The 72089-nt window shown below is 28.8% G+C and overlaps 5 protein-coding genes across 8 annotated transcripts; 1 reads left to right on the plus strand and 4 right to left on the minus strand.

Annotated features, from left to right (window-relative positions):
- Nucleotides 1–1248: 1248 nt before the first annotated feature.
- LOC113856737 (non-specific phospholipase C2) lies at nt 1249–6617 on the plus strand. The gene is made up of 4 exons (XM_027488649.1): nt 1249–1821; nt 2963–3570; nt 5334–5510; nt 6209–6617. Exons 1-4 carry the CDS (start codon nt 1322–1324, stop codon nt 6517–6519), a joined length of 1596 nt encoding a protein of 531 aa, XP_027344450.1. The 5' UTR covers nt 1249–1321; the 3' UTR covers nt 6520–6617.
- Nucleotides 6618–7648: 1031 nt separating this feature from the next.
- LOC113857175 (hydroxyproline O-arabinosyltransferase 3-like) lies at nt 7649–24537 on the minus strand. Of its 4 annotated transcripts, XM_027488968.1 has the most exons (9): nt 24475–24537; nt 23331–23521; nt 22011–22078; nt 21725–21926; nt 21513–21610; nt 21066–21135; nt 20914–20985; nt 20645–20758; nt 7649–7768 (listed from the first exon to the last, which is right to left on the minus strand). In XM_027488968.1, coding segments are annotated over exons 1-9 (888 nt in total). In that variant the 5' UTR covers nt 24476–24537; the 3' UTR covers nt 7649–7696. The 4 variants fall into 4 exon arrangements, with proteins under 4 accessions (XP_027344769.1, XP_027344760.1, XP_027344777.1 ...); XM_027488959.1 differs by lacking the exon at nt 24475–24537 and having other exon boundaries at nt 23331–23740; XM_027488976.1 differs by lacking the exons at nt 23331–23521; nt 24475–24537 and adding an exon at nt 22895–22971.
- A 2021-nt stretch (nt 24538–26558) lies between these two features.
- On the minus strand, nt 26559–28541 carry LOC113858081 (ABC transporter G family member 23). The gene has a single exon (XM_027490537.1). It carries the CDS (start codon nt 28518–28520, stop codon nt 26559–26561), a length of 1962 nt encoding a protein of 653 aa, XP_027346338.1. The 5' UTR covers nt 28521–28541.
- Nucleotides 28542–30663: 2122 nt separating this feature from the next.
- On the minus strand, nt 30664–33106 carry LOC113858088. The gene is made up of 7 exons (XM_027490546.1): nt 32999–33106; nt 32460–32530; nt 32025–32144; nt 31836–31914; nt 31461–31547; nt 31185–31247; nt 30664–30917 (listed from the first exon to the last, which is right to left on the minus strand). Exons 2-7 carry the CDS (start codon nt 32513–32515, stop codon nt 30840–30842), a joined length of 483 nt encoding a protein of 160 aa, XP_027346347.1. The 5' UTR covers nt 32516–32530; nt 32999–33106; the 3' UTR covers nt 30664–30839.
- Nucleotides 33107–65584: 32478 nt separating this feature from the next.
- LOC113857467 (AT-hook motif nuclear-localized protein 28-like) lies at nt 65585–66346 on the minus strand. Its single transcript, XM_027489402.1, has one exon. It carries the CDS (start codon nt 66344–66346, stop codon nt 65585–65587), a length of 762 nt encoding a protein of 253 aa, XP_027345203.1.
- Nucleotides 66347–72089: the final 5743 nt, after the last annotated feature.

The raw sequence follows: 72089 nt of genomic DNA on the forward strand, positions 1-72089 counted from the left end.
TAATGATTCGTTTATTATAGTTATATTTTAACATTCTATAACAAGTTATATTTGATTCATCTTGATCGTTTATGATATAAGTTATACATCTAATGGTAATTTATTTTTTTAAGTCCATTTTAGACTAATTTTAAAGTAATTCACGTTAAAAAAAACAGTTTTTTATTTAACTAAAACTAATAAATATTTGGGCCAATGTAAAAAAGAAATTCTTTTACATTTTATTGCTCGTAATATGTTTAATAAATTTTGGATGGATAACTAAGCACATATTTATTTCCTTCTATTTTTAAATGTTTATTAGTAAAACAAAGTAGACAAATTTGTAAAGATTTTGTTAACTAATATTTTAAAAAATTCATCAAAAATGAAAATTTTCTAAATTATGGCAAAAATATATTATATATATAATAAATTTTATAATTCCAAAACAACTCTTTCCTTTCATACTGATAATATTTACCTTTTTTTGAGCAATAGGCTATAAACAGTTTTCAATGATAATTCTTTTTAGGAAAAATATCCTGTATACAAATCTTTCTATGTCCAAATAGAAATTAGTTTTAAACTCTTTACTATTAATCTATTATAAATATTTTTTAAATTCTGACTTAAAAGAAAATCTCTAACACTGAGTTTAAGCATTAAAAAGTGGTGTTGACAATTGCTTTTAATTATTACACTTTTTTTAAGATAATAAATAAATTTTTGTGAAAGATTTATTGCCTTTATATATTAAACTCAATTATAACATACCAAAGTTAACACAAACTATAAAAAAGAGTACAGTAACAAGTAAAAATTAAATAATAAAAGCTTTGGTAAAAAATATTACTACAAAATGTGAAGAAAAAACAGAAAAATCCAAAAAAAAATGGTAAAATAAGAACGAGGAAGAAAAATCTGAACGGCACGGTGCCTTCACTCAATGAACAAACAGCGTTGCAGACAAAATATCCAAACCATCTCATTTATTGCTAACGCAATGACAGACATAGTTTATATATATTAAGATTAATTTTTATTTATAATTCGTAATTAATTTTTATCCTTTTTTTAATTATTTTTCTATTTTTTTTCTTCAACTCATCTAACACTCGTGAAATATAAAAGTTCTTTTCTTAATCATCACAAAACGCAACCCAAGTACTCTTCTTTCTCTTCCTCTCTCTATCTTTCTATCTCTATCTATATATAACTCTCTTCACCAAACAAAATCAAACCCCAAAACCAAAACCAAAACCAAAACCTCTCAACCCATCGTTCTCACTGTCTCTTTTTCTCTCTAGTCTCCACATTGTAAAAGAACTAAAAGACAATCATGGGTACCCGAACCCGTACCCGAAAAGGTTGCTCCACCCTTTTATTTTCTTCAATTCTATTAACCCTTTGTCTCTTGAACATTCCCAATGGACATGCCATTTCCAACCCCATCAAAACCGTCGTCGTTTTGGTGATGGAGAATCGATCCTTCGACCACATGCTGGGTTGGATGAAGAAGCTCAACCCGGCCATCAACGGCGTAACCGGGTCGGAGTACAATTTGTTATCCGCATCCGACCCGAATTCAAAACGGTTCTTTTTTAAGAACCAGGCTCATGACGTGGACCCGGATCCGGGTCACTCGTTCCAAGCCATTAGAGAACAAATATTCGGGTCAAATGAAACTTCGGCTGACCCGGCTCCGATGAACGGGTTCGCACAACAAGCTTATGCAATGGACAACACTTCACATATGTCTGAGAATGTTATGAACGGATTCGAACCTGACATGGTCGCTGTTTATAAGACACTCGTTTCTGAATTTGCTGTTTTCGACAGGTGAGAATGAGATTCCCCTGCAAACTTATCACTTTTTTTTTTCTCTTCTAAATTTTAATTCTATTTTTTTATATTAATGATTTTAAGATATATTAATTTGAGTCTAGCTCCACATGATGGCAATGTGTCTCTTCAATGCTTTAGATTAGATGGGACCATATGAAAGGGTCTAAAAAGAAGAGAAATCATCGCACACAATTCTCTACCAACTGTTTCTTACTTCAATCATCAAACAGTGCAATGTTCTTTATAAATATCTTCGCAGCTACTTTGGGTATCATATTCGCACACACATATCATCATCATACATTTATATATCTTCAGCATATAGTTTTGGTGTTTTTTAAACCATTGGACACTTATGCTTCGGTTTCAAATGTTCAATTTAAAACGAAAACAAGTCTTGGGCGTGTTATGGTTAAATATAACTATGTTGTGAAGTTATATCAGTCTATTATTGCATATGAAAATGATACCCTTTTTCCCTGCGGAAATTTTGGATTCTGTTTCGTTTAGTAGAAGAAACTTTGTGTAAAAGCTTCTACGCATTTAGCTTTATTGTTTACAAATAATTCCATATAAGAAGAAATGGAGAAAAACGAGTAAATCTCTGTTTCCTTTAATTGCATTGTTTTAATGGTTCTTTTCCTTATTCCTACCCATGCACGTAATATTAAAGATTTTGTTAAAATTATATTTATTATATTAAAATTATAAAAAGTAATCAAAACTTTAGTTTTTAATAGAAACTTATTAATATTTCTTGTTTAAACTCAATTTTGAAGACTGTAATTAATAATTTTTTAATTATTCATATAACCTTTCCCCTATGAAATACTAACGAAATCACTCGATCTTGGAATCTAGCTAATTAAATGTATACATAGTAATACTTAATAATTGACAAATTTTTTTTTTATTATTAATCTTGATATTTTTATATTAAGTTGACAAAAACCATTTGAAAGCACTTCAGGATATTGTTACATTAAATATTTTAAAATATTTTTTTAAAATATTATAATATTTAATAAAAATTTATCATATATAAATTATTATTATTTATTATCTATTTTTGGTAAAATTTTAAAAAATGTTATATAAAAACACTATATTATACCATAAAATTTCATGTTCATAGGTGGTTTGCCTCCGTGCCGTCCTCCACTCAGCCCAACCGGCTCTACGTGCACTCGGCGACGTCCGGCGGCGCGACGAGCAACGTGGCGGCGAAACTCGCGGCGGGCTACCCGCAACAAACAATCTTCGACAATCTGTATGACGCCGGAGTCAACTTCGGAATATACTTCCAGAATATTCCGGCGACATTATTCTATAGGAACCTAAGGAAAATAAAGTACGTGCCAAAGTTCCACCCATACGACCTGTCGTTTAAGCGAGATGCAAAAGCAGGCAAGTTACCGGGTTATGTTGTGGTGGAGCAGCGGTACATGGACTCTAAGCTGTTGCCAGCCAATGACGACCACCCTTCGCATGACGTGTACGAGGGACAGATGTTCGTGAAGGAGGTGTACGAGACGCTGAGGGCGAGCCCGCAGTGGAACGAAACCCTGTTTGTGATCACGTACGATGAGCATGGTGGGTTTTTTGATCACGTGCCTACGCCGGTGCGTGGTGTTCCAAGCCCTGATGGGATTGTGGGCCCAGAGCCATTCAATTTCACCTTTAATAGGTTGGGAGTTAGGGTTCCAACTATTGCTATCTCTCCTTGGATTGACAAGGCCACTGGTAAAATCTTTCATTTCAAATGCAATTTTTACTCAATTTTTTTATATTTGTTTATCAACTTATGTTGTTGGGAATTTTTATTTTTAATTAAATTTTAATAAATTTTAACTAATAGATAAGAGTATATTAGATAAAGTATTTTTATCACATCTCTCATTATTATTGTTAATTTAAAAATTCTAACAATAATTCTTAAGATTCATTTTAAATATCTAAAAAATCATTAAGAATTAAGTAAGTGTGTGTTGTTATTTTATTACAAGCACAAAATTGAAGTAGCTAGAATAATTTTATCCAAGGTATAATAATCATTACATTTCACTCTTTCAATATGAAAAATATACGAACTTTTTTAGTTTTGTTATATTTTTTAATAAATATATATCTATTATCTTGAAAATATAAAAAATATTTAACAATTTCTTCAATTAATAAAATTATAAACATAAAATATAGAAAGATTTAAAATTATTTATTTATTTCCTTAAATACGACCTTATCATCTTGGCATTCCCCCCTACCTCACTAAATGTTTACGGTTACACTACCACTATTAATATGATGATTTATGATTGTTCACCCAACTTGTAAGAGAAGGAAACTAAAATATATTCAGATTCTCTTTTTCTCCCTCACCATGCACACCTCATTTGACTTCACATATTATGGATCCATGATCTCAATAAAATAACTTGCTTTATGTTAGGCATCACTCACACCATTCATAGGCTCCCACGTAACAATCTCATTTTCACACTACTTTGGAAAAAGACAATTCAAATAAAGTGGGATGCGGTGTTGAGTGGGACCATAAAGCTTTTTGGGTTTCAATTTTCAGTTGTCAAAGTGCATAATGTGAAACCTCATTACTAAGGATATTTCCAACAATGGCAAATAATCACACCCACAAGAAACTGACCTTTGCTTTTTTTGCCAGTTCATAGTGTGTAAGCAAATTAGTTGCTACATGTCTTAAGCAAAAACCAAGGGGCCAATAATGCTGGGAAATTATGTATTGGTTGACTTATTAGTTAAGGTTGAGAAATGGGTTATCTAAGGTACTTGGCTGGATTAAAATATCACTCTTTAAATGTGTAAATTGATAGCGCACCATGTGCTGTAGATCATGATTGAATAATATATTGAAATATGTTTTGTAGTGTTGAAAAGATGGCAAAAGGGGATAATAAATTGATAACAAAGTACTAAGTTTTGTGAAGGGGAAAACAAAGTTATTTTTTTTCGGTACAAAGGAATGTGCTGAAACTGAAAGCCAAAATGTTATTTTTGGTGCCTTTGAGGAAATAAAATAAATGGTCCTCTAGTTGGTTCTGTCCATGATCCAACTTGATGGGCATGCTGCCAGGGAGGAAACTTCTGGGCTCTAGCATGACTAGAAGACAAGTTGAATAAGCAAATGCCCTTTGCTAGTTAATGATGTGATGTGGTAATTAGTTCAATTTTAGATTCTTTAACTATCTTAAAGTAAATAATTTATTTCTTCAAGTCAAATTGAGTATATAGAATCTATAATTTTATTTTTTTATTTATTCGTGTATAATAGAGGAGACTTAAGAAACTATAATTAAAGAAATAATGAAAATTTGAGTAAGCAACTGAGAAGCATTTTGCTCAAGTTAACATAATGTTATCACAATTTTTGTGTCCACTTGAACGGAACTAATGAATCTCATTTCTGTGCTATAAAAAGATGTAATTATTGAGTACTGTACTAGATTTTCTGATTTGCTATGGTGATGCAGTTGTTCATGGGCCAAATGGGTCACCATCTCCTACATCAGAATATGAACACTCATCCATTCCAGCAACAGTGAAAAAGCTCTTCAATTTGCCTTCATTTCTGACCAAGAGAGATGAATGGGCTGGAACATTTGAGGGGATTGTTCAGACCAGGAAAGAACCCAGGACTGATTGCCCAGGTTAGTAACCTTGATCAACTAATTGGACTATGATCTCAATTATGTATCAATAAGCAACAAAATCCCATTTGATAGATTATTTATTAAACACTACCACATATCGTGCATACATCCATATGCAATCAGAAAGCTTTATACCTTTAACAAGGCCCTCATTAAATTTGTTATTGCTTGAAATAATCTAATGGCTTTGACACGTACCTTTTCTCAACCTCTATAATCTGTGTGTATGTGCACATTGAATAAAATAAAGGTAAAATTTACTTCAAATATTATTTTTATATATAGGAGAAGTATCTTCTTACACTAGTATAAATCTAAAAACTCTTACACTCAATCTGAACTTTTCATTTAACTTGCACCTAATGGTTAGTATAGTAATAAATTATTACCTATTGGATGCAAGTTAAATGAATTAGTTTTTAGATTTAAACTGTTATATATATATATATATATATCCAAACATGCAAATAAAAAAGAGAATACGTGATACCCCCCTCCCCTATTTGAGTAAGGGAAAGAAAACTCCCAAATTTCTAAAGTTACTCTAGAATATTATCAACTAACAAATGTCCATTGAAAAAAAAAATTGTTACATTTTATAACCTTTAAATGCTCACGAATAACAGTAGGTATTCAGCATTTACCAATGCTTATTTTACACTTTGTTGATTCCAGCTGGTGTTATTTTTGTGCAGAGAAACTTCCAACCCCTACAAGGATCAGGAAGGGAGAGCCTAATGAAGATGCAAATCTCAGTGAATTTCAGCAAGAATTGATCCAACTTGCAGCTGTGCTTAAAGGAGACAATATCTTCACTAGTTTCCCAGATACAATAGGGAAGAACATGACTGTTAAGCAAGGGAAAGATTATATGGATGATGCAGTTAAAAGGTTCTTTGAAGCAGGTCGTTATGCTAGGAAAATGGGAGTGAGTGAAGAAACTATAGTTCAGATGAAGCCTTCTTTAACTACAAGATCATCCAAATCTGCAAACACAAAGCCTTAGAAAAATAGAAAAAAGTATGTAGCATGAGAGGGTGTAAGGAATGAACACAATCATTTTAATACAAATACAGATATTAATGTTTATACAAAACTGGAAAAGACACATGTTTTTTCATAGAAATATTGGTAAATTATATGGTATCCTTGGGATTTCATTTATTTATTGGATTCTCTCTCCCTCTCTCTTTCTCTCTCTCTCCTTTGCTGAGGTATGGTAGAGATCTCCATAACCAATATCTAAATCATCTGAATTTGGAATACATTAGTTGGAGAAAGACAATTACTTTAAGAGACCATGCATAATGAATTGGTGAATTGCATTTTTACCAAAATTAAAACATTTAAAGTCTCATAATCATTCAAATTTGACTTTTCCAAATGCCCTCTATTAAGTTTTAATTAACAACTGATTTATTAATTTTTTTCTTTGAACATGCTCAAACAAACCACCCCCACATGGAAATGATATGTTGTTAAGATCCCACATTGGAACAATGAAATTCTAGTGTGGAAGCTGATATTTGTTTCTCCCAAGGTTCTTACTTCTTATCAATTATTATCAGAGCCTTCCAGCATGTTTCTAGCTGCAATTGAGCAACATGAGTGGTGATGCAAGTATTACCTGAAACTAATCAAAGGAGCTAGTGCACTGCCAGCCCACATGGGTGCTAAGGCTGCGAAGCGTGGTGGAAAGTTAGGATCCCGATTGCAAGATATGGACCTTGAGTTCCACACTAGAAGTATGGATTCCAGTGTGGAATTTTTAACGCTTGGACTCTCTAAGACTAGCTATTGTAGTGTGGTTTTCTCAAGGTTCTTATCATATGTATAATACAAATATACTACAACTCAAAACTTAAGGGTTCCTTGCATTTACCCCTCTCTCTTTTGTTTTCCCTTTTCACTGCATAGTCAACAGATTGAACTGTAGATATAGCATTTTGACAAGGAGATTTTTCCATTGATTGCCGCTGACAAAAATCTATTGGAAAACAAGTTGACCAACGAACTAAAAATTCTTTTTATATGTTTCAATACCAATAATTAACTTGCTTTGAAAACAAATATACCACAAAAGCATTCTTATGAAAATTAAGCTATTTTTCACAGGTGATTGTTTCTCATCTAATAGCCACTGGCATGAGGGACCTAATACCTTATGGGTTATTTTATTTTCTTCAGCTTCTATTTAATGAATCCCATTTAGGTATATTAGCAGTAGCCTCATTGACCATCTTTACCAGCTGCACCTGCAAATAATCATCATGCGGCATCTATTAGCTGCCAAAATTAGCAATCACAAAATGACCATTGTACAAATGAAGATTCCGTTAAAACAATTATAATTTTATAGATCAAAGTAAAACTTTACAGTATCAACCCAAAACTACAGCAAACACTTATATACCCTGTCAAACAGTCAATGTCTACTCAATTGCTTTTCCAATGCCTAACCATTGGCACACAAGATTTTCATTCTTGAATAAAAGATTCCAGTTCTTCTTCTCTTTTTCTGTAAATCCTATCACATTTGGATTTGTGTTAGAGAGAGAAAGAACTTTTCTCTTAGAAGCTGAGGCTCTGGTTTGGGTTGCAAAGAGCTTGGGCTCCATTTCTGGTTTATAATAAAAATTACTTATTCCTGAGCGTTTCAGGATTCAGCCTAGCTTTCTGGTCCATCACTCTGTCAAATGACATGTTAAGTATTTATTTTAGATTTGGTTTTCTTCATTTCTATTAGACATTAACTAACCATAAAAGCCACATGATTGTGGTAACAAAGGTTGTACTGTTTTAATAAAGCTTTTTGGCTGTTGTTCAAACATGTTGTCCCCAAACTCATCATAAGAGGATATCAATATAAGCTCAGCTTCTCAGTGGTTGATATGCATGTTGTCAATTTGAAATTGCATGAAATTTTATGCATTTTCTTTTGGTATTTGTGAAATTATTTTTTGCTTCATGGCTAATTTTTATAAGGAAAATGTTAACATCTACCTTTTGGACTGATTTTAGGCATTCACAAGTGATAGGATTTCATTAGAAACAAAAGTATTTATCACATTGAAAACACAAAAATGTAATAAATATTTTTTTCTCAATAAAAAGAAAACTTATTTTTGTATGCTTAAAACTAGTCCTAAGAGTTGATGTTAACAAAATCACTTTTATAAAAGAATAATACCTTTTTTTTTTTCTCTCTAAGCTAATTATTTAATGCCACTGGTATGACATGTACTGCAACATGTAGTGGACCTGAATTTCTAAAACTGCTCCTAACTAATTCCCTTTTGCTATATATAGTGAAGGTGAATAATAGAAAATAAAAGAATAAGGAGTCATAACAGAAAATAATAGAATAAGGAGTCATACTCTACTAACTACTAACTAGACTGCTTCCTTTTACTAAAATAGACTATCCATGGTTTAGCTTTAGCTGCTGGAACATTATTTACAACAATATTAGGATTAGGAGCAGAAGTCACTTGACTGAGTCCTAACAAAATGCATAACTGAATTCCTCTATTCCACCTTCCCTCCGTGTACTATAATCCTATTTCCCCTAACCAACATGCCAACTTGACATTCTCCAAATCCTCAACCTTACATGTTTTCTTTTTCTTATGAACATACACTTTCCAAATCCTTGGCCTTTCAGAATTCTGGCCACATTCTGGATCAGCACTCTATCTTTCAACTAATTCCTTTTTTCCTATCATCTAGCTTTAGGAATTTACTAGTAATGGACTGGGTATTTATTGAAAAAAAAATAAAAATTGAAGACACAACTCCCTTCATTCTTAAATATTTCAAAAGTTCATGACATTTTAACATGTACATTATAAGAGTTAGAAAAAAGCAACAAGTTTAAATCAGAAATTGAAATAAATAGTTTCTAGTACAGATAACTCCAAAATCCCTACTCTCTTTTTATGAGGATTTAGGGAAAAAAAATGACATGAAAGAAGACTTTGGTCGGGGACAAGGAAAACATATTTTAAAAATTACATCAGTTGGAGATCAAATTTAGCTAATAATCTGGTTGATCCATCAATATTCGTGATTATGGTCAAACAATCTATCTTTTGATTTTCTTAATAATTAATAGGTAATAGCTTCTTCACAAAAATGAATATCAAAAAGGTGCAAAACTATTTAAATGGTTTGGGAAATAGCAACTATCTGTTAGACCTCTAACCAGGAAGATGTATGTAAGGAAAAAGAAAGGTGGGCCAGCCCCTGATTAGCAATAGAATGACTGATAACTAACCAATAGTCACAAGTGGAGAATAAATAGGAGAAAGAGAGAGAAGTGAAGGACATCTTGGTTAATCACTTAGATTAGACTAGGAGAGATAGGGACTATGTTGTACAGGATTTGTTGTAAAGCATTCTGCACTTGTATGGGGGTATCAATTTCCCAACAAGGGTCATTTTTCAATAATACATTATTCTTTCCTGGATTTTGTCTCTTTTCTTTTCTGTTCCAATCCCTTTAGTCCAGTACTATCTACTAGTATCAATGTACTCAATTATGTGGTGCATAGATTGCTAATGCCAATGGTACACACAAGAATGGAGGCTCAATTAGAATCTTTGTAGCTTGGTTTTGAGAAAATCCTTCAACGGCTCGAGGATGATAAACAAGAAATGAAGAAATTATTCCAAGAAGCCATTGCAAATGTCACTTGAAATTCTTAGTAAGAAAATTGCAGTGTAGAGGAAGAAAGCTATTGAGGGGAAGATGCAAGAAAAGACCAAGCACCAGATGGGGGTGGGAAAGAAAGATGGAGGAAGTTAAAGATTCTTATATTTTCAGGATAGGATGCATATGGATGGGTGAATCACGTAGAGAGATATTTCAATGTAATTGGTATCTCTGAGGAGGAAAAGTTACAAGTAGCGTTGATAGCCATGGAAAGGAAGGAGTTGACATGGTATCAATGCTGAGAGTACTGCACTCAAAACCCTAATTGGTAGGATTTCTGACCAGCAATAATAAGGAGATTCCAACCCTCAATGTTGCAAAATCTGTATGAGATGTTATTAAGTCTGAAGCAAACAACAACTGGGAAGGAATACTAGAAACAGTTTGAGTTGTATGCCAGTCCCCTCAAAGGGGTGAATTTAGAATACCTTAGAGGAATGTTTTTAAATGGCTGTAGGAGGTGATTCGAGCAAAATTGAGGTTACAACATATATATAATTTGCCAGAACTCATGGATCAGGCTCAAAGGATTGATGAGAAGAATATGCTGATCTCAAAAGGGGCTAGCAGTAATTGCAAGGGGATAGGGTTAAACAATAACTGCCCTTCTTCCAGAACAGTATCTTGGGAGGTGGGAAATAGAAGTTCAAATATCATAGGGGTTGGTGAGACCAATGTTGGGGAAAACTTGCATGCCATTTGAGGAGGAGATTCTAATAGCCTTAAAACTATTGGTGTGTACAAAGGTAGAGGGTTCAGGAAACTATCGAATGCTAAGTGGCATGAGAGATTAAAAAAGGGCCTATGTTTTTTAAGTGTGATGAGAAATATGGGCCTGAGCATTTATGTAAAAACAAGCAATTACAAGTTTTGCTGCTAAATGAAGAAAGTAGTGAAGAGGAAGAAAATGAGCTCCCTAATTGTAAAGAGCTGGAGCACAAATTCCTTCACTGTCAATGTACAACATAATAGGCTTGACCTCTACGAAGTCCACCAAAATGTGGGGAAAAGTGAATGGGAGAAAGGTAGTAGTCTTAGTAGATTGTGGAGCCTCCAACAACTTTATATCTTTAGCTCTGGTGAATGAAGCAAACCTGCCAATAACAAAGACTTCCTCATACAATAAGATCTACTAGCTCATCCTAGATTTTCATTAGTTCATGAGTACTAGTTCACAAAGGGAGATTGGTGATTCTTTCACAATCAATTCATATCCCTAAGTTACTAGAAGAACACCATTCTTCTCGTCAAGGGGGCCATTCAGGATTCTACAGAATATATAGGCGAATTATAGTAAAGTTGTATCGGGTGGGAATAAAGAAAAAAGTTCAGGAATTTGTTCAAACCTATGACATTTGTCAATGGCAAAAATATTCAACTCTTGCTTTGGGAGGATTGTTACAACCTTTGGAAATTCTAGAAACGGTATGGGAGGAATTGTCCATGAATTTTATAACAGGGCTGCCAAGGTCAAGAGGTTATGAGGCTATTTTGCTAGTGGTGAATCGTTTAACAAAATATAACAATTTTAGTCCTATGAAGCACCCCTTCACAGCTCGTATTGCAGCTGAGGTATTTGTCAAGGAAATCATCCGGCTACATGGCTGCCCCAACTCTATTGTGAGTGATCGAGACCCTATGTTTGTGAGCCATTTTTGGCAAGAGTTGTTTAAGTTACAAGGCACCAAGTTGAAAATGAGCATTGCATATCATCCGGAGACTAATGAAAAATAAAAGTGACTTATAGGTGTTTGGAGACATATTTAAGGTGCTTTGCAATGGAACAACCTCAACATTGGGTAGAGCTATGATATAATACAACAAATCATAGTTCTACCAATACGACTCCTTTTGAAGCGATAAATGGTAGAAGGCCTCCCGCTGTGACTCATTTTGTTCCAAGTTAGGTGAAGGTTGAGGCAGTAGCAAGAGAATTAGTTGATCATGATGAGGCTCACAGGCAACTCAAGTTTCATTTACTGAAGACTTAGAACCTAATGCAGAAATATGCTAACAAAAGTAGACGTGATGTGCATTTTGAGGTGGGGGATACGTTGTTTGTAAAGCTGAGACCTCATAGGCAGCGGTGGCCAAACGAATTAATCAAAAGTTGTCACCACATTATTTTGGACCATGTGCAGTAGTAGAAAAGGTGGGGGAAGTGGCTTACAGGTTGCAGCTACCTGGGATCTCACGAATTCATCTGGTTTTGCAGTTGTCACAGTCAAAAAAAGCTGCAACTAATCCCTTAGTGGACACAACATTTCTTACTGGTTTGGAAGTAGAAGTGAATGAGCATTATGCTTCAAAAGCTGTGTTAGCAAGTACAATGTTAACTAAGCAAGGTGAAAGAATTCAACAACTGTTGATTCATTGTAAAGGAAAACCAAGTGAAGAGGCTACGAGGGAAGATGAGTTTCTAACTTGAAGTCAATTCCCAGATTTCAATCTTGAGGACAGGACTGAGTTTGAAGAAGAAGATAGGATTAGGGTGCCTAATATGGGCCCATTAGTGAGTCAAGTAGCAAGGCCAAAATTTGGCATGTGTACACAAGGAAGGGAAATGGGGCACATATGTAAGGAGAGTCTGTTATATAGGAAAGGAAGAGAGAAAAGTTAGTTATGAAAGAAAATAATTAGGGAAGCAATTTGTGCCTAGAGAGGGAGGCTCTTAGTTCTATGTGAACTAAGAGAGAGTGCTACTTTTATACCTTCTTTCGTTTATCATACATTTTATTTACATTTACATTTACATTACTCCATTTCTGATTTCTTCTGTTCTTTACAATTATTTGCTATACTTGTGTTTGGTGATCCTAACAGAGTCCCATTTTATGGTTAAAAAGAAGGATGGAGGGTGCCGATTTTGTATGTATTAGAGAGGCTTAAATAAGATTACCTTTCTTGATATTGATGAATTGTTGGATGAGTTAAGAGGTGCGATGGTTTTTTCAAAACTGGACTTGAAACTAGGGTACCACCATATAAGAATGAGGAGGAGAATATATCTAAAACTGCGTTCCAAACCCATGAGGGACATTATGAATTGTTGTGATGCCCTTTGGTCTCACGAATGCTCCTTCAACTTTTCAATTACTAATGAATGAAGTGCTACTGCCATACTTGAATAAATTTACATTAGTTTTCTTTGATGATTTAGTGGTTTACAGTAAACATGAAGAGGAACACAAAGTGTATTTACAGAAAATTTTGCATTTGTTACAAGAATATAAATTGTTTGCCAACAAAGGAAAGTGTAGCTTTGGCAAAAAGCAAATCGAATATTTGGTTCACATCAGTTTAGAATAGGGGGTTTCTACAAACATTAAAAAATTGGAGATCATATGAGCTTGGCCCACTCCAAAGGATTTGAAGGCGTTGAGAGGATTTCTGGGACTCATGGGCTACTATAGGCGGTTTGTAAAGAATAATGGGATGATTGTCAAACCCTTGACACAACTTCTGCAAAAAGATAAGTTTCAATGGACAAAAAGAGTTTCAAAAACCTTTGATGATTTGAAGATGGCAATGACAAAACTACCAACTCTAATAGCACTAGACTGTACTAAAACATTTATTATTGAAACTAATGCTTCCAGTAAAGGTCTGGGGCCAGTTTTACTTCAGGAAGGAAGACTAGGGGCATTTCTGAGTCAAGCTTTATCAGAGGACACAATTAAAATCAGTTTATGAACAAAACTCATGGCAATCGTAATGATAACCCATAAATAGCAACATTACCTGATGGGCAGACATTTTATTGTACATATAGATCAGAGAAGCCTCAAGTTTCTTAATGATAAAGGCTATGGGGCGAGGAGCAATTTAAGTGGACTTCTAAACTGATCGGCCTAGACTTATCAAGTCCAAACCGGGATCTGACACTGGCGTAGCAGATGCCTTATCTAGGAGGATGTTATACTTAGCTTTATCAGTTGTTCAGTTTTTAGACACAAGAAGGGAGGAGAAAGTACATAATGATGACAAACTCAAGGCCATAATATAGGATTTATTACAGGATCCTAATACACACCCTGGATTTTCTTTTCATAACAGGAAATTACTATATAAGGAAAAACTGGTCTTACCTACAGGGTCCACTAGAATTTTATTATTACTAACTGAGTTTCACAATTCTGCAATAGGGGGACACTCCAGGATTTTTCAGACCATATAAGCGCATTGCTGCTTTGGTATATTGGAAAGGAATGAAGAAGGGTATACACAAGTTTGTGGCAGCTTGTGAAGTTTGTCAAAAGAATAAGATCAAGAGCTTTATCACCAGTTGAACTCTTCTAACCTCTACCAATACCTACACAAGTATGGGTTGATATTTCAATGGATTTTATAGAGGGACTTCCAAGGACACAAGGAAAAGATAGCATCCTAGTAGTAGTTCATCAGCTTACAAAGTATGCTCATTTCCTTCCTTTGATCCATCCTTTCATATCCAGGGATGTTGCTGAAATTTTTCTGAAGGAGGTAGTTCGCCTATATGATTTTTCCACTTATTATTTCTGACAGAGATAAAATATTCCTTAGTAATTTTGGACAGAGTTATTCGGTTAGCTGGTACTAAGCTGAAATTTAGTTCAACTTATCACCTTCAATTGAATGGACAAACAGAGGTTGTTACCCATTGCTTGGAGATATATTTACGATGCTTGATAGGGAAAAACTGAAACAGTGGCCACAATGATTAAGCTAAGCTGAATTCTGCAACAGTGGCCATGGTGGTTAAGCTGGGCTAACTTCTAGTTTAACACCAATTACAACAGTACTCCATTTAACACGCGATCCTCCTCATCTTCTTAAAGGAACTAATGTACTACAATTTGTTGTTGAAGAAGTCAATCAATTGACACTAGAGCGCGATTCCATCCTACTTGACTTGAAAAGAAACCTTCTCAAAGCCCAAGACCAAATGCAAACTTATGCCAATAAACATAGGAGGGAAGTACAGTACACTGTTGGGGACTGGGTGTTATGGTTTTTCAGTTTTCAAGTAGTTAGCAATAACCAATTCTGTTAGGAAGGTTAATTGCTATAAGTAGCTTGGTTGAGAGGAATTCAGCATTCATGAATAATCCTTGTAAAAAGATTCTTGTATCTCACTTCTGTATCAATAATATCAAAACTCTTTCTCTATTTTCAGAGTTCCCTTTCTCATATCTAGTTCTTCGGTTTCTTTGTAATTCCTAGAATTAAAATCCCTAACAAGTGGTATCAGCCTCAACCTTCTAGAGAATCTTCTTCATATGGTTATGGCGGAATCAACTTGTTCTCAAGCTTCCATGAAAGACATGGAGGATCGTCTGGCTGCGCAATTGGAGGGGCGTTTAGCGGAGATCGCAGGGTCACTGCAACGCACGTTGGGAAACTCTTTGCAAACGCAAGTTCAGGATGCAATCAGGAGCAACACGCTGATTAGGTATCGTCCTCCACCTTCATCTTCAACGTACCCGTGTGGAACTCGATTGGCTCACCTCGATTTCCCTCGATTTAATGGTGAAGCCGTGAATCTTTGGATCTACCACTGTGAGAATTACTTCTTGGTGGATGGCACAGCAGACGAACACAAGGCTCGTTTGGCAATCATACATCTTGAAGGAAAGGCTCTTCAATGGCACACTGCCTTTGTTAAGAATTTTGTTGCTTGGCTGAATCTTTCTTGGAATGAATACACTAGGCTTTTGATTGATCGTTTTGGCCCTGTATGTGATGATCCCATGGCGGAACTGATGAGGTTAAGGAAAACTTCTTCTGTTTGTGACTATTATGAGAGGTTTGATGCCGTAGTTAATTGTTTGAATCTTTCTGATGAATACATGTTAAGCTGTTTTCTGGGTGGTTTGAAAAATGATGTTCAGATGCTTGTGAGAATGTTCCAACCTCAATCAGTGACTAGAGCCTTTACACTAGCTAGAATGTATATAAATGCGATTAATTCTTCTGTTAATGCTACTGCAATGTCAAAATCCAACAGGCCTGCAAGTAATTCTAAGCCTATAATTGCTGCAAGACCTTCTACCGCTGTTGCCTTGCCTAATAAGTCATCACAGAAACCGTACAAAAGCCTTACTCCTGCATTCATGAGTGAAAGAAGATCTAAAGGGCTCTGTTATTTCTGTGATCAGCCCTATACTCCTGAGCACAGTTTAACTCACAAGAAGTTACAGGTTCATGTGTTAGAAGTGGATACTGTTAAGGAGGAAAAAGGAGAAGTGGTTCAGGATGAGGCCATCTCTATTGTTAATGGGGGAGAGGAAGATTCTACGGAGTTTCCTCAAATCTCAGTGCATGCTTTGACTGAAGTTGCTAACTTCCAGACTATGAGGGTGACAAGATATTTCAGAAAGAAATCATTACACATACTGATTGATAGTGGTTCAACCCACAATTTTTTGGATGCTGAAGTAACGAAAAGGTTTGGGTGCAGAATTGATCAGTTGGATCCTATAAGTGTGGTGGTAGCTAATGGCACTAGAATTCAGATTACTTCAATTGTAAGAAACTTTTCTTGGACTATTCAACAGTCCACATTCACATCTGATATGATGTTGCTGCCATTGGAGTGTTGTGACTTAGTATTGGGAATAGAATGGTTGATCACCTTAGGGGACATGAACTTCAACAAACTCAGCATGGAGTTTAATGTTGGAGTGAAAAGGCAGGTTTTAAGAGGGGCAACTTCTTCTATTTCAACTGTTAAGAGGAAGCAGATGAGAAAAACTTTTGAGGAAGGGGTTCATTTGTCCATGCTCCAACTATGCGGTATAGATGGTGGGTTGCTACATTCCTTGACAACTCATGCTGATAATGAGAAGTTCCCTATTGAGATTGAATCGCTGTTGGAAAAGTTTGCTGATCTTTTTGAAGAACCTAGTCAATTACCTCCTTTTAGAAAAGGTTTTGACCACAAGATTCCCTTGATGCAAGGAGCTGATCCGGTAAACAAAAATCCTTACAGGTATGCCAAGAATCAGAAGGATGTTATAGATAGCTTAGTGTAGGAGTACTTGAAAACAGGAATCATCCAGAACAGTAATAACCCCTATGCTAGTCCGGTTGTGCTGGTTGGAAAGAAAGATGGTTCATGGAGGCTATGTGTAGATTACAGGGAACTAAATAAAAAGACTGTAAAGGACAAGTTCCCCATTCCCTTAGTAGAAGACCTACTGGATGAACAACCTTCCAAGGTCTTATGAATTCTGTATTTCAGGAATTCTTAAGGAAATTCTTATTAGTATTCTTTGATGACATATTGGTGTATAGTAGCAGTTTGAAGGAGCATGTTCAGCATCTTCAGCAGGTGTTGCTCACAATGAGGAAACATTCTCTTTTTGCTAGAAGAAGTTTCTTTGCTGTGGAGAAGGTAGAATATCTTGGACATTTCATTTCCAAATAGGGAGTATCCATTGATCCTGGTAAGGTGGCAGCTGTGAGGAATTGGCCTCTTCCTCAAAATATCAAACAGTTGAGGGGATTTTTGGGTTTAGCTGGATATTACAGGAGGTTTGTAAGGAACTATGGAGTAGTAGCTATAACTCTTACTAGTATGCTCAAAAAAGACAACTTTGCTTGGACAGATGAAGCCAGAGATGCATTCTGGTTGCTCAAGGATTTGTTGACTCAAGCACTAGTCTTGGCTTTGCCAAATTTTAGTAAAATTTTTGATTTAGAAGTTGATGCTTCAAGGGTGGGGCTAGGAGCAGTGCTTATGAAGGATCTGCACCCAGTTGCCTTCATCAGCAGGGCACTCAATCAGCAGCAGCAATCCCTTTCAACTTATGAGAAAGAGTTATTGGCTGTAGTGTTTGCTGTCCAGAAATGGAAACACTATTTGATTAGTAGACCATTTGTCATTAAAACTGATCATCTCAGTCTTAAGTACATATTGAAGCAGAAGTTGGTGACTGCTTTCCAGCAAAAATGGTTAGTTAAACTCATGGAGTTTGACTTTACCATTGAATATAGGCAAAGAAGAGACAATGTGGTAGCAGATGCATTATCTAGACTGGAAGTGGTAGAATGTTAGTCCCTACATGTTCATGAGTTGCAATCTGAGTTGTTTGAGAGGATCAAAATTTCGTGGAAGGAAGATGTGGATGTGCAGAAATTGATTTCAGATATTCTGAGTGGTAATGGATCACATAAGCACTATACTTGGCAAAATGAGGAATTGAGAAGAAAGGAAAAACTGGAAGTTGGAAGGGATGTGAAACTCAAAGAGGACCTTTTTAATTGGCTTCATACAGGATCAGTAGGTAGACACTCAGTCAGAAATGCCTCATTACAAAGGCTCAAATCGATTGTGTATTGGAAAGGAATGACAAAAGATGTAAAGGTGTGGGTCCAGAAATGTTCTATTTGTCAGCAATGCAAATATGACACAGCTGCTTATCCTGGTTTATTACAACCTCTTCCCATCCCTGATCATGTATGGCAACACATTACTATGGATTTCATTGAAGGACTCCCTAATTCTTATGGCAAGCAAGTGATTTTTGTTGTTGTTGACAGATTGAGTAAGGCTGCTCATTTTATGTCCTTATCACATCCTTATACTGCTAGTGAAGTGACTCAATGTTTCTTAGATCATGTATTCTAGTTACATGGGTTTCTTGCTACTATCACTAGTGATAGAGATCCTGTTTTTGTTAGCCAATTTTGGCAGGATTTGATAGCATTTCAGGGGGTTCAGTTGCAGCTATCTACTGCCTATCACTCTCAAACTGATGGACAGTTAGAGGTAGTCAACAGGTGCTTGGAAAATTACTTGAGATGTATGTGTTCTGATGTGCCTCAATCTTGGGCGAAATGGTTGCCCTTGGCTGAATGGTGGTATAACACTGCCTACCATTCTGCAATTAAAGCCACTCCTTATGAAGTGATTTATAGACAGGTTCACCCTATTCATCTTCCTTACCTATCGGGAGCATCCAAGGTGGAATTGACTGACAAAAGCCTCACCAAAAGAGAAGAAATGCTGAAGTTACTTAAGTTCCATCTTAAGAGGTCTCAAGAAAGGATGAAGCAGTTGGCTAATAAGTGAAGGAGTGATAGGAAGTTTGAAATTGGTGATATGGTCTATGTTAAGCTTCATGCATATAAACAAATTTCAGTAGCTCAAAGGACCAATGCCAAGTTAGCACCCAAGTATTTTGGTCCTTTTCCTGTGATTAACGTCATTGGAGCAGTTGCATACAAGCTTCAACTCCTTGCTGATTCCAGAATTCACAATGTTTTTCATGTGTTCCAGTTGAAAAGACATGTAGGAGATGTAGCAACTTCTACTGCATTACCTGATCAGTTGGAAGCTACTGCAGTGGACAAGGAACCGGAAGCAATTTTGGACAGGATGACAGTCAAAAGGAAGGAAAGAGCTGTTACAAAAGTGCTTGTGAAATGGAAGCATCAGCCTCAGGAAGATTCCACTTGGGAGTTTTATTATGAGTTGATGAAGAAATATCCTTCATTCCATCCTTGAGGACAAGGATGTTTTCAAGAGAGAGGCATTGTTATGGTTTTTCAGTTTACAAGTAGTTAGCAATAACCAATTCTGTTAGGAAGGTTAATTGCTATAAGTAGCTTGGTTGAGAGGAATTCAGCATTCATGAATAATCCTTGTAAAAAGATTCTTGTATCTCACTTCTGTATCAATAATATCGGAACTCTTTCTCTGTTTTCAGAGTTTTCTTTCTCATCTCTAGTTCTTCGGTTTCTTTGTAATTCCTAGAACTAAAATCCCTAACACTGGGTTTATCTCAAGCTGCAGACTTACAGATTAAAGTCTCTGGCTAAAATGGTGAATGAGAAATTAAGTCCTAGATTTTATGGACCCTATCAAATTGTTTGAAAGGTGGGACAGCTCACTTACAAGCTACAACTTCCCAATGGTAGTTGGATCCACCCTATTTTTCATGTCTCACTCCTTAAGAAAGCCATTGGTCCAGCTACCAAAAGTCAACCTTTACCTAAGATGTTAATGGATGAATTGGAACTTCAAGACAAACCAGTGGAAGTGTTAAGCATTCGCAATAATCCTTCAGGCACAACAGAAGTATTGATCAAGTAGAAGGATCTCCCTGAATTTGAAGCCATGTGGGAGCTAGTTGCCACTTGATTAATCACTTGGATTAGACTAGGAGAGATCAGGCTCTCGAATACCTGATAGGGACTGTGTTGTACAGAATCTGTTGTAAAGCATTCTGCACTCTTGTGGGGTATCAATTCTCCAACAAGAGTCATTTCTCAATAATACACAACTCTTTCCTGGATTTTGTCTTTTTTCTTTTCTGTTCTAATCCCTTTGGTCCAGTTCTATCACTATCCAACACAGAAATTCCTTATCTATAGCAGGTTTGAACTTTGAATAATGATTACCAAATCAGAAAATTGGAAAGCAAGGACTTACCACGCTTTCAGGAACTCCATGTGGGGGTAAGGAAAGGTTTTTGGGTGGAGGACCTGTAAGATAAGATCTCTTGTTAAAACGCCATTCTCCAATCTTCCCATATGTGAGTTCCCCCTGCATTGATAAAGTAACTTATATAATAAGCAAATCAAAGCATACAAGACACTGATTTTAGAGAGTCATAAAAGCTAAGGGAGTATTAATCAAGGCATCACACTCTTACTACCTTAATTTAATATAAAATATAAAGTAAGAAGAAATCAACTCACCTTTAAATTGTAGTCACATGCATAAGTATAATGGATTATAAACTTGTTCCCAACATCTAAGTCCCAAGGTGGCTGAAACATTCCAATGATGCATGTCATTAAATTACATTTTAAAGTAAAGATGCAGTTCCCCCAGTCACAAATAAGCAAACCTGCAGCATGAAGTTTTCATGAAGAATATGCCGTACGCCATGCAATGCTGAGGCTACAGCATATGCATACCTTGATTCAACAGAAGAATTGAGGCAGAAAGTTAGAACTATCAGTACAGTCAGGAAAAGTTATCCACAAAATGAACATCAATCATAATTTGAAATTAAGCACTAGAAAATTTATATAGGCCTAATTTGGATAAATTTCTCCACAAACACTTATTAGAAAAGAAGAGAGTAAAATGAATAAAACTTCCATAAGTTAAAAGCAACTTATGCACATAAGCTTTTGGAGAAGTTAGATGAAAAATCTTCTATAGAAGTTGATGTACATAGGTTGATTTTAACTTATGGGAGAAGTTTGATTTATTTTATCATTTTATTTCTTCTTTAATAAGTACTTATTAATAAGTTTATCCAAACTTGGTTATAGTGCTACATACTCACATTTCGAGTACCCATCCAAAAGTTTCATCAGCTTCTGGATAATCTTTCATTTGTAAGGAAACATTCACCCATGTAGGGGCTATTTCCTCCAGTAGGGACTGATGATAAAGAAAAATCAATGCCTCAATGGAAGACCATAATGCTTTTAGGAGAAAAGCAGATAAACCTGATAATAATTATACCACTCAAAGTAATACTACTAAAATCAATACCTTCTGAATGATTACAGGAGAATTGCCAATGGGATCAACATCAGTAATAGGACCCTTCTCCTCAGGATAAAATTTCCTAATTATTTTTTCATGTTTAGCTGGTCTTATATAGAAAAATGGATAGCCTGCTGGACGGGTTCCATAGGCCAAATTTGGTAAAGGATTTACAAATATGTGATCAGGTTCTGCCATCAAAATATATCTGCACCAATCATAAAATGCATTGCTTCTTAGGTTTTGTCATTGGAGCACAACTATTCTAGAAAACCAGAATAGGAAAACTTACTCTTCCTCAATGTTTGCTCTCTCCAGCCACTGAACAAAAGCCCATGGTCTATTCAAGACAACATAGCCCTGACAAAAAATAATGGACTACTTTTTAAAGAAATTAATGCAACAGTAAAGAATATAGAGAAATATCACAATTGATGATAAAGCTGATAATAGTCAACATTTTGAAACAGGTTAGGTTGACAAGTTTACCGTTAAAATGATAAAATCTAAATTTTCCAATTCTGAAAATGCATGGTTTCATTGGTACAATAATCTCATCTAGTTTGAAAAAGCATCTGTCATGATCAAAATATGGTTAATTATGATTTGTGTAAGTCTTTTGAAGTTTTAATATTCATCTTGTTTTGTTTGTTCTTTGTTGTGTTGGATATTGAATAGTAAGTACTAGGTAACCAATTCAGCAATTCTCCTCCCACAGAATTTTATCTACCAACTCTTGTAGTTGCAGGATTAACCTCAGAACTAGAGTTTACTTGAGCCAAATCCTAGTTAGCCCTTCGCATAACTAGGACCTTAATCAAACTCGAGTTCTTAAGCCTTATTAAACCCTTAATACAACAAAATAACAAAGCCGACAATGCCCTAATAATTACAATATATATATATATATACATTAAGAAAAGCTAAAAATATCTGTAGAGTTTCACATTTTAGGTATCTTAAATCTATATACAAATTGGATGATTACCTCTACATAACATTATTACAAAGTGTCAAAAGCATCCATGATATTCAGAAAAATATATCATGAAAATTACTCCTGTCTCATTACTCCAATTGAATTTTTATCAAGGCAAGATATTTTCTCCAAAGTTATAGGAAAAATAAACTCTATTTATAATAAAGAGAACATTTTACATGGTAACAATCATTTACAAGGAAGTGACCTGGCTGGTACTTGATCATAAATCCCTCTTTACCTGCCAGGATATTAACTCTTCAAGGATTCTTCTTCCCCATTTTCCTCTTTTCTATGAATCCTTCTAGACAGCCGAAGTTTCTAAATATGTGTACATTGTTTAACACAAACATTGCAAGAGAATGAAATGTATTATTTTAACTAAGCAATGAATTACGGATTCATAATTAATAATAATAATAATAGTTTTGTTAATCTCAGACTTTAGAACTAATTTTAAACATACAAAAGTAGTAAGCTTTTAAAGAAAACATTTATTACATTGGAGATACAAAAGTGTAATAAATGTTTTTGGTTCTATTAAAATCTTATTATTATTAGTTGTTTAATATTTTATAATAATATATATTCAAAAGATATTATTTCTGACAGCAGAATCACAAAACTGTTTACCCTATCTAAGCCTGCAGGAAGAGGATCAACAACAAAACTAGGAATCTCATCCATCAACTGATCTGGTCTTCCAGAATGCACTATCCTGGTGAACTTTCCCATACTTGATCCAGGCATGTCCTTCAATTTCTTATACCAGTAGTACATAATCCGGCATTGCCATTGGCTATAAGCTGTATCAGTTGCAGTCACTGCAACATGGAATTTTGAATTGGAATTTACTGACCCTATCACCTTTCCAGGCATCCTGATAATAGGGCCAAGAAATCCCAATTCATTTCTCCAACCCCCACCCTTATGGTGTTTGATCATAAATACCAAATTATAAGTGACAAAGAAAAAAGCTAGAACCATAAGCAGCATAAGTAGTGACTTTGCACTTGCCTTGTTTTTCCTCACAATCATCTTATAAATCTCCAAAACTCAACCCAACACAATTCTACCAATAATAGTTGTTAATTAAACCCCATTCATCCTTACTAAATCCAACCATAATAATAGGTTCTGTTCACAAATGTAGTCAATTGAAGCCATCCTTTGTTTCAAGTGTTGTCACCTGTGATCCGTCCAGAACACAAAAGCCGAGTAAGTGAAATCTATGTAAGAACACAAACCCATACTAGAACTAGAATCAAATTTCACATAGAAAATATGATCTTCTACATAAATTCTAGTACCCCAATAAGGTAAGTTCAAACTTTGAATCAGAAAAGAGACAAAGACTGAAAATTTGGAGAAAGAAAATGAGAAGAGTAGTTTGAAGCAAAGAAACTTTCAACAGTTGCAGCATGCACAAGCTAGGACAAAGGGAGTGTTTTTGAACTTTAAAGAGGCTGCTAATGCTATAACTCAGTTTGAGGATTCCAAAAGGTATACGAAGTGTGTGTTTGAAACACATGTAAAAACTTAGATATAACGTAAAAACTATAACTAGTAACATTAAAATTAACGCTATCATGTGATCATTCAAATGTGAATCTAAATGCATGTACACAAAGAAAGTGGTGTTGGCAGTGAATGAAGAGGATGGTACCATAAGTGGGGTGTGTAGGCAGTGACAGTGTGGTCACTGCTCAGTGTTGAGCATGAAAGAAAATAATACCCAAAAAGGTCAAAAGGTGAAAGGTTGCTGACTGGGACTGACTGGTCTCAAATCTTGGTCAGAAACATTCCATTTTGTCTGTATCAAAATCAAATCAAATTATTATGAATATTCTAAAGGCATTCTCCACTTCAAGTGCAAGTGGATGAAATTGCTGTTCATAGGTGTGTCTTTGTACTAACGCCAAAGTCCTGTAGTTGCTTTTGTTTTGTCTTTTGCCACAACTTGCACCCTTTTGCAAATTTTTATCATGAATTCTAAATTAATCTTATTTAGTTTATAAACAGTACTATTTTACTAGTCGATTTTTAAATTTAAGTGTTGTTGTCACTAATGGATTTATGATGTGACACAAATCTTTTATTATACGATATCTGAATGTTCATTGAGTTGTTTAATAGTAAACGTTTATTTCATATATACTTTGATCCTAACAAAGAAATTAAAAAAAAAACTGAAAAAATTATGCATAATATTAAATTAAATAAAGTATAGTTATTTAAATAGTTAAACAGTTTAATCTTTTTAATATTTGAGTTTATTTCATTTTTTAATTTGATATTAAGAAATATTAAAAATAAAAATAATATTAATATTTCCAATATGCGTCATTTATATTACTAACAATATTATTGTAATTAATTTAATTTATGATTTATAAAATATATTAATTAGTCTTTATATAAATAATTAATAATTTATGAGAAATTTATTTTATTTGAAATTTTTTTTAGACGGGGTGGGGCACTAAGGCCCAAATTATTTGACAAATATAGTATATTATTGCACACTGTATGTATTATCTTCAGATTTTACTTATTTAGTTTTCAAGGATTAAAATAAAAATTTTAACGAATAATTTAATAAACAGTATACCATTTGAAGGTTAAGATTGCGCTACTTTATAAGTCAAAATTCTGAAAATTATTGACGATGAATATTTCTAATTTTTTGCCAAAATAAGTTTTTAACAAACTATTTCTGTAACATCAGAAAATGTTCATTATTTTTTTATATTGTGATTTTTTTTGTTTGTGAAATTGATTTCTCCTTGTTCTTTTCTTTTTTCTCTTGGTAAATTCTTATTCATTTTTCTCTGGCTTTACAGCATTTATCCATGTGATTTTAGACTGTCCCTCATGCTACACTTGATAATTTCTTCTTTCTTTTCTTTGTCGTGTTGCTTTTGCTTGTTGTTCGAAATACAAAAAAATTAAAATAAGTAACCAAGATGCTCACAATTTACCTTTTTATTTCTTTCTTTTTTATGTTTTAGAGGGATGTCAAAGACAATAGTCCCTCTTAGTTGTGTGTGTTTCGTGAGCTTGAACCTATTGCTACATGCATAATAGATTAAATTATCTTTCACTCAAACATTATCAGTATATATTTTTTTTTTTTAATTTTGTTCGGGCTGTCAGATTGTTTTTTTCATCTTTTTTTTATTAAAAATAATGTCTTTATTAGAAACCTTAATATTTATAAGTTACATCAGACCTTAATTAATTTAACTAAAGTTGATAAACCTATTTGAGGAAACAAAATTCTTAAGAGTCAAGATCAAATGTGTGTTTGCAGTACTTATACAAGTTCTGTTTTACCTTAATTACCAATCATGTGCTGATATTAGGTCAATTTCTTTTTTTGTTTTTCTTTGTTACATCAATCAATTTGTTGAATACGCATTGTGAACATCTCTTTCACTGAAACCAACACATGTTGGTGACTTTGGTGGGAAAATATTGCCTTTGGTGACTTTGGTTGCAAACCATATTCTCAACCTCTGCCCAATAGAATTGTCTCCCATTCAAACAAGTTATTCAGGTTTTCATCCATCATATTGAAAATGACAAAGGAAAGAGGACAACTACAATGAGACAGTGACAAGACACATTCCTAGAATAAATCTGTAGCTTTGGAATTTCATATGATACAATCAATGGCGCTTGAAACTGGAAAATAATTGGTTTTGAGTACAAGGCCTGTTCTGTCACACGTGCACTACATTATGGGCATTGGAGCAAAGTCTCTTCTTAATGTATTGTAAACTCTAACAAAGTTGGCATTCATTTGAAGCCCATGTTTTGTTTCAATATATGACTGATGATGTAGCTTTGGAACACTTGTTATACTGTTGTCTTGGAGGCCTTTCGTGCAAGTACTATCCAACAAAACACACGATACAACACAAAGAATCCTAGCATTATTCCCACATTCATCCACCTACTATCCCTTTCAAGTCCTCTACTGTTCAACACATCAAAGCCAGTGATCAAACACTGGGATCCCTCAGTTTGATGTGAGAAACACTTATTTCTCACATTCCAATATTCATTTGTGAGGAGTGCATCCAAAGGGTATCTGTAGAGTGAAACATAGTACATGAAAAGCCAATACTTTGGAATGCTCTCCTTTGGTATGAAGTATCCAGAGAAGAGAAAAAAGGCTCCAAGAACTGTGCATATGAGGGAATTCCCTGAAATGAAATCAGGAGAAACTGCACTTAAGAAGAGTACTAGAGAACTTGCCATGAGCACAATTAGCCATACCACAAAAGTGAAGAAGGCAAAGGCAGAAAGGGAAGGGTTGAGTCCTACAAGCCAATACACAGGAACTGCAAAGAGTATAGATACTACAAACAAGAAAGGAAGAAAGACAAAAGTGTTGGCTATCATGTAAGAGGAAATTCTATAGGCTCCCCTTGAGGCTTCTTTCATTAGAACACTCCTCTCTTGAAGGTATATTGGAAGTGCTTCAACTGTAGAAGATAGGAGAAAACTAAGGCTAAATGCAAACAAACCTAGCCTTTCAGCAACTCCTCCTTCATCCTTCCTTACCTTTATATAAACACTTCCTAGCCCAAATCCACCAACTAGTGCTTGCATTGTTCTTGCCAAGAAAAGCTGCTTTGTTCTATAAATGATCTTCCAAAATCTTGAGCATAGAAACAATATCTCAATCAAGTTTACATAACAAAATCTGCCAAAACTTTCCTTGCTATATTGTGATTGTACTACACCATTTTCTTCCTCTGGCCACATGGAGTTTGGAAATGGATCCTTTTCCTCAATGGTGCAAGCGTCACATTTGGAACTAGAATCTTCTAACCTGCAAATGATTTCCATGGAGAATTCTAAGGCATTGAGTTGTATTGGAATTTGAAATCCCAATTTAGTTATGGTTTCCTCTAGCAGTTCAAGGCTACCATTGTGAACAACTGAACCATGAGAGAGGATCAAGAACTTGGAAATATACTGCAATATTCTATAGCTAGGTTGGTGGATTGAAAGAACCACTGTCCTTTTCTTTGCTTTAGCCATTGATGATAGAAGCTCTATCACCTGCAAAGCTGAACTGCTGTCAAGACCTGATGTTGGCTCATCTAGGAGTAAAATTGGAGGGTTGTGAATCATGTCTACTCCAATTGACACCCTTTTCCTCTCTCCACCAGATATCCCTCTATTCTCTTCATCTCCAACAAAACTATCTGCAACATGAAAAAGGCCTAGCTCTTGCAACAAGCTTTCTACCCTCAATTCTTTATCTTTCGGTGTCATTTCTTTTAGCCTAAACTTGGCACTAAACAACAAAGTTTCTTTCACAGTTAGCATAGGAAGCAAATTATCCTCTTGTGCCACAAAGCCACATATCTTCCTCAACTGAGCAGGACTAGTCATAGGGTGATCATTGATTGAGATACATTTTGGATCAAAATCCTTATCTTTCACCCTCCCCGCAATTATTCGCAGAAGAGTAGACTTCCCTGTGCCACTAGGACCAACAACAGCAACAATCTCAGAACTTCTGGCACCAAAAGAGACTGAATTGAGTATACTCGTTTCAGGCTTTGGTTTTTGAGCCAAGTGACAAAATGAAAAGGGAGTGGTCTTATGAGGGTGCAAAGTGTAAGAGAGATTTCTCACACAAAGTTTGTATGCAGTTCTGAAGTAATGTAGCGTTGGTGGTGGTGAATGGTAGAAAGAAGAAGAAGGACTAATGGACTCTTCAGGAGAATTAGAAGTTGAAAAGAGTATCACAGAATCATCTTCAGTGCTAGATAGCCTAGGTGGCTTCAAGCAAGTTGCCATTGTGTGGGTTTGATTATTCTGTGGGAGAAAAGTGAGCTTAAGAAGGCAACATTTTTTGGAAGAATAATGTTCAGGTTTAGAAGAAATGGAAGTTGAAACAACCAAGTTGACTGTTATATTGTTGTAGATGTTAACATGTTTGGTAGAGGTAGGTTATCTGAGACATTTAACTCATCAATTGAAGCATTTCGACAATTCTTTCTTGCATTCCTATGACATTATTTCATTAACTTATTAACCAATTTCCTTGCTATTATTTCTAAACTCATCAGGTTGGAAATTCTATTAAATCTGACAAATTTTAACAGAGAAAAACAAAAGAAGAAAGTTTTGCAAACATGAAATGTGATAATATGTATTTGATTGTATCATGTTAGTGTTTGATTGGAGCATCCAGTTTGGTTTAGTTAGGTGATGACGTAGTAGAAGATCATGGCTTTGGGGGCAATTTTTTGGACCAAGTTAAATAAGCAGAATTATTATATTAATGCAAGGTTCTAGAATTTCTGACAACAAATAGAATAATATCATTGATTACATTTTCAACAAATAGAAGACAATGTTTTTGTTTAGAAGCTAAAATTAAAAATACATGAACAAGGAATTATAAACTTCATAGCTGTTTTTCCTTAGGCGTAATTGACTAATTGTTATCACTTTCAACCTATTAAAATTAAATGTGCATAATATCTATCTATATAAGAGTTATTAAGAAGAGGGGTAAATTTTCTATTTTATATAAATATATTTAAAATTAATATTTTTTAAATAAAAATATAAATTGTTATATTTACATAAATTTAATATATTAATTATGCATTTATCATCGTAAATTTTTATAATTCTCTTAATTAAAAAGTAAAAAATATATCATCTCCTTCTATCCCTTCCAAAAAACCATCTTCTAAACATACCATAAAGAAAATTATATAAAAATAGCCAAAAGTTACAGAGGATTTATTTACATTTCAGTGTTATGAGCTAAACGGGACTTGTGTATGGTTGTGAAACGTTCGAATTACTGCTGCTCAACTGTTTTACCTGAAAATGTGCGTCAGTATTTGGATTACTTTAAATATTTTTAATGACAAAAAAAATAATGTAAAATATTTTTGAAAGAATCTTATCTAAAAATTCAAATGTTAGCCTAACACGTTAGCCTCTTGCTTTAGCCTTATGTCAATTTTAGGTGTCAATTCTATCATATTTGATCTCAAGTTCAGCTCCCAAGCGTTAGTCGACTTCGATTTGCTTACATCATAGCCCATTTGGTTGACAGTTAGAACCTCTCACCAACTTTTCCTCCTCAAGCTAAAAACAAAATGGGTAATGTTTGGGGTTGAAATACGCTGGTATTTCATCTCAAATATACACCCGCAAGAAAAATTTTGTAAACAAATTATGAGAATATCGCTATATTATTATTATTATTATTATTATTATAGAAGAAGTCTGAATTTTTCCTTGATTTTCTTCAAACAGTGCTAAGCAAAGGCTATTTGCTAAACTGATTTGTAAAGTTACAATAAATAATGTTTATGACTACGTTGTCAACAACTTTATGTTTGGTAAAAACATTAAAATTATTTGCGATAACAAAGTCAGTTCCATACCAATTTCGTACCACATTCTCTAATATGATATATAAAAAATATCTGCCACTTATTTTGTAACCAAAACAATATCAAGCATATCATAAGAAAAAAAAATTCTAAAACAAATAGCTGTTCCCACTTAACCATGGAGGGCATAGATTTGAATATGGAAGTGCACAAGATTATTTTAGTTTAACCAATTTTCTTGAATTTGAATAATAGAAATGTATTTGTGTTAAATTCTTCGAACTTGGTTGTCTTTAGTGAAAGATACTAAGAGATCCTCTTTTGAAGAAAAAAATGTAATTAAAAAAAAAAAAAAAAGGATATTGCTAGAAGCAGCTCAAAGAAACCTCTAGCTTTCATGTACTTTGTAGAAAGGTGTGAAGAGAAAGCTCAAATCAATCTGCTACATGTAAATATATATTAAAAAATAAAACTTAAGCTGATGCACTCTGGTAAATAATGACTTACTTCCAAAAATTAGCACAAACAAGCATCTACATAAGATCGAAATCCAATGTTTGGTAAATCCATAAGCACTCGTAGATTCTACTCTAGAAGTTGGAGAACCTTAACCTGGAAATGGTCCTGACGAGAACTTAAACCAAATTATAGGTTCGAGCAACCATTATACAGGTACATATATATAACTCTCCATCTATCGGCCTTAAGTTGTGAACTTGTGATGAATGATGATATACAGATTGATAAAACAGGATCCTTACTTCAAATCTGATGACTGTATACCATGTCGCTTGAAGAATTCTCTAAATCCATAAGCACTAACGTCGTAGTTGAACTGCAAGTGCATAAATAAAATGAAATCAGACAAAATATCGCAATATTTGACAAATAGAAGCAACTATATTAGCCAGGAAGTACGAAAAAAATTATTTTACGTATTCCAGTCACTTAATGGTTGATTACTAGATTTAGCACCAGATTCATTTTACATATTTATTTGAGAGAAGGAGCTCAAAATATTAATAATCATAATCAGTAATAGATGCTACAGTTTGCCTGAAAAGAACTTGCAAGGTGCCACCTAGAGAATGAAAAAACTTACAGGCAAAACCTTCACATTGTATCTACTAATGTTTGGATCAGCTACCCTTCCCTGGTTAGCTGCCTGTATCAAAGAACGCGAGTCTCAAATTACAAAAAAATATTTATATGGAGTGGTACAGTCACTGAACAGATTAACCTATGAATAAAGATTATTGCCACAGAATATATGCTTTCAGCATAATTATTACACTAAGAATTTTTTACAACTTCTTCACATCAGCAATTTAGGTAGTGAAGTGATGAGACAGTAATGAACAGTTAAGGAACACCATACTTGTGTTGGGCTATGAAATATTTCAATGAATGGATACTCATTTTTCTGCCGAGTTATACAAAACCCAGGATATTTTGGACATTCAACCTGCAAAGCACAATAAAATAACAAGTTCATCAATGTGCAATAACAATGCTACAGATGGCACAGAAAATTAGTAGCCAAAACCCAATAAAATTAATAATAACCATGGGTAATAAAATGGAAAGAAGGGATTGCTGAAAATTGATGAACAATGAATTCTACAGTGAGTAAATGTGTCTGTATTTTTGTGATTCTATTTGATGAGACAGTCATACAGGTGCTATGCTGCATCATGATGTTATTCACACGATTTCCAACAATTGCAGAGTGAGTTAATGAAAAATAACTTACTCGCATAAATTTAACATGTGGATAAAATTCAGCAGCAGCTTCTTCTATTACTTTGTCAAGATGTCGAGTGTAATTCCCCCTGCATTATCAAATAGCAAGTAGTTATTCCTAATTCTTTTCCATTCAGACCTGAAGACAACTTCAAATTGGGATAAGCAAATAAGAATTCTGAAGCTAACTTCAGATCACCTGATAGTAAACGCAACAACCACGGGAAAACCTTCGTGAAGAAGGTTGACAAACTCACGTTCAGAGGTAAAATGAATAACCCTTGATGGTCCAAGATCCTTTGGATAGCCAGTATAGTACCTAACATTATCACAAAAGTTCCAAGAATAGACAGAATCATATGATGTGATACTGCTCCAAGAATAACGCATCAGAGCAGCATCATGCCGTAACAGCACAGCTATAATTGGAATTATGCAAACTATTGTACCATAGGCAGCCTAGTGAACTTTATTAGTAATATATAAAGATTTGAAATTTTCTCCCTAATCTTTGTAGATATGACTGAACCATCCTTCAATTAAATGACTACAGCGGTTCTATACTATAATGAACAAAATACAGTCATTTTCAGCAGCGACACTAGCAGTTAAGCTCATATGCAGGAAGTAATACTTGCAAGTTGTGCGAAGATGACTGATCATCCGATTGAAAAACGATGGATCTTCCATTTCACAGAGTAGTTACTGCAAAATAAGCAAATGTTATATCTAATATCCAAAAGTCGATTACATAATCTCATCTACCTTCTACGATCACAGATAAGAACCAACTAAGAAAATCAGTCAAAATTCCACACATGACTACAACTAGCTCAGATAACTATTTAAGCACACAATAATTTTTATTTTCTTGTTTCATTTAGGGCCAATTTATTTTACTATATCTCAATTACACTCAAAAGTTCAAAATTAGTTATATTAAAACCAATTCTGCACAACTTTAAAACATATATGAAATACTGAAGCATTTTATCGAACAGCTCACGACCATTGCATGATGACAACTTCTTATATATAATGATTCTAAATTGACATGCCAAAGTGAAAAGCACCAAGATAAAAGAAAGAAAGAAAAGCGAAATATAGGGACATTGGAGGCTTTAACGATGAGGTAGATAATTAGTGGGTGTAGGAAATGAACAATTTTGTTACCTCCAAATTCAAATTCTTAGACCCACTTTTCCTCACTTTCCTTCAGTTTCCCACTATCCAAACAGCGAACTAGATTAGAGTGACATTGAGGAAGAACCCAGTCCCTTTGGCGTTATTTTATTTTATTTTATTTTATTTTAGTCAAATTTATTTGATAGGGGAATTTTTTTTTTGAGGTTAGAGTGACTTATTGGGCCATCGATGTGAACTTTGGGCTGGATTGGGCCCAGTACAATCCTACCGCAGCCATATTTTAATGGATTGTTTTAGTTGCTTGTTGGTTCGGTCTATTTTGATAACTTCTAATTACTAGGAAAGTGTGTATGTTTGCATTGGATGGAATGGAAGTGGAATTTTTTTTCTACTTATCCATGTTTAACAAATCATGATAGCAACAAAAATCACTGGTCTAACTATGCTTCGATTGATCATAATAAATTATTTTTAATATATATATATATAATAAAAAAATAAAATAATTATTTATAAATAAATAGTGTAACACAATAAAAAATAAAGTAATATTATATTGTAAAAATATACCATTCAAATAAATTAAAAATAGTAATTTTACAAAATAAACTCAATTTAATAATTTTTTATATTTTTTTATTAATTTTTTACTCAAGCATAATCTTTATTTATCATCCAAGGTATTTCAATAGGATTCTAACAAGACAATGAGCTAGTTTTTTAAAAAAATATAGATTAAACATAAATATTTAAAAATAATTAGAGGAATGATCACCAAAATTTATTTTAAAGGAGAGTTTGAGAGAAAAAACTTTTTAAGAAAATAATGATTTTTAAAATCACGTGAGTTCAGAAATTATTTATGCATAAAAAAAGTATTTTTATTCCACAATGTTCATTTAAATAATAATTATCTTAAATCAATTATAAAAATTTATTATAATTATAAAAATATTTATCTAATTCCTAAATCATATCTTATCTATAAAAAGAAGAGCTTTTTTTTTACTAACAATGTCAATTTTTTTTCATGTTCAAAAACTTCATCTTTAATATTGAAACCTTATAAAAAAATATTAGAGTTTTATAAATCAAGTGAAAATAAAGGTTTTTAATCCAAAAATGCATAAGTAGAAGTTAGGGTTTGGAATCAACTCTCTTTATTTGAAAATATGTCTCTAAAACTATGTTCTTCGCAAGATTTAGAGGAAACGTAAAATTATAATCAGGGATACCATCCAAGAACCAAAATTTTTCCTAGATATCACAAAAAAGCACACTTTTAAAAAGAGAGAAAATAAAGAAATAGAATAGAGCTTGGAAAACTAAGCTCCGAAAAACTTACTTAGGATCAGAAGGAATAAGCTTTCAAGCTCAAATCTGAAAAAGATTCAAAATTTGAAAGAATTTTCTCCGAAAAGGGAAGGTAAGAGAATAAAGAGAAACAAGATAGAAGTTATTTGACTTAAAAAATTGAAGTTTCTAATATGAAAGTTTTTTAAATATCCCTCAAGCTCGCAACTTTCTCGCTACAGCGAAAAAATTTCACAATATTTTTTTCTTGTTGTTTGTCATTCTAGTTACAACGAGAATCCTATCTACCATGCTAGTGTTGTTAAGTCATCCTGATCCACTTCTCACCACAACAAAACTCATTTGCTACAGTGAAAGGGCTCTAAAGGACCTAGTTCAAAATGTTCTTTCTTGCTACAACAAAAAATCTTGTGCCAAAATATCTATTTTTTTTCAAAAACAAGTCAAATAAATTGAGGATGTTACAAGAGATAAAAGTTCACAAATAAAAATTAAAAGACAAATATAACATGATCAGAAAAACAAAAATTAATATTTCTATCATTTTTTAATCCTCTTTTATTGTTATTTCTATAATTATTTGTAAAAACTAAAATTTATTATCTAAAAGACAAATATTAAAATTATTAACTGTATAAAGTTTTAAAAAATAAATATAAATTTTAAAATTAATGTAGAAGTGAATGTATGATTTTAATTTTTATGAATTAATAAACTATCTTATATAAAAATTATAACTCAACAAGATACAAAATTAGGAATGAAAATATTTTAGGTTGTCCGATAGAGCTATTTAATTAATAAGCTATTTAAGGCCTAAACCGAGCTAATCTATTTAATTAATAAACTTTTTAAAAAAATTTAATTAATTAAATAAGCTAGACTTAAACTTAAGAAAAAGTCTATTAAGCTTATTAGAATGACCTATTTAAAATTTATAATAATATATTAAATAATTTTATATAAAATTATAATATATTAAATTAATTAAATTTTAAAATAATAAAATTTTAAATTAAAAATAATAATCTTTTTGTTAAAATTAAAGAATGTCTCTATTGTGTACCCTAAGAGAGAAAGAGCTTTCCTTGCTAGAATTTTTTACATATCTTATACACATAACAATATAACACTGATTTACATTACATTGTCTCAATTATGTTTATTGTTAGTTCATTTCATCTCATCTATCATTTTTTTACAATCTTGCACATTATTTATATTATATCATCTTTTAATAATTTATTTAGATACAAGCATTATGACTTTTAAAAGACATACTTATTTAAATGATTTAATAGTCTATTTATAAGAAAGTTTAATAAATTATTAAATGTCTCAATACGAAGTAAGTCAAAAGAGATAATGGGCCAAATTAGGCTTTTAAAAATGTCAGATTAGGCTTAATAAAAAATTTATGATACGCTTAGACTTCAAAATTATTAGACAAATTAAGTCTATTTATGCAAAGCCTGATCTAGCCTAGCCTATTTTCATCTTATACACAATGATAACAAAATAAGAAATATTAAATTTTTTTTGTTTTATATTTGTTGTTGTTGTTGTTATTATTATTATTATTATTATTTAAAAGAATAAAAAAATGAATATGAGAAGTAAATCATTTTTATTGAAATAGAATCAAATTAAATAAAACAATAAAATGGGCTAAATATAAAATTTAATTAAAAAAAAAGTAGCTCCTTTCCCCTTTTTGTTTTATGCAAACCCACTTTTTTGTTCGGTGGGCCACATGATATCGACCCAAAATTTCAGACTTCTTTTCCTACAGTTTTTTTTCACACTAGGTTCCACGAGCCCAATGCCTAAAATTTTTATTTATTTTTCTTAAACTCACTAGTGCTAGACCTAGGTCATCGATTTGGTCCAATCCAATTAAATTTGGCATTTTTATTATCCAAAATTCAACCTCAAAAAATTCATAAATTAAAATAAAAAATAAGATAATGATAACAAAATAAAAATATCTCCATTCTCTTGTTTTTTCTTTAAGCCTTCACCCTCTAAAACAATTTAGGCTACATTTGTTAGTAGCCTAGATGAAGTCAACTCCAAAAAAAGAAAATCAAGCCTAACACTAATCAGCCCCTATATATTACTATCAATATTTTAAAAATGAATAAATTTTTATTTTATTTGATCCTTAAGATAGTAAGTATCAGACATTTTAATCTCTTAAAAATGTTACGTTAGTCTCTAACTTTCATATCTATTAAATATTATAGTTCCTACACATAACCCTATTTTCATTGGAGAGATATAAGCATTTTTACTTTGAGTGCAAAAGAATTATATACATCTAGTAATGCCCTTGACAATTCAAGTAGTTTAAACTTCAAAGCATTAGATTTTACTAGAAGATCAATATCTTTTAAACTTTAAAGAAATATTAGGGACATGGGAGAAAGGTTCAAGGATAAGATTAAGTTGACAGAGAATTGCTTATAAACAAGTTCAATGTTGAGGGTAGAATCTCCACTCTATAGTTCTGTTAACTTTAATGCATAGATTTTAGAAAGAAACTTTAATTTTGAATCCATCAAATTACTTGTATCATGAGTACCCTCATCGGAGAGGAGCCATATTTATAAGAATTAATCGACATTTTGGTATTTGTAAATAAATAATATACTACACAATAAAATCGTAATTGTTTCCCCTTTCCAAAGTAAAAATGTTTATATATCTCTGAGTCAAAGATTTAGAGAGAAATTATGCTTTGTTAGTCAAAGAAAAAGGGATAAGGCTTGAGTTGGTGGAAACTTGAGCTTATTTGATTATGTTTGAGAGAGAAAAGATGTGTTCTTGGGTAAACTAAAGCTTTGTTTAGATTTCATTTTGAAGAGGGAAAAGGAGGGATTAGTGATCACTAACATTTATTTAGAAGTTAATTAAATATGAGAAGAATAGTTAGAGAGTTTTTCTAAGTCTGCATAAAACTCTCCTAATCATTTTTTTTTAATTCACTCATTTTGGAGAATTTTAGCGACTCATGTAGTGGAGTTTATCATTTCTATTTTATTTGTTAGATTCAATATTTAACATGATCTAGAATTAGAATAGCAAGAAAATAAAAATAAAAAAATTTCAAAAAATGTTAAAGACTGAGAATTTGTTTTAAAAATATTTTAGCAAGAGAAAATTGTTTAATTTTTATACTTTTTGAAAAAATAAAAAGAAAAATATATAAATAAAAAATATAAAAGGATAATAATGTCATTTACATGTTAAATATTTCATTATCTAAACAAGAAAAATATTTTGTTAAATATCTAAATAAGGGAGGGGTTTACTTTTCTTTCCTAAGTCTTTTAAACTTTTTTTTTTCTCTCTCCTTCCAAACTCTCAAATAAAGTCTAAGTGTTGAGTTATGGAGAGAGAATGAGGTTACTGTGATGGAAGGCAAAGAAGTAATGGCCAAAGAAAGGGAGGAAGATGTCATGAAACAATAAATGAACTTATTGCCTGAAAATTTCAAAAGTCAAAGACAAAAATGACATATTTTTGAAATATTCTAAAATATAATCATTTTATGTCCAAAATAAATTATCATGTGTTAGTTAATGTGACAAATCATCACTCATTTATTTAATTTTAACATTTTTTTAACAATAAGAACTAACATGATTGACGATTATTAATTTCAAAGACTAAAATTTTAAATTAAAATTTTTAAAGACTAATTTTAGTCAAGTTGCATATTTTATGAAAAAGTAAAAAATTTCTCCTTTTGTTTCCTTCTTCTCAACTTTCACCCCCTTGCTGTTGTTTTTTACTTTATTATAAAACCCCTCCTCTTATGCTTTCAATTCCTTTTTAATTTCGTCTCCTCCTCTTCTAAATTACTCTGCATTTTTATTTCCTTAGAAGCCAATTCAAGGTTGTAAGAAAAATGAAAAAAAAGTCTAAGTTAATCTCCTCGGGCTATTTTCATTAGCTTTTCTATTCGATTTTCTTTGTTTTTATGACAAGATATTGGTTTCCTACTTTAATTAGTGTTAAAAATATATATTTTTATAAAAAATTATTGACCTTCTATTAATGATGATAAATCAAAGTTTTGAAATTTTTATCTTCAAAGGGCATTTCTAATTTAGCTTATTTTTGTTATGTTCTCTTCATTATGTTTGTTCCTTTTATAGCTAAGCATTGTTTAGAACTGATTTGATTGAATCTAACCATCCTGCATGCTCCTCTTTTTCATTTTTATCAAAAATAATAAATAAACAACATTTAAATAAACAAATCATGACAAAATCTATTTGACATCTTAAGAAAAAAAAGTGAGATTTTATTATGAAATAAAAAAATTTAAAGAAATTATTATTTTAAAAATTAAACAAAAATTACAGTAAAAAATTATTTTTATCAATCATGGTTTTTTTATTTGTATTTAATTTTTTGAATTGCACAAAAACTATCTTAAATTGGCCTTTGATTTAAAATAAAATAAGATAAAGGAATAAAATAGAATTTTGTATTCACAAAAAAGTCATCAACTAGTGCTTACATGTAGTGTATTCTACTTTATTTAAAAAAAAAATATGAAATAGGGATAGAATGAGTGGCTATTTTACCATAGTTAACAAACATTATAAACTATTTTTTGAATTAGAATACATGTCAAACAATTTATTAAAATGGTCAAATTTTACTTTGTATTTTTTTTTTTTTTTGGCAAACTACATAATAAAAATGTGTCATTACAATAGAAAATGGCATGTAATATGCTTGAAAAGGTGACTTATGGCCAACAAGTATCTCTCAACGAGAAAATGACATGTGATCGATTAGAGAAAGTAGCTCATAACCAACAAGTGTCACTTAAGGAGGTGATAACACTTATCACTCTTAAAATAGTTGCTTACGGTTTAGAGGAATCAATTAAGAAAATTTTGACATATGTTACTAATAAAAAGAGTTGCTCATAGTGAATAAGAGACACTTGAAATATTTTTGACATGTAATAGTTAATTTTATATTTAAATTAAAAATAATTAAAAATAAATATAAAAATAAGAATTAATTAAAAAATTGTTACCTTTTAATTATAATTTCTAAAATTTTAACTATCATTGGAATATTATTTTTATTGTAATGTGACATTTTACAATAAGAATATGTGAGATAAATAGGTAAATTCAATCATATAATACACAAATTATCATCTTTTAACAATTACTTTAAAATATTACATAACTTATCATATATATTGATCCATCAAAATAATAACTTGAACAATCATTTGTGAATATTAATTTTCTTTTAAATTAAATGATAACTTAAATTTCATATATTTTTAAATAATTATATATTTTCCTTTTCAAATAAAGTATTTTTAAAAATGTGTTATTAAGTTTTTGTAAAAATTTTTGTTAACTTTTTTATTTCTACTTAATAAACAAAGTTAGTTAAAAAAATAAATTTAAATGAGTAAGAAAATGAACAAAATTTTAAAATTAAAATATTGATAACAAATCTAAGCTCAATAATATTAAATAAAATTATTTTGATATTATAACATTTTTATTAATTTATATAATACAATATTTTATATAAATGTTTCTTATAAAAAATTTGAAAATTATTTCTTTAAAAAAATTTATTAAAAATTTTAAATAAAAAGGCATATATGACATAAAAATACAGATATATAGAGTAACACATATTTTCCAATAATATTATTTCATCAAAAAAACATTTTAATTTATTTTTTATTTAAATAAAATAACATTTTTACTTGAAAATATTTAAATTTTTAATGGTAATTAAAATTTTAAAAATTATGGTTAAAAGGTAATAATTTATTTATAACTATTTTTTATTTTTATATTTATTTTTAATATTTAACAATTTAAATATAAAACTAACTATTACAAGTGTCAAAATGTTATTGAGTGACTCATCTCACCATGAGCAACATTTTTAGTGAAATTGTCGAAGTCTCTTTGAGAGATTCCTTTTCATTATTTCATCAGGCGGTTTGCAAAAAAACCACTATAGAAATTTTTCATTACTATTTGACAAGTATTTGAATTCAAAATTTTGTTTATAATTTTTGTTTATTATTGTAAAAAAGTCTAGGATGAGCAAATAATAACAAAAATAATATAAGATATAATTGATATTATAATCAAATATATATATAAAATATAATAATTTTTGTTTTATTATTACTCCTATTTTTATGTTGAAAAAGTAAAAATATATATTGAGACTTTTATTTTTTAAATTAGTTTATATGTTTAAAAAATATTTATGTTTTAACATTTACATGAGTATTTTGTTAAATTTTAGTTACCAATACTATAACTTCATTAAGAAATATTAAAAATAAATAGTATTTTTTCTATAAAAACTGCAATATAACATAACACATATAAAGAATAAAATGTAAATTTTTTAGTATAAAAATTAATTTATAAAATAGTGTTATATATATATATATGTTTTAAAAAGTCCAACCCATTTCCATTATTTTGACATTATTTCTAAGCCTTTCCTTCCTTTCCTTCTTGTTGACCAAAAAGAAAAATGGCTTTTCTTCTTTGACATTCATGCATATGAATTTGGGGTTGCATAATGCTCCATTTGTCTTTCGGTGCTTCTCCGACATTGTAGACTTGTCGCTAACAAGTTTCGGTGATGTAGACTTCTTCCACTGATGCAAACTTGTTCCTACAATCTCTTCCTAAAGGAAAGTGCTCCCATTTTCAGGTCATTTTAACTCAGTCCAATTTTCAAATTTGTGAATTGTAAGATTCTGATTTCATAACTTCAACAGGAAGAAGCTTCTAAGCTATAATTAAGATCAATTTTGGGTGCAACTCATTGGGTGATGAAAAAATGGTCCCAACTTGAGTTTTTATGTCAAATATACTGTTTCTTGGTCAGTAGAAAGGTCGTATAAATGGAAGACTATTATTTGACTGTGAACCATTGTTAGGTATTTTGTTGGCCTAACTATTGCTATATAATCTATTTCTCAAATTTCACTAATTAAAAAATAAATACTTATTTTATTCACTTAAATTCTAAATACTAATCACTTTAACTTTTAGTATATTAAAAAGCTCAACTAATAGGCAAAGTTCAATTTATTTACTAATTGCTGTCATCATCAAACTCGTACTTCTCCCCCATTGTCAATTATTTGGTGGAAGATTTGTCTTAATATTTAAACCAATAATTTTATTTGTCGGTTAACTACTTAACTGGGTCATAATAGAACACAAAATGCCAATTAGATATTAATTAGAGCCTTAAGAACAACCCTTATAAAAGGAACACCAAATGATCATTCCCTTCTAATACGATAGTACCATTATAGAAATAAGATTTAGATCTTTTGTAATGTTGATCAACATAATATATAGTCATATTAAATACAAATATTAATTTCTTTCACAGTATTATCTAATCATAAATTATTAACTTTTATAATAATTACTATAAGAGAAATTATACCTACAAAATTTTGGTTATTAGCTAAATTTTATTTAAGTTATGTTTGGATTTCATGTTTAGGAGGAGAATAAAGGGGTTAGTAATTTAATAATTTTTTTAATTTAGTAATTATATTAACAACATATTCTAATTTATTGATGTTATAAAAGTCTATATACTGGTAATGCATTAAAATAAATTAAAAAATATTTTTTTATTAATTTTAGCTAAGAAAACCTATAACTAATTAAGTGAATTTTTGTAAATAAAAAATGTATCTTTCTATTTTTAATATCACTGTATGGTCATAGTTATCAACTTAAGTGAATCTAAATTGACAAAAATAAAGCCATTGTGACATGATCGCATATTAATATATAGGTAATCATATTTTGTACCACTTTGTTCACATCCATTGAGTTAATGATAGATACATTTAACCTTCTGCTATTTGTGGAATCCTCTAATTAGAGCTTCCTGCAATGTCAGTATTCTAATACAGAAAAAAATTATGACAATAATTTAGATATATATATCAATATTTTCTAGTTTTAGCAGATACTTATATCTGAAATCGAATCTTGAAAATGAGATACATATGAAACAATATAATCTCCCGTGGGTTACCTGTTTAACAAAGATTAAAAGATTCCTACATATCTTCTTTCTTTATTAAAACTAAGAACATGGTCCATGGAAATTTGAAATCAAATCTCTTCATCACGTGACTTCAATTTTGCCAATATGTATACACATATGGATAAGGAATATTAATCAATCAAACAAATCATGAAACCATGCAAAAATAATAATATCAAGAGAGATATTAATGCTTTAAATTGTTTAAACTAGAATTTTCATATTTACCAGATATATATACAAACTTATCTCTTATACTACTAAATTAGAATTTTCTACTGCTCAGCACGTGATCATTTGAATTTTAGTAAATATAATTGTACTAAACAAAAAATATTTTTTAAAATAATTTTAAATATTCTCTTTATAATTTTAATTTTATTTTTATAATGCATAATTTGTTTAACTTTATTATGCACATCATTATGATTTTTATTTTTCTTTTAAATGTTTTTCTTAGTTCAAATTTAAATTTTCATATATAATACTATAGAATACATAGATTAACAAATAAAAACTTGTTATGTTAAATTTGAGTCTAAGTAAATAGTGGCCAAATATTTAACCATGTCAATAGGATGAAAATAAATAATTTAATTAAATATATATATTATTTTACCAAAATTTTAGTATGGGTGAAAATTTTACATATTTTTTAATATATCATTAAAAAAATTTATTTAACAAAAAATATATAAATTTTCATAGAAGTATTAGATTGGAATTTGCAGTAAAAATATCAAAACATTTTGAAATGTCAGAGCCATTCTTTGTGTACGCTTGAGTACAGTACCATGTACATCGTAAGTCATGACAGTGTATGGTGCAAAGGTAACACAACTTGTCCCAATTTTCTCAAAGTAGTTGTATTATTAAAAAAATTCGAAAAAGTACTATTCATTGTAATTTGTACAGCGAAATAAATACGACCTCGTTTCTGTTTAAACTTAATAAATAATACATTATACCAACATTTAATATATTAATAATATATATATAATAATATTTTTATTAATAAAATTATATATTAGTATAATTTATTATAGTTAATATAAACTTATAATGCTGTACTAATAGGTTATTTTTCAAAACTATATATTAATAAAGACTAATTGAATATTGATTTATCGGTTTTATAATTTTTTTGTAAAAATTATAAAATTTAATGCATTGAAAATTACACTAATATTAAATATTATTTTTTATTTTTTATTATATATCCTTACCTACTCATTAGAAAATTATTAAAATATTTATAAAATTGCCTCTCTTTTTTCAGTATCGACCGTTTCTAATTCTTATTTTCATGCTTTAGATTGGTTGACATTTAAAACTTGAGTTTCTACAATGTAGTTTTATCAAAATTAATCGGATATGATGTGCATACATGTCTTAAAATAAAATAAAAAATTACGATGATATTCTTAATAAAATTATATTATATTTTTAAGGTAAATGTCGGTTAAAGAAAAAATATTTTTTAAAATATTATTAATACATCTTTTCTGATAATTTTAAATATAATTTAACCTAGCTTTAATAGAAAATTATATTTCTTATTTTTTTAACCGGTGCAATTAAAATGGTAGTTGACACTTGACAACACTCTATCTTACACTCTATTTTTATATTGAAAGTGTGCTAAAATTAAATTCTAATTATTATAAAAATTATAATTTTTATTATTATAACATTCTATAATGATATAAATTTATGCTTTCAGTATATCTAAATTTAATTCTTATAAAAATACGTTAATTTCTTCTTAAAACAATATAAAAAGCTGTGCCTCTCAATAAATGAAGAAGAACTGTCCATTTTAGTATAAGCTAATCAACCGTCGATTAAATACCAATTTAAATTTCAAAAGTCAAACATAACATTTAATGCTACCATCAATATTTTTATAATAATTTAAATTCTCTTCTTTATCTGTAAATTACTTTATTTACTAAATAAAAATTATTAACTATATTTTTGAAATAATAAATAATTATACTTTTTGTTTAAATACTTATTTTATAAAGTATTACAATTACGGAAAGATATATTTTTAAGTACGGTAATTTTAAATTAATTTACTTTCTATGCATACAAATTTTTTTAATTATTAAATAAAAATTATTAGGTATTTTTTTATTTTTAAATAATATATATATATATAGGAGCAAGATTTTCTTACACTGGTGTAAGTCTAAATACTCTTCCACTAAATTTGAATATTTTATTTAATTTACGGGTTATAATTACTTTACTGGTCATTAGATGTAAGTTAAATAAAATGTTTAAATTAAATGTAAAAATTTTTAGACTTACATCAATATAAAAAAATCATTATATATATATATATATATATATATAACTTTTTTTAATTTTTGTGGATATGATTAAATTTAGTTTGAAGAAAGCACTAGTTTAGAAATTGAAAGTAAATAAATATTAAAAATTATATTAACATACATTAAAAATCATAAAATATGTACATTAATAATTTTTTAAAATATATTTTTCAATTTTTAATCATTATTCAGTACTAATTAGTATTTGCTTACTTTAAAATCTTAATAAAAGATTCCTTAATTTCGATACTTATAAATTTTTAAAATTGTTTATACTTTACTATTTTGTAATGACATAACGTACATTAGTTACTATTTTAAAATAACAAGTGTACACGTCATTAAAAATTTAATTTAATTATATTCACAAAAAGTTAAAACATATTTAATTCAAAAATTGCTAATATAAAGAATGAGTAAAAATAAATTAAGTCAAGTAAAATATATCAAGTCGAAGACAAGTCAAACTTATTTACTACGTAAATTAAAATAAGAAATTTTTTAAAAGTATATTAAACTTAATAAACCAGTATGTTTCATCAATAATAATAAATTAAATTATAAATTTATTTATTTAAAAATTTAAAATTGAAAATTTATATTTCAATTTACGCTTGTTAGTCTATTTAGTGATAAAAAAATTTTATTTTATATGAAAGCTTTTTTTAATATTATTTTATGTAAAAGCTTTTATTATAAAATAAAGTTTTAAATAAGTTTGCAAGTCAGGTAAAAACTTTTAAAAAATAAAATCAAGCTTTAAAGAGTTGCCTCATATATTAAACTCAAACTTTAATTATTAGACTAAAATAAAACTTAAAATATTAGAAAACTTAATTAAATTCAACTCATTTTCGTCTTCAGTAATATTACTTTAATTGTAAATAATTAAAAATAATAAGTTATATTAAGAAGAAAATACTCATTATATTAAAATACAATAAATAATTTAAAAATACTTGAAATTATTTAAAATTTAAAATCAACCTTTCGAACACAATGTGACGAGGACCGTTTGATTAATAAGAACTAAACTCTGGTCCACATCTCAAAGAAGAAACTGAATGCTCAAACTTTTTGGTAAAGTTTGGTGGTTATAGGGATTAGGGAGACACTAGCTAAATGTTTTGTTAATAACGTTAATTTGAGCTCTTGAAATATATATTATATATAAAAAAATATAAGTCTCTCTTTTAATTTATTAATTTAATGAGGTACTTATTTTGACTAAAATTAATTTTAAAATATTAAAAATGACTGTAATGTATATTTAAACTAATTCAATTACATTTTATTTTAAAATGGTCATTTTTATTTTAAAAAGCGTAAATAAATTTTCTAATTATAAAACAAATAAGGACTGCATATATCATAATAACAATATAAATCATCAATGATAAATATGAATTTTCTACAGCAATAATTTTCATTGTTTGGGTAACTGTTTTTGGCATACAATTTTGAAAATGAATTCCGTAAATTGAAGATTAACAAGAGGAAATTATATGTTTTTTACTTGAATTAATCAATATTATTAATATATGTTTTTTATGTAAATTAATTAATATTATTAACACTATATTAAATATATATAATAGATATTAGTGATTTATATTCAAAAATATAAATATTTTTAAAATTTTAAAATATTAAAATAATTATTATTATTGATTTAAGCAAAACATAAAATACACTTTTAAATTTAGGTAAAATTATTATAAGCAACAATACTTTATTTTTAAGTATTTAATACCATTGCATTCATTAAGATGTTTTTTCTATTTTAAAATATTAAATATATTCTAGAGAAGAAAATTTAAAATGTTTATTTTTTAATTCTTTCTTGATAATTTTACTAAATAAAATAAAATAAACAGAGTAAAAAAAAATTTAATTCTCTATCTATATGTATTATGCTGTATTTAAAGGAAATTAAATTATTAAATAATTTTGCAATTATTTTTTAAAATATTAAACAATTAATATCTGAATCTTTTATTTTCCTATATAAATTTTTTTACTTTAAATTTTACATTAATCTTTGTAGAAAAATTGTTGTTTCAACAACATTTTTCTACCATATGGACACAACTTATGGTTTTTTTTTTCTTCCTTTTTTTAACATATAAACGATATAAACATATGGTGTATTTTTTATGCCATTTTATTAGTATATTATAAAACATATAAATGCATATTTAGGCAAACGTAAACTTTTACTATTATATAAATCAGTTTTGTGCTCTAAACATGTCACGCTTTAATTAAGTTTATTTCAAGGTAAAAAAAAAATTTAAAAATTAAAATAATATTTGAGAAAAAAATAATTTCTCATCAAATATGCACTAAAATCTTAAAAGATATAATCTCGATCCATTATTAAACTTTTGTAGCAAAATAACATTTTTTTTCATAGTATTAATAAATGTTAAAATTCTGTAAAAGTATCAATAAATGTTATATATTCACAGAACAATCTTGTTTTACACTGTCATTTATTTATATATTGTAATGCAATAAAAAAATGTATATTAATTAATATAAAATTCATATTTTATACTAACTGTGCATAAAAATTACACTGTCAATTAATATCATTTGACTTAATGATTTTTCATCAATTAATATTTCAAAGACGCGCCCCCTTAATGCATTTAGGCAAAGCAATATTAATTCTTAAATACTAGCTTAAAATTTGAACTCCTATAAAAAAATCCTATTTAATTTCACTACTAGCAATTGGCACTTTAAAAACATCTTTTAGTTCCTAAGACTTGTTTGGATTAATTTTTTTTTTTATTAATTTAGTTCCTAAAACTTGTTACTTAGTATAAACTTATAAATTTTTTGAAAATAGGAATAAGTTAGTTTTTCTGTCTATTGTTGTTACTCGAAAACTGAATTGTGCATGTATAGTTAATAACATAAGTAAAATGATCAACTATGTCATAAAAATTTATACTATTATAAACTAAATTAAGTTTTTAAATATTAAAAATGCCATTGTAATCATAATAATCTTCTCCACAAATAATTGTCATATACTCAAAATTCGATATTAAATAATTTAAGATGTTATTATTTAATATATATTTTAAGACTAGTTAAGAAGTTATAAAATATTTTTATTAAAAATTACATTATGAATATATTAAAAATTATGAGAAGATAGTATTAATCAATTTTTTATTCTTAAAACTTTAAATATTGTTGTTAAGATATACAGGTCCTAAATAGTTAATTTTGTTAATATAAAAAGTTAACATGTATTATTAATACACTAAATATTAGTATAATAGAACATATTATTAATATATAGATCCATGACTTTAATATATCCAAACAAAGACAAACACTAACCAATATCTTTAAAATATTATTAAAAAATGTATTAATATGTCGTATAAGTTGTAATACAACTTAATACAAATTTTTTAATTTTGATTTCAATTAATTTCTCTAAAACACTAATGGGTAACAACATAAATAAAAATATTAGCTTCAATTATTCAAATTTCTTTTAAGACACAAATGGTTAAAAAACGCGTAAGTAATTAAATTGTTTTGTTGTCCAAACAAACAGACCCCACTTTTTCTCACTTCCATAATAATTCTCTTTCTTTCTTCATTTCACTTCTTCTTCTTCTCTCTCTCTCTCTCTCTGCACACACAAATAAACAAGAAAAGACACACCAACATGTCCCGTCACCGCCGGCAAGCTTCTCAGGTCTTACCGCCGGAGTTACTCGCCGGTGACGACCTGACAAAGCCATTTGACCTGACCCAACAAGTTACCCAAGGTGGAGCCACCGCAAGTGCCACCATTTCCATCTCTGTCAGCGCCCACCAAGAGAGAGAAACCCCTCTCACTACCCCTTCTCCGGTCACCGCCGCTAAGAAGCCGCCGCCGGGAAAATCTAGCTGAGTAACAAACGGTGTGAATCCATAACCCTTTCTGCTTCGTTTTGTGTTTGTATTGTAGTTACTTTAAGGGTCCTTTTTTTATTTCTTTCAAGTTTTTAGTCTCTTTTTTATTTGAATAATAAAATGTAAGATAATGGATTTTACCTGTGCTTTTTAAGACTTCCCTTTTGCCTTTTGTTATATAAGTTTTATATATTATCTTCGTTTTGTGTTCTATTACGAGCTTTATGAGAATATTTACGCGTTGATTATTATATAAAAGAGGAATTTTATTATGAATTTTTTCAATAATTTAAAGCGATATGAAGAAAAAAATTTATCATAAATGAATGATATAATGGTTGTTTAGTTTACACTTTTTTTTAATAATATATAGATGTTTTAATAGAGTTTCTGTTTTACTAATCTACGGGTCTTAAGATATTAATTAATAAGTTAAAAGAAAAATGTTAAAATTTATAGTAAGATACATTGAAAATTGTTAGAAAATGTATAATAATAATTTTTAATTAGTGTCATTTTAATAAAAATTGAAGACATGTACAAAAACTAAATATTATTAACTTTTAAAACAAATAGAGTCATAGCAAAGAAATAAAAAAGTAAATTAGAACAAATATTATAGTGATATATTATTAAAAAAGAAAGATAATAAATGTAAAAATGATCTGAAAATGATGCGTATAAAAAAAGATTTGAGATTATGGTTTGTAACTGCAGCAGTGACTTGTGACACTCCACGACAGCAATCTTAGCCACATAAGTAGCATTTATCCTTAAATTTAACAATTTTGATAAATATTTATAAGACACGATTATAAGTGTGATCGCATTGGGAATTTAATGAGAGACTCCATCGAATCAGATGTGAACAACACAGTAGGTTGTTTATTTTGGGTAACTGCATTATTATAAGGTCCTCGGTAGTTGAAGCTAAGCTTCATATATTTGCATTACGATTCACATAATTTAGAGTTATATATTTCTTTTTGGTATTTTTTATAAAAAATAATTTATTAATTTATTAAAATTAGTAAAATATGATTATACATTATCTTAAATGTAATAAGAGAAGATTAACATATTTTATAATTAACAATTTTCTTTAAAATGTACATTATCTTAAAGACGCGATAACATAAAATGGTATATTTTAATTTTTGAATCTAGCTAACTAACAGTCTATTGAACAAAATTGAGGAACACTGTTTTAGATATTTTAAATATTAATTTTAACTTAAAATTTACTTTATAATTTACAGTAAAACAGGTAACCAAATTAAATTTGTAGTTTTAATTAAAGAAGAATATAAAAATATTTAAAATTATGTAATTAAATTTTATCTAACGCTATCAGTCCGTCACCGGTTACCAGATGATGGTCTTATAATTTCTAGATTTCTAGTTCTGAAGCGTGGCAGTTATTCTTTTTAACTTTTTTTATTAGTTTAGAATTTCTTTTTGCAAGCTCTATTTACGTGAAAGAAATTGCATTTTTTTTATTGTGTTTAGTTTTATTCTTGTAAGACTAATACTAAGTTGTGTTTGAGCTTTTTTTGTATTTTTAATTTTTAAAAGAAAAAAAATTGTTTTAATGACATTTTTTATAAAAAACGAGCATTTCAAAAATTATTTTTAGATGTGCTTTTCATCTCATTTTATTTGTCATTTTAAAGCATTTTAATGCATTTTTAAACAATTATTACTTTAGAAAATTTAATATTTTTATTTATTAGTATCTTAATTAAATTATTTATAATTATATTCTAATTCTTTTAATAAAGATATTATTATTCAACATGATTTTATTATTATGATTTGTGTAGTTAATATTTTCTAGAAATGTATATTTCTTGAGAAGAAACAATATATAATAGTGGTCTTAGTGGAGGTACTATTTGACCAACTTATATTGAGTTTGTAAAATTCGGGCTACTAGAAAGCCGGAAGAATGAGTTTTTAAATCATTTTGTTTCTTTCTATTTTAAAAATTAAAATTAATTTATTAATTTAGGTTTTTAAAAATAAATTTATTTTTATTTTTTAAAATTAAAAATAACAAAAAATTATTTATTAACCTCAGTTTTTTAAAATAAATTTTCATTTTCAATTTTAAAATTAAAAAATAAAAATAACTTTTGATGTGTTTTAGTTTTAATATTTTATTTATCTTTTTAGAATAGCTAAAAATATTTTTAATATACATATTCACTTATTTTAATATATCAATATGTTTTTCATTATTTTTTCTTATATCATATTACCTATTAATACTATTTATATTTATTTATTAAAAATATTTAAATTTTAAAATTAATTATTATTTTTTAGTTTAAAATTAATTTATATTTCTTAATTTTTATAAATTATTAAAATTTGTATAAATTCCCAGTATTACTTCATAAATAAGAATATTTTTCAATTCAATATTTTATTTTAAATATAAAAATATATTAAAGTAAATAAAAAATACTAAAATTAAATGTTATATATATATATATATATATATATAATTTAAAACGCTAAATAAAAAAGTAAATAAAACTAAACAGATTTTATTTTTTTAATTTTTGAAATTTTTTTCAAAAAAAAATTATTAAACAAGTCTTTTTATTTTCTCATTTTAAAATAATTTTGAAATCAAAAATAACCAAAAAAATTATTTTAATTTTTTAATTTTTTAAAATTATCTCAAAATATAATTTTTAAAAATTTAAAACAAAATACAAATAAATAAATCTTAATTCCTTTAAGAAATGTGAAAAAACATAAATTTTTTATTTCAAATAAATATACATATATTTTAATAATTAAGAATAATTTATAATATTTTTTACATAATAGATTAATTTTAAATAATAATTTTTAAAAATCATTTTAAATTATATATATATGAGAAATGTGTGTATATTTTAATTTTAATTTTTTTAACCACATACTATGTATGTAAATTATATTTCTTACGTTTTTTTAATCTTTAAAATAAGTATTATACATAAATAATTTTATAATATTGTTTTTAAGTTGTAGAAGATATTTTAAGAATACAGACAAATTGTATGCTTTATTATATTTAAGAATATATATATATATATATATATATATATATATATATATATATAAAAGATACATTAATATTAAAAATAAATTTATTAATTAATTAAAGAAAGAGTCGTGAGAGAAAATATTGAGAACAATGTAAAATTTGAATAAATAAATGAAAGCAATGAATATTATAATTTTAATCAGAAAAATGTTTTTTTATAAAATTAAAGATGTGTAATTCCTAAAAAAATTTAATTGATAGTACGACAAATAATAAATTAGGTATTATAAATTTTATAATAGAAAACATAAAGTTTTTTTATATAAGGTAATAAAAAAAGTTAAGTAATAATTTATGTTTTTAAAATTTAAAACAAAATTGATATATAAAATGCACGTTTCTTATATTTGAAGATTTGAAATGAGATAGATATAGCAACATTATCTTGTATATACGTGAAAGAACATGATAGTTGGCATACTAAGAGAAGGGAAGAGCAATTTCAACGTCAAGCAAAATAGACAATTCACAGCCTTTCTTAAACAACCTATTAAATAACTTGCGCATTCGTTGTGTTCCTTCCCTCTCTTCATGATTTCGTTTTCGGTTCTGTTAATTGAATAACTACAAATTGATACCATAAATAACATTATTGTATATAATTAAAATAATAGAAATTATTATTTTTTGTTATAACTATTTTAAATATTATATGGACGGTAATTTCTACTTGATTGACAGTATAAGTTTTTACATTGATTGAGAGTATATCACAATTAACTTTATTATTTTTTCATATCTCATTTATTTTTTTTAATACACTTTGGTTAAGAAAATTTCCTTTCTATATCTCTCTTCCCATTTCATGTGGAGAATATCCTTTTCATGCATGTCTAGTTGAAAGTAATTACATAAATTAAGTAAGTTTTTTTTAAAACAAAAAATACTATTAATAGTTAGACTTTGTTTAGAGTACGAAAGAAAAAGAAAGGAAAAAAATTGAAAGAAAAAGAGATTAAATCCTCTTTTATTTAGATGTTTAATAATATAAATAATATTATTATCTTTTTATATATTTTATTTATATTTTTTATTTTTTAAAATTATAAAAATTAATTACTTTTTCTAAAAATTAATATTTTAAAAATTAATGTTTTTATTTTTTTTAAATTTTTAAAAAATATCACTTTAAAAACTAATATATATTTTTTTAAAAATAATTTATTGCTATTCATTTCTTTAATTTTTTTAAAAAAATACACAAATTATATATATTTTTCTTCTTCTAAAAATTAATATTTTTAAAATTTATATTTATATTTTTTTATATATTTTTTAAAAAATTCTCACTCTAAAAACTAACATTTATTTTAAATAAATTTTTTGCTGTTTTTTTCTTTAAAATTAACATAACACTTTTTAAAAATTATTTATTTATTTTTTATTTCATTCATTTAATAATTAATATGAAAAAAAATATTTTAATAGACTAAATAAAAGAAAAATATTTTAAATTATATTTAATTCATTCAAATTTGTTAAGCAAACAAAATAAATGAATATATATTATCATATTTTAGACCATTATATTTAAGGTATTAACAACAACTGAAAAGTATTGATAAATGAAGTTGACATTACGTAACATATCTAGTTTTTGATATTCACATTTATACTCGTTAACGTATTTTAAGTATAAATTTTTAAAATATAAATCACAAAGCAAATAATGTTGGTGCTACAACTAATATTTAAAGCTATAAATATTCTTAATGTCTATTCAACATTGCTTTATTTTCAGAATTGCACATTTATATTCATTCTCGAATATACATACCCAAGCAAGTTAAGAACACAAGATTCAAATAGTGTTAGCTGAGAAAAACGCTAGAGGTTAGATGACTAAATTGAAAAATAAGAATAGTATTATTAGCATATAACAATGAACAAAAATTCATTAGAAAAATGACAAGAAGGATGTAAACATAACCTGGATAGCATAATTTATATGGCTATTTAAATTTACAATGTTTTGTTGTCATCTCTAAATCAACTATCTGATCCTAAAATACACCTCAATATATGCTAATATGATTCCACTAATTCTCAACAGAGTCAAATAAAAATGTTCATTGTGCCAGATGCAACCACCCATGCCTCTGCCATGTCCAACAGAAGTAGACACACCAACTAAGATATAATTCATAAGTTATAGTAACAACTCTCCAAATTTGGAGAATGTCACAAAATTTGGTGATAAATGATAGATCAAGATTTATAAATTCTTATAATACCACTGATCAATGCAGGCAACCTAAGAAGAATTAGTGCTAAGAAGTATTTCACATAATCATAATAAAACCTGCAAGTATTAATCATAATAAAGTCTCCAACCTTTGTCGAGTAAATTAAGTACCACTTTTGGTATTTTTATAAGAAAAAAATGAAACATTTTCTTGGTCTTTATTATAAGAAACAAATGATAGTTTTGAAATACATTAATTAGTAAATTTCTTTTGTACTCTTGTTTATTAGTATCACTAAATATACAAATTACTAACTACACTATTTAATATTATAGGTATTTTTAAAATAAAATTTATATTTATAAAAAACATGTTTAATTTGATTGCTTTCTTTGGTCTTGATAATTTAGTTTTTTATTTCTTACAAAAAGGACCGGAGTTAGTATATATTTTCACACTCAAGAAGAACCAAGCATGAAAAGGAGAGGATACATTCAGAATAAGAAGTCATAAAAGAAATACATATACTTTTCCTCCCAATGCTACTACACGACATAATAAACGTATACCAGTTATGCCTTTAACCAAATATTAATATGGCCTACAAAATGAAATAAGAAGTTTAAAAGAAATAAAAATTTGGTTATAAACAAAAGTAGAAAGAAAAAAGAAATAGAGTAGCCTTAGGAACTAACTTGACCAGACACCATTTTCATTAGTAAATTCTTTTGCTTATCCCCATAAATCCAAATAGTCCTCTAAGCTTTCTAGGATTGTAAAAAAGATATAAGTATACATAGTTGAACATTTGACTCTCAATTTTCAATTCTTCTTCCAAATCTCATTTTAAAAATTTGAAGTTTTTGTTGAGCTCTCTCATAAGCTAGTGTGCTTTCCCTTAGAGCTTTATTACTATATTTAAAAGCATTGACAATTTTCAAAAGTACCTCTGTTATTCCTTCAGCTTCAATATCATTCTTAGAATTTCTAACCTCTTAGCCCTATCTCTTGTTGAGCAACTTGCACCGTAGGAGAATTAATTTCTTACTCATTGTCTTCTTGGACACTCTCTAATGTAATTTCGTTAGTTTCTAATGCTCTTATTCCATAGAGAGTGACATCTTATTTCTAAGGGCAGTCAGCATGCTCTCTAATTGTCTTATCTTTCCTACACATGATCACCATTTTGTCATCTATTCTTTAGCTTTAGATTTAGCCTGTCAAATAATTTATTAAACAAAATTAGAAATAAATAATATAAAGGTATATAAAATCAAGAAGTTCAAATTTTTTAACATATTTGAATTAGTTTTTTTCAAACTTCAGGTTCGGCAAGCCATCGCTTTGTTTTTGAATTCCAGGTAAATCCACTTAAAATTTTGAAATATATCATAACATTTGATAAAACTCTTTTTCAATAACTTCCAACAACCTTTCACATTTTCTTTTTTTAAAAAGTATGTTAAAATTTTCTTGTAACTCTTTATTTATGGAGTCATAAGCCTTTGTTGTAAAACTTACACCCATCAACAATAGCATTATCCATTTCTGGTGTGCGTATCTTTCTTTATGATGTAGACATAATTTTTAAATAGAAGATCTTAACTCAACTTTTTAAAATAATTTTTTTCCTTTTTTTTATAATATCAATTAATATTTTTAATAAATAATTTTTTTAAAAGAAATGGTGAAAATAGTAAAAATTAGTATTTAGGAGTTAAATAAATATTTTCATAAATAATTTTAATTAATCTAGCAAGCGTCGTAGGTGTTAATACTATTTTTTTTTTGAAATTTTTTTTAATAACTTTTACGGCTACTCTTCTGATTTTCTTTAAAAAATATTTATTCTTAAAATCAATATTTTTTAAAGCACGTCTGTTTTCCGTCATTAATTAATTAATTTCTTTGGCAAAATTTTCAAGTCAATTAGTATTTACACTCTTTCTCCTTTTGTCTTTGGTTTTCAAGCACTAATGAACTCAGAGGCATATATGTATACGTAAGGTTGCAAATGAATTTACAACCGCATTGCACGACATTTTTCTTTTGTACTCAGTGATTCACGTGTAGCTTGTAACTATGTAAGATTTAGATCGTGCCCATTATACCCTTTTTTTTGCTTAATATATCTTTTGTTGTTGACAAAAATTAAATCGTGTTCTTATGCGATCACAATTATATTGTGGTTTATTCAATTTGAATAAGAAACTATAGACCAAATTATCTTCTACCTTATTCCACAGAAACAATACTAGATTTCTCTCTCACTCAACATTAAAGGTTGTAACAAGGGACATACAACCTTGACAGGGATGTTAATTCTTTCATGTTCAACCAGGTTCTAACTTTTAATCATATGAAGGAGCTAACAGATTCATTTATCCATTCATAAAAACAACAATTAAACTCCTGTATTTTTCCTCTAAGCCATGTCCAAGACCTTAAATTGTATCATATCCATCACTAATTTGACATTAAGATCTTTAATTTTGAATATAATACAATTTTTATGTAGCCATAGTGACCAAACTGTACCAAACCAAATGGAATCCAAGCTGTCTTCATAATTTTATTGGATATGTAACCGCAATATTGCATAAAGTGGTTTTCGCATATTGAAGATACTTGAACTCCCAACCATTTATAGCATCTTGACCCTTTTTCAGTTTCGATTTTTCCAGTCCATTAGGAAAGATGAAAGAAGTTTAGAGAGTCAACTGTAGCCAGGATGAATGTTCCGAATTAAACAATGATTGAAAGGCTATTTGATAATGGAATATTTAGAATAATAATTTCATGGATACGAAGACAAATAAACAAGAGAGTTGTTAGCTATAAGCATTCTAGAAAATATGCTCATAAGTTTAAATATAAAGATTAAGGCACTGGTAATGAAGACACCATATTTTCTAAGAAAATGATGAAACTATATAAATGTCTAAATGGTGAATCTCGATGATGGAAAGGAATTATATCGTTGAAAAATGCATGGAACAGAACTTTGGCTTGCAATCAAATATTGACAACGATCAACGAAACACAATATGTGATGAGATACTGTCATTTCAAATTGGTAATGAAAACACCATGCATGCTTGCAATCAAATATTAATTTCTTTCTGTAACTACCATTATTGTTACTCTCACTTCTAATATACACAATTGGGTATCAGATACCAATAAGTAGTGATATATGTATCTCAATGATTGATGTTAAATATTTGGTAATAATTACTGAACTCAAAAGAAATTAAATAAGATGGTAAATGAACATACTTTATATAAGATTTCAGCATGTTTGGATCAGCGTCAAGAACCATGATATCCACGTTAATAATCTCAACGCTATATTTGACGTGTTGAAAATACTCACATCTTTAGAGAATGGACGCCAAATCAAACACATGCTTCACATAGATAGAGAGACAAATTCGTCAAAGTTTACAACTTCAAGTCCTTTAAGAATCAATCAATGACTTCTACAAATAGATAATATAAAAAGGTTATAAGGGGTAACCCAACCCATATACAAATAGGTGGAAAAAAACCAATTACAATAAATTAGACAAACTATAGGATTATTAGTAAATTAGTCTTGAATAAAAGCAGAGAAACTTGACTCAATCCAAAGCCAGGATAATTTTAATAAGCTCAATAACTTTGTTAAAATCAAGAGGCTGATTTTGGAATATGATAGCGTTTTTGTGCAACTGAATAGATCAAAAATTTGCAAACCATATAGCAAGTTAACCCTGCTTTAGTTTCTTCCTCAATCTGCATAATTTGTGTGGAAAGAAATGAGATTTGCAATCCACTAGCACCACCTGACAACTTAAACAAGCATAACATTTCATCCACACATAGAGAAATAATAACAAAAAAAATAAATGTCCATCAAGAGAAAGTCTCCAACCACATCATAGCAACTTTTGGTGGAACAATTTTAGTCTAAAATAGTATGAAGAAAATTTTATCTTTAGATGCAAATTGTATGTTGAAGAATGTGAGAGTTGAATTGACTTTGTAATCTTGCAATGATTCTTGCTTCCACCAACAAATGTATAGTTGATTCTCACTCAAAAAATGGTCTTCTTTATGTCAGGTTTCAATTCCATTGATCATTTACTCAATTGTCGACTTCCAAAACCTTTATTTCTTTTGTCCTTAGATATTGTAAATAATTTATTATAAGAGTAACTCGGCTCCTCCGATCCAAGAATCTTTTCCATAAATTAACTTCTCTTCTATCTCCTAAATTGCATACTATGTTATTTTCATACCATCCTTTTTGTTAATATATGCGAATCCCATTTATTTCTAATAAAACTTGTACCATATTTTCGTCGTTGCCCCGTGTCCTTTGTAACAGTAGAATTGGCTAGAAATTGGACTACAAAATGGAATTACGCTTATCAAAGCCATCATAGATGCGTAAGCCTCTATAGTAGTGGAGACAAATGCATTTCTATCTCAAGCTTACGTAAAATTTTTAGATGAAATAAATGACTACAATTCAATTATACTAATGCAAGAGGTAAGCTAAACCACACAAACATACGCCGAATCTAGTGAATCATAGGGAGCAATATAGTGTCTTACTCTTCAATTCCAATATCTAATGTCTCAAAATAAGTCAAGTTTGCCCATGACACAATTCACTTCTACTATTATTACATAGATTGATGGAAGTGTGACTTAAGTTTTGCTCCCGAGGAAAACATAAAAGAAAACAAAAAAGGCTGGAATGATACAATCCCATTAGGATAAAAAACAGTTTTGAAATAAACTATAAGGTGAATTATTAACTCAAATCAGGTTGTGTTTGGATATGCCATTTTAAAATTCTTAAAATTTACGTATTTGTATAGTAAGAAAAAGTAATTTTAAAATACTACAGAATTTTTATATCAAATAAAAAATTTTAAATATCTTATTTTAAAAAAAAATTAAAAATCTTTTCATTATACTTAACTTTTTGTATATATTATTTATACCTCCTTTCATACTTAACTCTTTTAGGATCTTTTTTTTTTTCTTACTTTCATATTTTTTAGAATGTTAAAATTTTGATAAATTATACTAAATGAAAAGATATTTATGCTATCTTACGTGTAAAATAATTATAACTATTAATTTTATATTAATAAATAATAAAATTATTGATTTATTTAAAAAAACATAAATACTATTTAATTTTTAAGATATTAAAAAAATCATGACTATCAATCTAAAGAAGTATTGAATTATCTTTCAAGTTTAAAAATACTGTACCTAACAAGTACTTAAAATTTTTCATCAAAATAAAATCTAAACACTAAATATGATGTGCAATTAAATTTCGGCATATGAGCAGCCATTAGTATTTGAACTCAAAAATATTCAGTGAATCCCTACATTAATTAAAATCCACGTCGCTAATACTTCAATTGCAATCGCAATTGTTAAGACGCTAATAAATAAACATATTACTGTGAAGTGTGGCAGCATCTTCTAAGTTTTCTGAAGGTTTGATTTTCATTTATGTTTAAGTTTGTATTATTTTCTTTCTTATGAACTTTATGATATTACTTTTCCACTGTTAATAATTGTCTTTGCTATTTCAATTTGATTGGTTAGGATTGGATTCCATCCATCCTTTCTAATCTGCTAGATTTTTTAATAAGTCATCTTGGTTTGGCCTGTAGTGGTATGCTTCCTTGATTAATGCTTAATGAATCAGATGTTGAATCAAGGAGATTTGTCATATCTAACCATGAACCTACCAATAAGTAAGACTAGCTCAGCCATTTATTTTTGAACTATGTCGACTAATATCTTAGGTAAATTTTATACTAATTAATTATTAATCCTTCATTAACACGTTAGAATAATAATTATCAGTCTAACATTCATTGGAAATTTTGTTATGATTAAACTCTTCTACTGGTGTTTATCTGTCTATCTCTAGAAGTAACTCCAATGTTTAATGAATTTTTTATTAAATTTCATTTATCTAACAGTAAAATTATTGTTATTATTTAAATATATTAAGTCAACAAAAATTCATACGAATACAAATTAATTAATAATTTATCGAGATATTGTAAAGCAACTTTATCCTCACTCTCTCTATATATGATAAAGTAAAAGGTTTGCTTTCTAAGCCAAATATATCAATAGAATTATGATTGTTTAGTACAAAAGTTGTGGTGAAGAATTCTATATAATGAAAGACAATATTTTATTGAGGCATTTGACTTAGAACGACAATATTTTTCAAACAAATAGAAATCTTTCCTATCTAACGCTTTTTATAATCATTACAAAATCAACGATATTTCTATAAGTTTATACATTCAAAAGGACTAATACATCAATCTAGGATAACGATCATCTTGAGTTGGAAAATAATTGAACGGGGAGAAAAAGGGTCTATTTGAAAAACTTGAGAACAATATATAAAAAATAATTTATAATTTTTGTAAGTTATTTTTAATAAACTTCTTTGTATAACGTATTAAAATAAATTATTATTTAATGTTGAAATTTATGACATAAGTTATTATTTAAAAAATTATTATATAAATGTTGAAATTAGCAGTTATTTATATACATGCAAATTGACTCCCGTTTAAAGTGACCCGTGAAAGTTTCCTAAAAAATAATGCAACATTCAAATACACGGAAAGAATGAAAATTAAGTTTTCTATTCACAGGTCCAGTAAAGTTTGATGAAACAAATTTACTTAATTTAATTAAACATAATGGTTGGGTCAAATTTATTTATTTTTTAATGTTTTTAACAATCAACTCAATCCAATTATGAATTGATTGATTTGGACAGAGTAATCATGTCCAAAGTTAAAAAAGTTATATCTATCTATGATAGCGTTTGATTCTGAAACATAAACACAAATACACACCTATTATATTTAGTCAGTGTCTTGCTGAAGAAATATAAATACAAAAGTTTTACATCTTAAGTAAATTCTCTTCTCTTATTAAGCCTCAAACACCTATACCTTTAATTTTGGCTAACAGCTCTGTTAATATTAATGAATTCACGTATATATGTGAAGAAAGATGTTTGATTCTAGTTTGTAATATGATTCAAAATCTGATAAAAAAAAATCTCTTATTATGTTCTTTATAACAGTCAGTCTTCTAATAATAATCAGTCTTCTTCCGTAGTTATCCTCAAAAAGTGACAAACTATTTCTAGTAGATCATCGTTTGATTCCCGTCAATGTTCTACTGATTCTTGTATAGGAACTTTTCCATTACTCAAAATGAGAAGTAGTTGCCCTACATCGCAAGATATGAACTGAAACATAAATTCAAAAAATATTAGTGTATTTTTTAAAATAAATAAATAAATACTAGTGTCTCTTTTTTAAAGATACAAAGAGTAAACTTTTAAGATAAAAATAATTTTTATAATTTTTAAAAATTATATAAATTATTTTCATAATTTTTATATTTAAACACAGTACAATATACAATACGTTATGTTTTTATTTTTAAATACAGTACACAAACATAAATATTAATATAATTGAAACGCTACCTGTAGAAACAAAGTTGGATTGAGTCAAATTAATTGCACAAAGGTTAACCTGGTGTTTAATCCGAAAATGATAATCGAACTTGTTACTTTGAAATTCAATTACACCCAATTCCTTTACTCGTTAATTAGTTAAGTCAGTCCAAATGATCGAATACACTTAATTCCTAAACACCCTTTAAAATGAATTGATTTTAAACCTAATACAAACATCTTAATTACAAAATCACGTCAGGTCTAAACAAAAATAATTTAAGATAATAAACTCTTCTAATAACATCATGATAAGGTATTAAAGCCACAAAATTTCAAAATGATTCATTGATTAAGCAAAATTTTCAATATATAAGTAAAAATGTAACCAATGGGCACGGAGAATGGAAGAAAAAACTCATGGACACAAAAGCAAAGCACATGAAAATCCCCTGGATCATCACTGTAGTACAATAACATTTTGTCTTGTCTCCCGTTGGTGCATCCAGCTCCCAAGTGTTTGGTACAAAATTACTCCTAATAACCTAAGCGTTGGAGAATGTTATCCTAAAGTCTAACCTATAAAAGAGCCTTCTGTTGTGTTGCTTTAGCAGTGTACGGTGTGGTTCAGTTGCTGTTCAATAGGAAGGAGGCCCCCTATAATGCTACATCTTCAAACACTGACCCCTACCCATCAAAAAGTCACATACCTCGCAAGTTTCCAACACTCGCCTCTCAATTTTCTTCTTGTTATAATCTCTACTCACTCTATGTTTTTTTCCCTTCACCCTTTTGCTTTTTCTCCCTCTCTCCAAACAAAGAAAGTGAAAAGGATCGTGCCATTGTTTGTCACGTTTCATGTATTCAAATGAAATATTAATTAAATAAAGGCTTTTCTTTTTGGTAAAGTAGAATCCTAAGGGTTTTGATGCTTGGACCTTTTTCAAAACTCTTCAAATCCTTTCTATTAACTAACAACAACTTCTTTTGGTAAGAAAACCATTTTTACCATAATAGCCAAAATCACACTTTTCTAGATCCATGTATATATATATATACACATAATAAATGAATAAATACTGAATTTGAAAATACGTTGACGAGAAAAACCAGTCAAAACAATATGTTACGTTACGTTACAATTATTAAAAGCCTATTTGTTTGCTCATGGTTTTGGGATCCCATTTGCGGGAGAGAGAATGGAATGGTCAAAACAATAAATTTTTAATTGTGATTAATGGAATTGAAATTAAGGAAAAAATAGTTTTTTATTTGTCAAATAAATAGGATTAATTTAGTGTATGATACCCATAAAATATATTTATATGTACACTTTAAATATGATTTTATTTTATTGTACAAAAAATGATAATTCTTTCAAAAGCAAACGCATATAAAACATTCAATATATTACTATTTTAATATACTATAAATAAGTGCATCAAATTCAAATGAATATTTAATTTAAGGTAACAATGTTTGAATATTTATTAATTTTATTTACGTAGATTATGTACATAAAATATTAAAAAATAAGGAAAGATCTGAACTTTGACCATCTGGTGAAGTACTTGATAGTGTGCAATGCTATTTGAAATGGTAAGTGGAAAGAAGTCAATGCAGCTTTAGTTTTCCGCTTGCATAGAAGCCTTGGAAAGTCATTTCACTACAAATTTGCACTGCTTCTACCAGAGCTCGCGTGCACCCCCACTTGAGCTCAGCTTCCACCTCAAATCTCATGAAATAAAGTACCATTCCTCAGTTTTCCATCACAATAATAATTTCTTTTTGTCAAATGAATAGAGATCTTACAAACCAATTCTCTCAAACTTTGTTCAGATAGAAAAATGAAAGATAAAATAGAAAAAAATATAATGATGATATTTTTTAATTGAAGGAAAAATGAATTTTTTTAAAATAAAAATGTTTTTAATTTTATTCACTTTAAATTTTATTTGTCTTTATCTCATTTTCTTTGTACTTTATTAAACCAAAATTTAACATATGATCAAGTAATTAAATTAAATTTTTTTGTCAACATTATAATAAAATAATGAATTAATAATTTTTTTACTTTGTTTTTTTAAAAATCAGTATCAACAAATTAAATAAAGCCAATCCTTCAACTCAAAAAAGCCTTTCATCCTGTGCATGAAAAAAAAAAAAAACCTTCTCTCTCTCTCTCACACACACACACACTGTCTGATAGGTGCTGTTCAAAGAGGACGAAAAGATCATAAATATGAGAGCAGTAGATTTGGACTCCTCTGATTGTCACATCTAAGACCAAGTATGCATGTCTGAATTGCTGAGCATTTTGACTGGATTTTGGACTAGAGTCTTTCACGCCTTATTTATGAAAAAGTTACTTATTTTCCAAACTCTTCACCCCCTCCATCCACCTTCAACGTACGGTAGGGACACTTTGGTTCACGATAGCAACACAACAATGAAAGAGATTCACATCACATTTTTTTCCCCACAAAATTGTTAAAACCATACAAAGAGATTCATCACGTTTCATCATGCCTTTTTATAAGTTCAAGTTTAATTTTTATGCATCATAATAAAATTTGAAAGAGTGTATCCCTTATGTGCTTGTACGAATATAATATATCAGTTATTTCAAGAATTAAAATAATAATTAATATAGTCAAACACCCTTTATAAAATACTATTATAATGTTAAATAATAATATAAATATTTTATATTAAATGCTAAAAAGATAAATCTATTGTCATTTAATAGAGAAAACCACCTGGTTTGCCGATGCTGCTTCTGAATATGTGGTTTCAATCAATCGCTCGTTTTGGTTTCAGAAACACGGAACATTTTATAGCTTAAGCTAATGTAACATTACATGCACCATAATGGTAGTTTAGCTTCCCTAATTGATAATACTACATACGACTAAATGAAAGTAATAACTTTAAAATTCATCGTTAAGATTTTCCCACGTAATAAAAACTTTAATAATATCATATTAAGGAAGGCCTTTTTGCTAAATTTCAGCAGATCCACGTCCCAACAACCCAAATGAGAAGATTTGTATGCATCAACTAAGATCGTTTGGTCAATGATCTTGATGATATTTACAAGCCTGATACCTGAGATGAGATGCTCTACGTGGCTATATTCAAAATCTGAGTGGTAATGATCTTGACACAAAATGAACTATGTGTAACGATTTATGCAATGCATTAAATGCACCTTATCTTGACTGTGATAAAATCTGCGCACATTCGCGATCGGGAATAAAAGAATTCATAAAATAATGAAGAATTAAAGGATTTTAATGAAATGCATGACACTTAACGGAAACGATTCTAAATTCAAGAAAAAAGAAAGGGTAGACGGAAACAAAAAAAGAAAAGAAATCCATAAACTAAAAAATATCTCTACACACTGAATGATAAAAACATGGATTGTGCAAAGCGGTTTAGTAGAATCACCCACAGCATGTGTTCCCTGAAAACTCCATTGACTTGAGAATTGCTTCACCTTCTCCTACATTTGTCTCCATTCTCAGCATTGAAGATAATAAATTGGGCACTTCCCGAGAAAACAGCAAAAGAAAGAAACCCACCCTGTGAGATTGATTGTATGGAATTCCAAAACCACACTGACACACATTACCATTGCAGCACCGCACACACCAACACAAGTCCAACGGAACCACACACACACAGAGAAAGAGTGGCCACACTTTTCAAGTCCTCAACAATTCTAAAAACCATCACGCACCCAGAAATTAAAAAAAAAAAAAAAACATTAAATCGCCATTGATTTGAAGATCTTTGTGTATTCATGAACTCTTTCGCATGAAAGATAATTAAGTTAAAAGAAAAAGCTGGAATCAATTAAATAAAAGAAAATTAAATTAAATAAACAACAAATAGACATAAATCTTTTCAACAAACTTATATTATAAAGCAACAAAAGAGAGAAACATAGCCCTACTATTATTTTAGCTATGTGATCATAACACTGTAATAACTGACTAATTAACAGTTCCACTACACAATTGAAGTAAAACCCAGAAATCAAATAAATTAAGAAAACAAAAAACACGACACCTAACACATTAGGAGAGATTTATGTTGTCTTCAGTAACTCGTTCACATAACGACCCCCCAGGGATTGACATTGAACCCGGTCATGTTCTCGTTTCCACCAAATTCAGAAATATTAGGGTTGTTATTATTGTTATTATCATTATTATTATCGTTATTGTTGTCATCATTGTTGTCCCTTTCTTCAGAGCCTTCAGGGACTTTGTAGAACTCAGCGTTCTTGAAAGCAGTGACCATGACAGAGACGTTGGTTTGCGCCACCACTTTGCCACCGATGATGCCACCGTAGACATGACCCTGAACGCCGGAGAAAGTGATGGTGAATAAGGAAGAGGAACTAGGGGCATTTTGGGAATTGTAAAGGTAAGTGCCGGAGAGAGACATTAGGTTGAAGGGTCCATGGACGGTGAAAGCGGGGGCACGAGAGATCGCGTGGCAGAGAGTGACTCTAGCGATTGTGCCAGACGCGCTCAGGATCGTCAGGTTCACGTGGCGCCGACGCGCGTAGTTTGTAATCGCCTCCACGACGTCGCTTCCTTGCGGCACGTCGATGACGATGGGCTTCATGGCGGGCTCACCGCCTTGGCCCATCATCATGTGGGGCTTGGGCTTGTTCTTGGAGCCCGGGGGCCTGCCACGTGGCTTCTTGGATTGTGGGGTTGGGTTAAGTGGGTAGACGGCGGTGGATAACGGTGGCTGGTGGTGGGAGGAGGCGCCGGTGGTGTGGAGGGCGTGGTGTTCGGAGGAGGAAGACTCAGAGGTTGGAGAGGCATTTGAGAGAGAGATTGCTACGCCATGTTCAGCCATTGGTGCAATCAGAAACTCGAAAGTCTCGTTCAAAAACCAAAAAGAAGAAGAAAAAGTTAAGTATGAAAATTTATAGTTGGTGTTGATAGAGAAGAAAGTTGGTGTTGATGTGTTGCTTGTGATGAGAATTTATAGTGGAGAAGTGGCACTTCTTAGTATCGGATTTTCTTGAGGAAATAGGAATGGATAGGGTGCACACAATGAAGATTCGTGTCTGAAAATGAAATGAGGGTGTGAGGGTTCACCAAGAGGTGGGGTTTTTTAAATATACAATCCAATTAAAAGATGCTAACCAAAAAGGTGGTGGAACTTTTTTTAATATAATTTAACGTTAGAATTAGTCAAATGATGCTGAAATTTATTGCTACATTTTTTCCTTTTCTGTAAGAATTAATTTAATGAAATTTATGAGAGAATTTATTTGATATGAAAATTATTATATAAATATAATAAAATAAGTATAAAAATATTCTTTTCAAGTGCCATGTGTCACACTTTTTTTATTAAATAAAGTTTGTTAGATTCATTAGAAGAAAAATAAAAGTGAATTTAACTTATATTAATAGATGAGTGTCATAAAAAAAATTTAATAATAAAAATATTTTAAAAAAATATAATATAGTATTAAAATGTGTATTAAAAAATAATAATTTGTGTATCGTTCTGTTAATAAAAAAATAAATATAAAATATAAAATAAATTAATAAGGATAAAATAGTTGAATTCGGTAAGTAAAGTTATTAGAATTTTTTAAACTATTTTTTCATGTACATTTACAATTCTACATGAAAAAATTAAGAAGAAAAAAAACTATATTATATAGAAATAAATCATATGCATGTAGTAATAAAATGATTAATACTAGCAATTTTTTTAATGCATTATTTCTTCCAATTTCATATTATGCAAAATTTGTCGGTGTTTTTTTTTTTTCTATTGTCATAAAATTTGTCTTAGCTTCAATAACTAAGAAATAGAGTTCAGTGGGCTCACTTCGATGTGTTTGTTACTTGTTAGTCTCACATAAACTTTATTTAATAATAAAAAAAATACGTTATGAAATAAAGTATATTAAAAATAAGCTATTTAAATTTTTCTAGTAAAATTATTAAAAAAAATAATGATAAAACAATGGAGTTCTTTAAGTAAAATTAGACAAATCTATTTTTACCTTCTTTTTTTCTTTTATGTGAACAATTATTTATTAAAAAATTAATAGAAAAGTTATCTACCATGAAAAGTATGTCATAATTACAGAATTAACAATAAAACAAGTTGTTTAACTTTTTTAAAAAGTGATAATTATTTATTGATGTACTTTTTATTTGATGAAATTTGTGTTAGACTTATTAAACAACAAATAAAACTCAATGTCACCCACATTGTTACTTAGATTTCAAATTAATTTTATATAATGATAAAAAAATATTTAAAAATGTGTTATTTATTTATATGTCTATTATAAATTTCAAGAAAAATAAAAAAAGGACAAAAAGGTTGAAGTTTGTTATGTAATTATTTGAAATTTCTTTTTGTATATGTAAAAATGTATTTTCAACCTTAATTAAGCGGAAAGATATGTTATATGAAATTATATCATAAATAGTCACGTGATTATACAATATCAATGCTAGTAATATAATTTTTTAATAAGTTGATTCTTTTTAATTTAATTTTTTAATATAGAAAAAGTCATGTTTGACTCAATAAATGAGAAATAGAATTCAACGAGACTCACTTTATCATGTGGCTCTCATAAGAATTTTATTCAACAATAAATAAATACATAAATAAACAAAATTTAATTTTAAAATATGATCAATATAAATTTTATTAAAATATATTATAAATATAATTTTTAAATTCATTATTATAAAATTTAATAAATGTTATCAATATAATAATTTATTATTAAATAATAATATAAAAAATCTTTACGTTATCAGTATATTCAATTAAAATGTGTTATTTAAATTTTTCTGGTAAAAATATTAAAAAATATAATTAGAATGTATCGAGAATATAATTTTTTACACTATTATTTAATATAAATTTTTTATTAGACATAATTATTAATTTAAAATTAAAATTATTATGTATTTTAATTATTTCTCAGTAAAAAAAAAATTTACACTGATGACGTATGAAAATTAAATTCATATAAAACTAAATATAATGAAAAAATAACAACAAAATAAATGAGTTCTGTTTCCATTTATAAAAAATTATTTTTATAATTTTTCCTGATTTATGTGAATAATTATTTATTAAAAATTGAAGAGAAAATGTATCTAATATGGAAATTATGTCATAATCAGACATATAATAATAAAATAAGAATATACAATATTTATTATGTTGTATAGAAAAAAAGTATATGAATTAATTATATAAAAATAAAATAAAATAATATTTTGATACATTCAATTTATTATTTTACATTAACTTTTATAAATTAATAATATTTTACATCATTAGAACTAATAAAATAGTCCTGCCTAATTGGAAGAGCTTAAACCCGTCTAATAAAAATGATAAATTTAAATATTAAGTTTAAATTAAATTTAAATTTTTTTTAGCATGATTTGTTTAAGTCTAATGCAAAGACTCACAAAAAAATAAACATTTATTCCTTTTAGATATAATTTTAAAAGCTTAAATTAAATTTACACCTTTTGAGGCCTGCAAAAGTCTTTTATTTTTGTAATAGGCTATTCTCAATGGGCTGAACAGTTTTGTTTTTTTAAAGCTCTACACAGCATTATTATACTTTTATTAAATATTAAGTAATTTTGAAATAAAAATTGAATTTAAATAATTTTTAAAAAGAGAGTGATTAAAATTAAAAAATTGCATGTAAAATAAATTATAAAGACTTGAAAATGCAATTTAATCCTTTTTTTTTCTCTTTCACTGCTAATATATCTCTTATATTCAATAGCATGAAATCGTGCACATTCGCCTATTTACGATTATATATATAATATTTATTTCAAACTCAAGGTTTCCTATTGATCTAATTTGTGACAATGATCATCATTATTATAATTTTAATTTGTAATATATAAGCTTTTATTACTTTCTCACATTGCTAAGCTTAACAATTAAACTATATCTATGTGGTAATCTTTGATTGGATTTTTATTCAAAATAATCTACAAATAATTACTTTTAGTCATTTTATGAACATTTCACGGTCATGTATAATTAAATTAAATTATTTTTTTAAATACTGAATTAAAAATATATTATATGAAAATTTTAAATTTAATACATTTTAAAAAATGTAAATTTTATAATTATTAATAATATGTGTTCTGCTATTTTAGATAAAATTATAAAAATTAAATTTAATATTAAATTTAAAAATAATACACAGTATCGAAAAAACTACTTAATAAAATAAAATATATCTATTTTTTTTAAAATACTCACAGTTTACATCTTACAGCAACAAATGAAATAACAATTCTTGCTGTGCTTTTTTAAACAGTAACAAAAGATCCTTTTTACTTAGCATGGATCATTCAAAGCACCAATGAACACTATAAGGAAGGATTTAGTTTCATAAAGTGACAGTCTAAGCAGGAGTTTAGTTTTAAAAAATAAAGAGATGTATAAATTAAGAAAATGATTTTTACGGTACTAATCTGACTTAAATTATTCAAAAACATAATTAATTTTAAATTAATGATAGATAATATTTTTTTTCCATAATATCTTATCCTTAAAAATTAAATCTCAAACTTTTTCTAACAACGTTATCAGTTTTTTAAATTTTATTACACCAACAAGAATACCTAATAAAATTTTAGTTTTATTAAGCATACAGTTGTTTAGTTATAAAATAGGTTAATTTACTAAATTAGAATCTATTGTTAACATGAGAAGGTGTTAAAGATTTGAGAGAGATTGTGATATTAAATTTTACATCATTATCAATGATTAAAAAGCCCGTGAAATGAGAAGAGTGAAAAAAAAGAAACAAAATAAGAAAGTGAGAGCATGTTTGATTTCAAAAACTTGTATTTTTTCTTTGTGTTAAATTTATTGTGATTAGAGTTATTACCAGACATAGAAAAATAGTACATTGATAAATTTAAATGAAAGGTTTAATGTAAAAAAAAAGAAAAACAAGCGAGATTATGGTAACTAATAGAAATAGAATGATTGTTTATATTTTAATAATTGTTAACTTTATCAATTGTTTGAATTTAAATTTTACTATGGTATTAGAGACTGAGGATGAGTATTAGGGTTTTATTATAATTATTATTTTTATTGAAATAAAATCTCTAGTTATTTCACAAAAAAGTTAATCCAATTAAATTTATACATTCATAACATGTATAAGGAGTATGTTATTCATGAGATTTTGTTGAAAATATAAGAATGTGTATGAAATGATAAAATAAAATAACAAATAAAGTGAGAGTGAGATAATGAATGAAATAGAAGCAGGCTCTTTGACTTGGAAAAACCTTTAGTTATTTCATAATTCTATTAAACTCTATACAACTCAAATAATTATGGAAGTGAAAAAATAATTCAACATATTCTTACTTAATAAGGGTGACTAATAATTTTCTCTTTAAGAAATTATTGTCCATAAGGTTCCATCAAAAGTTACTTGTGTTTAGAAAAAAATTCTAAACAATTTGCCAATACAACTAAAATAACATTTTAAATAACAATTGTGACCTCAAATGTAGCCATTTGTTTTAAACTTATCTTGTTTCACTTGACATTTTAAGGAGTTATAACAATTGGGTGGGTTTCCAAATTGTTATACCGATTAATTGTAGAAGTTATTTCATGCAACACTGTGAGATTGTTATAGCAAGAAGGCTAAAAAGGCTTGATTCACTGTGTGTTTGTTGTTTGGTGGTCAACATGATTTAGTATAAATGCAATTATCTTTAAAATTAAAGCTTTTCATTTTCATATAATTTTGTAAGTGGTTAGAATTAGAAGTTAGACTTGGTGTAAAGCAAAACTAGATCATTTTTATTTTTCTTTCTATGATTATGGCTCAAAGAAATGAAACAAAGATAATTTTTAGTCTCAACATAACCAAATTTCATTCTTGCACTAAAGCAATAATATTTCAAGTTTTTACAATACCAATATTAGTACCACATTATGATTGTGATTTAGATGTATGCATTAGTGTAAAGATTTTGCTTTTAAAGTGAATTGGTGCAATTACTAGATTTTGAAATTAATAAAACAATATACGTAATAGATAGTGAAATATATCATAGTATTGATTTGGGAGTACAACCTTCAACAATTGACATATTTTACTTTATTTAAGTCTTATCATCTTTTCTTGTCTAACAAAATAAATCTTTTCAATTATAATAATCGTATTTTGATTTGTCTAGCATACCTAACAAAAAATTATAATAGAAAGCATAACAAAAACTTAATTTTTGACAAATATTGCTTGAAACATTTTAAAACAAAATATAACAATAGTAAATTTATTAAATTTTTCTAGAGATCCAATGTGAAAAAACATTGTCGCATGTTACCATCAAATTGTAATTGTTAAACATAGTGATCAACAATGGATCCTCCACACCCTATTATTTCTTACCACCAAATGTTTATAATAGGCTTGAATGAAAGGAATGGTTCTAGATATGAAAAATAAGATGACTTTTTTTTGGAGAGTGGTATTTGACAATTTTTGAATCCACACCTTAACTTTCTTGAGAATAAATAATGGACATGAATT

The sequence above is a fragment of the Abrus precatorius genome, unplaced genomic scaffold (assembly GCF_003935025.1).
Source record: "Abrus precatorius isolate BTA unplaced genomic scaffold, Abrus_2018 Scaffold1, whole genome shotgun sequence".
Taxonomy (NCBI): domain Eukaryota; kingdom Viridiplantae; phylum Streptophyta; class Magnoliopsida; order Fabales; family Fabaceae; genus Abrus; species Abrus precatorius.

Excerpts from the sequence above, each read along its gene's own strand:
- LOC113857175 (XM_027488959.1), bottom strand. The coding sequence starts at position 23,735 with ATGATTGTGAGGAAAAACAAGGCAAGTGCAAAGTCACTACTTATGCTG. Across the intron at positions 21,136-21,512 it reads TTTGGATGGGTACTCGAAAT|GTATGCATATGCTGTAGCCT; the intron begins GTGAGTATGTAG and ends TGTTGAATCAAG. Across the intron at positions 7,769-20,644 it reads ATGGAGTTCCTGAAAGCGTG|GTGCAGCTGGTAAAGATGGT; the intron begins GTAAGTCCTTGC and ends GATTATTTGCAG.
- LOC113858088 (XM_027490546.1), bottom strand. The coding sequence starts at position 32,515 with ATGGAAGATCCATCGTTTTTCAATCGGATGATCAGTCATCTTCGCACA. Across the intron at positions 31,915-32,024 it reads GTTGTTGCGTTTACTATCAG|GGGGAATTACACTCGACATC; the intron begins GTGATCTGAAGT and ends TTGATAATGCAG. Across the intron at positions 30,918-31,184 it reads ACAATGTGAAGGTTTTGCCT|TTCAACTACGACGTTAGTGC; the intron begins GTAAGTTTTTTC and ends ATGCACTTGCAG.
- LOC113856737 (XM_027488649.1), top strand. The coding sequence starts at position 1,322 with ATGGGTACCCGAACCCGTACCCGAAAAGGTTGCTCCACCCTTTTATTT. Across the intron at positions 3,571-5,333 it reads TTGGATTGACAAGGCCACTG|TTGTTCATGGGCCAAATGGG; the intron begins GTAAAATCTTTC and ends ATGGTGATGCAG. Across the intron at positions 5,511-6,208 it reads ACCCAGGACTGATTGCCCAG|AGAAACTTCCAACCCCTACA; the intron begins GTTAGTAACCTT and ends ATTTTTGTGCAG.
- LOC113858081 (XM_027490537.1), bottom strand. The coding sequence starts at position 28,520 with ATGGCAACTTGCTTGAAGCCACCTAGGCTATCTAGCACTGAAGATGAT.
- LOC113857467 (XM_027489402.1), bottom strand. The coding sequence starts at position 66,346 with ATGGCTGAACATGGCGTAGCAATCTCTCTCTCAAATGCCTCTCCAACC.